Genomic DNA, 64,464 nt, shown 5'->3' with positions numbered 1-64,464 from the left:
TTGTTTCGGGCGCGGAGTATGTCGTTTACGTTGTAAGTATTTTATTTGAAGTAATTTATTTGAATTGGGTTGCAATTACAAACGCTAACAAACGATACATCTGAACTTTTTAAGAATGTGTAAATCTATTTTAGGTTTGAGCAATCCATGCATTTTTAGCTGTCTTTCATATTGCCTGTTTAAATCTCTGGTTTAGAATGAGCGGAATTAAACCCACCCGTGTTTGGTAAACAAATTTTTGGGCATTCAAATCTTGATAAGTAGACTTTTGACATTATTGTTAATCAGCTTTAATTACCTGTATACGCTTTTTAATCCTCTTTGTATTTATTTCAGACCAGCATCTGTGTCAGTTGGACTGGGTGGTTGTGATCTTACACAACCTGAGCAGATACTTTTTGTGTAAGTTTAATTATTTACAGACATTTTTAGTCTTGTACTAAAATGTTGTTAACAATAACGACAATATGCATACAGCTGAACCTTTGTACTGTATTTACCAACCAACAGATTCAGGACACCCCGGTGATGATACAGAGTACATTACCATAATGGATTCAGTTACAGACACCCCACCTTGTGGCTGCACAGCAAGAGGGGATTGTTGTTTCATTGTTTTCTTTCATGCTTGAAAGCTGAAGGTAATACATATTTTACCGTCAACTCATCAAAACTGTGATGTATGTAAATGTATGTTTGAGTTAGAATATTTGAACCTGTGTGGATCGTTATTTACATGTTAAGCAAGAGAAATGGCGAAAGATAATGCTAACAACAGACCAGACACGAAACAGCCAATAACCTCTACACATAATAATCAGAACACACCCCGAAATGCCAATTAACCAACCGTTATTTTGTTGCACACAATAATCCTCAGATACAAGGTTTGTTAACCGAGCTTAGTATTCCCAATTTTTCACGCAATCTAGTTGACTCTCCTTCGAGCTCTCTTATGCAAATTGAATTACGACAGTTGATACATTTACAAAATACTGATGATTTTGGCACATTCTATGCAAGTATTATGGCAGACTTGGATACTTTGATTGTTAGAGCTTCAGACTATATACACGGGCCTGGTGATCGTCTGCAGATTGAGTTGATTGGGTCTGTTGAACCCGCAGCACACATATGTCGAGGCTTAGGGTAGCGGTCGTGAGCTACATAAGGGGGCTGGTTTATCGTTAGATGAATGTATGTTATTCACAGATATTGTTTGGTTTGAGGAAATGACAGGGTGTAAAATTGTTGTCTTTCTTCAAACACGGAATGGTCACTTTAACAAGTTTCAAAACAGCGATGGATACCCACCCTAGAACCGTTTTTATGTACTTACACGATAACCATTTCTATGGCATCATGAATCTAAAGGGTTTTCTGGGTGTGTCAAATGTCTGTGACTGGTGCTATACCGGTTTCAACAACCGTGGTGATCATGATTGTAAACATAGCTGTAGTGTCTGTCTTCATGAAGATTGTCATACCCAACCCCGTAACACAAAGCAGTGCCCAGCCTGTAAACGGATATGTTATTCAGATTTTTGTTATAGCCAGCATAAACGTTTGAAGCACCACAAAATTGTGGATCGTTGGGTTAGCAGGTGTGACCAGAAGAAATACTGTGTTGATTGCGAAAGTTTTTACAATGTTAGTATTACCAACTATTAAGCGCACAAGTGCACGGCTAACATGAGTCCCAATTGTAACGTGGATCTGGCGGTTGAAATGAATCATCAGTGTTTTATAAAACCCTCCAAGACCGAGGACCCGGTGACCCTACATATTTTATGATTTTGAGACAATTGCCAATCCGGTGAATGGTGTACACACTGCAAATTTTGTATGCGCAATAACCTTTGATAACAAGACTTGGTGTTCAGCCGGAGATGGTTGTGTCGCTGCTTTTTTCCAAACATTTTGGCAACCAAAACATAATGACTACACATTTATAGCACACAACTCTAAAGGTTTCGATGGTTAAATCTTGATGCAGTACCTCGCTAACAATGGTATTGGCATGACACTTATTGCTAATGGTAGCAAGCTCATGATTTATATAGACAGCACATTCAATCAGAGATACATTGATAGTCAATGCATCCTACCGATGAAGCTGGCAGCCATGCCACGTGCTATGGGTTTTAAGGATTCGAAAAAAGGCTACATTCCTTACAAGTTTAACATCAAGCAGAATGAGAACTATGTTGGCCCCCATCCGGAACTTTCACTTACTACGGTGTGAATACCATGGTTAAAGAAAAAGATTAGTTTTTGCAATGGTATGCAACTGTTTCCGCAGATCCCTTTGTCATGCAGGATGAAATAAAGGCTTACTGCGTGAATGATGTGGTCATCTTGAGAGAGGGTTGTATGCGCTATAGACTCAAGTTCCTGGAGTGTGGTGGTATTGACCCATTCCGCTCAATTATGATTGCTTCGGCTTGCATGAAAGTCTTTTGCAACAGATTCCTCACCAAGGACACCATTGGTCCTCTCAGACACAGTTGTCAGAAGACATTCTCAAACAGCTCAATCCAGTGGCTTGAATATGTGGCCTCCGATGAGAATATATCAATACAGCACACCCTGAACAGGGGTGACGTGAAAATCGGTGCCTACTGCGTTTACAGATATGCTGAACGCGATGGGTTGAGCACGGTCTATGAGTTTCTATGTTGTTTCTGGCAAGGTCACCCAAAGTCTCATTGTTCAGCAAGCATCAATCCAGTGACAAAGATTCAGTACAGGTTGATGCACCAACAATGGCTGACAAAGCTAGATGTATGGCAGGTGAAAAGGGACTTTAATAAGCTATTGAAACGACCTAATGTGCATACCACCGCGTATGCGACCGTGTATACGTCTATGCGCGTATGCGACCGTGTATACGCGTTTCTATACCCGTATACACGACGTGTCAGTATACGCGCTCAGACGACTGCTTCAGTCGACTGACATAAACGACGCGTGTAGATATTATCCCGTACAGTAGAGGGCGCAGAAACCCGGGGATCTCTAGTCTGTATGAACAGGAAGTTGTGAAACATCTCCGACGAAGAGAAGAGGAACGGGTTAGTTTTTCGGCTAAATACAGGTGAGTTAAGATATTATTCTCATCTAGCTAAAACCACCAGGCATGTGGAGGTGCTTGGTTATGCAATACAGCTAGTTACCAGTGAGTTTTGTTGCCTCGGTTTGCGAGCTACATTGTAATAATTGTTTTCACTCTCGAACATTTCATCAATGTAAACTGTGTCGGCCATTGGCTTTAGCCTATACGTCCTCTCTTCCCAAATCGAAGTTCATGTCCATTGCTCAATCAAACCATTGTAGCCCTATAACTGCAACATCTTTTTTAGGCTTATAATTTTTATTTGACCATGTTTATTACTGTCTTAGCTATGCTGCTTTCTCTGTATGAGTTTTAATAAGCGTGACTGGGTGGCTAGTTAAAACCACGGACAACGAATTCAAATCGCAGACATTAACATGTTTTTCATTAGTATATTTACAATTTTGCATCTCTCCTACAGGTTTCCCATGAAGAATCTATTTTATTGGACCCTTTTCTGTAAACAGGACTTCTTTCTCTTATATTTTTCTTCACAGAAAACTGATAGGCTTACCTATAATGTGTAGCCTATATAATTAATTTTTCAGTATTGTAGATATCATTTAAATGTGCATTGTAAATATGCAAATAATTGCTTTAACGACATCTGGTAATTATTCAATAAATGTACTATATATATATTCAAATGTTTCAGTTTTGTCTTTTGAATTTTCATGGAATCCCTAACATGTGAAATGCAGTTTTACATTGTGATTACACAGTGCAGATCGGGAGTGTCATATTTCTCTAGAGAGTAGTATAAAGAAAATGTACTCCCTACCTTATTTTCCTTTTTCTTATTTTGGCCATTTTCAGTTATAAAATCAATAGCTTTATTTAAATAATAATAGCCAGCCATGGACGGGTAGTCTTATAACACCCGCAATATAATAAGGTTGTTAGGTACTAAAAAAGGTACTAAAAAAAACTTTATATTAAGAAATTGTATTTCAACAGAGTATTACATAGCACATTTTATTTCAGTTATACTGTGCTTAGTAGGGAGTGTATACGCTGACTTCAAATTATATTTTCCCATTCGTTACCAAAGTGAATGCATATTTAACCGTTAAAAGTAAATGCAATATAAAAGCGTGTTTATAGTTGGATTAGTTTTTGTGGAGTCGTGACTATTCTATCACAAATTTAGGCTTTAATTTGGAACAGAGACCACTGCAAGCCTAATGTTTGACAGTATTCTATCGTGCTAGTCTACTAAATCGATTTAATATAGGCCTAGCTGTAAACACAATTAAACAACGTGACATTCGTTAAAGAACGTAATAAAAACAAAGCTAATAGCTTGCTAAGACTATTTAAATATGGGCCTAGTTGTAGTATTCCTTTAGTTTGTCATTGTGTGTCATGGTAATGCAACAAACTTATTTACCAGCACTTTCATACTGACAAGACAAAAGTTGGAGCCGCAAATTATTTTAATACATGTATACGCGTATGCATACGCGTATACACTACATACACGTATACATAGACGTATACATGTATACACGGTTGTATACGCGTATAGACGTATACGCGGTCGCATACGCGGTGGTATACACGTTCAGTCGTCCAACACAGTCGCACTGTTCAGTCACCTATACGCGTAGCGTCAGTATACGCGCTCAGACGACTGCTTCAGTCGACTGACATAAACGACTGAACGCACGTGTATACGTCTATGTATTTATTCACTAATCCTGGCGAGGGCGCTGGTCTCTCGTGGATTTTTATTCTAAAGAAGGCTGAACCGTATACCGGAAGGTGCTTTTTGCAAGTTTAGTGCGTGTTTATACAGTATTTTATTCAGTGTAGCTAACAGTTAAGGAAAATCTGTGTTTTAAATCATTGAAATCGAATCCGTTTTTTTCTGTTTTAATATACTTCAAGTGAACAACCCTGTGTTGACTAGGGCAGAGAAATATATGCATGTGATGCCTGATGTCTTGTCAAAAATCGCTCAGCGATTTGCTTGCTACAAGAACTCTAGATCAAATAGCCACTTGATGGCTAAAAGTAGTTTCCCGTTCTATTTAGACAAATTCTGACAGTAAAATATGTTGCTGAATTTGGTCGAGCAGTATATTTGATAGAAGCTAAACTAAAACATGATTTTATTTGAAGGAAATATATTTCAAACGTTTGTTATATAGGCTAGCATATTTAACAGTTAGAATTGAATGGAAAATGAAAGAATATGGAGGGTGTTAATAGTTACCAAATGGTTATGGAATTCATATTTGTGGAGCCGTGATTATTCTAGCACAAAGTTAGGCTAGATTTTGAAACCCAGACCTAAGCAATTCTGAGTAATGTTTGACAGAGTATCCTATGTACTGTTAATCTATTAAATCGATTTGAGATAGCCATAAACACAATTAAACCACGTCGACATTCGTTTAGGAATGGCATAAAACATAGCCTAGCTAATAGCTTGGTAAGAATATTTATTTAAATATATTTATTTATGCTAGGTTTGTTGCAAAGTTTTGCAGCAAGGTAATGCAACAAACCTATTTATTTACCAGTACACATTTTACAGTACAAATATTACTTATAGGCTATTTCACAAAACGGTTTTGTAGTTTATTGTGGCCAGAAACCTATACTGACATGAAGGATGACTGGAGCCGCTATTCATTTTGACAGTAGGCCTATATCAGCACAATTTTGAGACTTATTTAATACAGCCAGTCACAATCCCCAATAAATAAATGACATTTCTTTAGCCAGGCCATGAAAAAATTACAACTTGCTATATGTCTGATTTTACACGAACAACATGCTTTGCATTTTATTTATTAGCGCTTCTTGCCAAGTTTGCGCTATGGCATATTTATGATGTTTTTTTCAGTACCTTCTTAAAAGTAGTAGCCTATACATGAGTAATTAGATTGACGCGGGTGTTGGTAAGACTACATGGTCATAGCTGAATAGAATTCTACTGTTGGTATTTAAATAAAGTTATTGATTTAATGAAACTGAAAATGGTCAGAATAAAAAATAAATGAATGTAGAGAGTACAAAATTATTTGTACTACTCTCTAGGGAAATATGATCTGTACTGTGTAATCACAATGTAAAACTGCATTGCACATGTTAGGGATTCCATGAAAAGACTCTAACCCTAACCATAAAATATTTGAACATGTATGTAGTACATTTATTGAATAATAATCAGAAGTCGTTAAAGCATTCATTTACATAATGAATATTACCTGGCAAGCCAATGAGCTCAATGAATACAATCAATCGCTATTTGTAAAGAACATCTTATTTTATTATTAAATGTTTTAAAATATATTTTGTAATATGTGTGTTTCTTATTGTTAGCAGAGTGACTCACACAGACAACGAATAACGGTTTCACAATCAGCCCGTCTCTCTGACCGGCACTCTTTTTATTGTGTATTGAACAGAAACATGTGCAATTGGTCATTCACTGATTAGGTCACATGATACACAAGTCACAATGTGATTGTTTGGCTCACAGGGACAACAAGGGGTAATAATGAATACAAAATATAAACACAAATGAGAGCACCTATTAGATTATGAACAAAACATATAATAAACAAATGAAATCTCAACACTTATGGTAGGACTGAGATTTGCCAAATACCGCCGTTTATAAACTGAGGCTTATACACAGATTTTGCATTTTCAATCACAGCAGTAAATACATGGCTTAGCCTACATTTTTGAAACACTTTCCACCAGGGAACTTTTTCACAGATGATTGCTTGTACGTAGAGGTCTCAGAAACTCATGTAGCAAATATGATACAATTGGGGTTACAGGGTTTTCAAAAACACATTTTATTCTTCCACAAATTAATCTTGGTAGCCCCTATGACAGATCTTTTAATATTGATGTACAATACATCCGTCAATTGGGTATGGCAAGGTAGTGCAGCTGCCATACTTTGAATCTGTTTTTTTCTCAAATAAAAATGAGAAACGAATATAACTTCTATTGCCTTTAAATTGATTGCAAATATTGATGGGCTCATCGTTTCCTCATACTCATCGTTTTCTCACATGTGCATGCAGTACGATTATTTAATGTACATAGCTTATCAGTATTGCACTTTTGGAGTGTTTGAATTTCTGTTTGTGACCACATTACTTTCTACATAGCTAAACATATCAAAATGTTTAGAGGTGAGAAGAAAACTCAGTGGTAGATAGTTTGCAATTAACGAGCATCGAACAAGAGATTAAACGACTGCTTTGGGACCGGTGAACAGTGTGATCGCTTGTGCTCCATAGAAAGGATAGATATTTTTGAGAGTCAACTTGGACTTTAGGGAGCACTTATTTTTAGAAAAGAAATTCTTACTGTATGGTCATATTATGCATATATTATTACATGCATAATATGCACTCATTCTAGCCTATTTATCTTTGAACATGAAAATAGACTGCTGATTCAAAAAAACTCGTCAGTGAAAATGAGTGTCAGTGAGTTAACTTATTCTTTCCTCCATGTTTGTCGACATGTAATTGTGTAATTGGTTATGGAAGCATTTTGCCCAGCTGCTTCTGTTTGTGCTGCAACAGTTTTTGGTATATAACCTACATTTATACTGGATAGCGCACTTGCTTTACTCACTTTCCACAATAGCTCTGTCATTATCGGTAAAAAAGGCAGTCGCAAAAACAAACCTTTATCGGCACAAACGGAGCACCTATAAAGTAATCTTAAATATTCTTAAAAAAAAAAGAAAATTCTGAAGACACGGCAAAACTGAAATATTAGAATATGTATAGAGTACATTTATTGAATAATAAGCAGTAGTCGTTAAAGCATTTATTTCCATATTTAGAATGTATATTTAAATTATATCTACAATACTGAAAAATGTATATAGGCTACTAATTACAGGCAGGCCGGTCAGTTTTCTGTGAAGAAAAATGTAAGAGAAATAAGTCCCGTTTACAGACAAGGGTGAAATAAAATAGATTCTTCATGGGAAACCTGTAAGAGAGATGCAAAATCGTAAATATACTAATAAAAAACATGTTAATGTTTGCGATTTCAACTCGTTGTCTGTGGTTTTAACTAGCCACCCAGTATTGCTTGTGTTAAAACTCATACAGAGAAAACAGCATAGACATAGCTGAGACAATAAAAATAAAAAGGTCAACCAAAAATGTAGCCTAAAAAAGACGTTGCGGTTATATAGATTGAGCAATGGACATGAACTTCGGTTTGGGAAGGAAGGAGGCTACAGGCTATAGCCGATGGTTTACGGCCACATTGATGAAGTGTTCGAGAGTGAAACATTATTTACAATGTCGCTAGCAAACAGAGGCAACAAAACTCACTCCAACTAGCTATATTGCATAACCAAGCAATATATTGCATATATTGCATAACTCAACATGCCTGGTGGTTTTCGCTAGATGAATGACTACCGTAACTCACCTGTAGAAAAACGAACCTATGCCTCTCTTCGTCGGAGGTGTTTAACAACTTCCTGTTCGTACAGACTAATGATCCCCGGGTTTCAGCGCCCTCTACTGTACGGGATAATATCTACACATGTACACACGTGCGTTCAGTCGTTTATGTCAGTCGACTGAAGCAGTCGTCTGAGCGCGTATACTGACGCGTCGTGTATACGGGTATAGGAACGTGTATACATCGGTGTATACACGGTTGCATACGCGTATAGACGTATACACGGTCGCATACGCAGTGGTATGCACATTAGGTCGTTTCAATAGCTTAATAAAGTCCCTTTTCACCTGCCATACTAGATGCTTTAAAAGAACAAAACAACGTACATGTTCAATAGATATGGGAGTGTGAGTGGAATCAGCTTAAAACCCTAAGTGGTCAGTGGGAATTTCGGCCGGTTTTCACTACTTGGACCTTTTGCATCCTAGATTCATTTCTGTAACAGATACAATCTATTATGATGTATCCTGGTAATCACAACCCCCTTGGCTACAATAAAAACACATAAAAACAGACTTCTGGGTCAACATTTCGAAAACTCATCTATTGGAAAGGCAAAAAAATATATTTCGGAAAACATTTCTGCCATTCAGCATAGTGTTTTTTTTTTTTTTAAAGCATCATAAAGGTTTGTGTCAATGGTATTCCCTCATATTTTCATGCCTTAAACTCCTCATAACCATTCTATATAAACGTGCAAACTTCCAGGAAAGAAGACGGAACATAAGCCATTGTGCAAAAACTCAGCTTGCGTTGCCGAATGCGCCCCTTTTAGGCGAATGCTCACAAACCCCAGTAAGTTAACACAGAGTCAACTAACCAACATCTTAACCATCTTAAGCATGAACACAAGTCGGAGCCAAACATCACAGAGAGACTGAGTGAGAATAGGGATGAGTTAATGGATAGATTTAAAGAGGAAGCTGTATGCAACGCAATAGCGTCTTGGTGCAACGAAAGCAAAGAGACTGCTGTCTAAGGATGGGTACTTCAGATGTCATGTTTACATGTATCTCAACAAATGCTATGTGGCTTTCACAATTAAACAGTTGATGCACAAAGCTATCATGAGTGGATTTGATGGTTGTAGACTTTTTAATAACTAAGACCATGTCAGTATAAAGTCATTTAATAATCTGAACAAGCATATGGAAACGGTCATGAACACATCTGATGACTGCCCGCAATAGTTGTCAAACGTTGTTGAATCAAATGATCTAAACAACTTCTTGTATAAACGTCTGACATTTTTAAATGCTGACAACAAAGACTTTAAAATTGGGCACCTATTGTATGTTTATAGATTTTCTTATCAGCAGAAATCTGAATGTTTTGTGTAGCTTTTCTGAAATTCACGGATGACGTGTAATTCCAAAGATTCAAATAAAACAATGTTAAACATGTATTACTTCTAGTTATTGAGCCAATGCTCTACGATGTCTTAACAGTTTTTAAAAAGTATTTACTACGACCCGTCAAACCCTGGTGCATATGTGGGTAGAGAGGGAGTAAGGAAGTAATTTCAGGTGACATATATACTGACAGTATGGTATATGTAGCATCGACACGTGGGTGTGTAAACACCAATCATCCTTCAATTTGTTACCAGTACAAAGACATCTTATGTCAATTTCTTGATTCACTGAAAAGTCCTCTCGTGGTTCCCATATGATGTACTTCCAAAGTCATAACAAATATTCTGCTCCTTCAAACATCAGACAGTCAGTTATGAACCATTTCTTGGCAGACCGATGTAACAGATGGAAAAATGTTTATTCCAAAGTGTTGTCCTTCATAGTTGAAATGTAGGTTACAATGACACAACTCTTGTTGTCTCCATTATAGCTGCTTTATCAGCCAGGTCAGGGGAATCTGTGTTCTCCTTTGTGAATGCCAAGATGAACAGTTTTGTCTAAGAACTCTATAGCTGCAGGCCTGGTCGGAAGTGATGGTTACTAGCACCAAAAAGCTCACTTTTCCCTCAGTGACTTCAATTCACTGTGCCAAATCTTTGGCACAGTGCATTGAAGTCCTCCTGTAGCGTGTGTGGCGTCGACCCCAGGTTCCTCTCTCAGCTACTGTGATGGCAATTTCATCGATCAGAACTCTTAAAGGAGGAAGTACAGAGACAAAATTCTCTTAGCATAATTACGTTTATCTGCTAATAGAGTAATGCGTCAAATGCTTGCAAAAGAGTCTTTAAAGCATTTGGAAATACATTTGATACTTATAGATGAATGGGTAGAGATAAGAATCTGCATGGTCATACCACATAAACAACACATGTTCCTTATCCATTGTACCCCCTGTTGTGTATCTTCCTCTATCCTGTCCTAAGACCCATTGTTCTGCATCTACCCCCATCCTGCTAAAGATTCACGTTTATCTCAGCACCTCATACTTCCTTTACCACAGCACAACCGACATTCCTTTTCTTATCTAAACATGGGAACTCAATACATGAATCAATAAGAATGCATCAGTTCAAGACATTTCCATAACTCTACCTGGAATGCAAATGAGGTGTACCTGGTATGGACCCAACCAGCGGGGCATGATGTTGTGCAGTTGGTCTTCCGCATCCCAGCAAATGTTGTCCAGAACCGGAGCTTTCCTTAGCTCCCCCCGTGGGTTGGGGTTTGCCTTCTTCATCTTATGGCAGAATAATCAGGACTAGAATTAGTCCAGCTGTCAGGAACTAGGCATTATTGTAGACGCACTGCACCCCGGAAGTAGAATCTGCATGCAGCTGTGGGACAGTCCGTGTGTGTGTGTGTGTGTGTGTAAGAGATCCATCTTATCTCACCCCACCTCACAATCCTTTCAGCCAAACTCAGTCTCTCTGGGTCCAACCGGTCCTCTATCACTGAATTGCTTTCAAGTGTCCTGTACCTGTCAGTGAATTCTCCTTGAGAAGATTAGTTGCAACTGCACAGTACACAATCAGAAATATGTCCATTACATTAGTTTGTTGCATCTTGTTAATGCATTAGAACACAGAGTCCTACCAAACACTTAAACCTATATACCTGAATATTTAATGTCATTCTGCTCCTGTTGCCTACATAGAATAGAACAGTTGTATACAGTAACAGTATAGTGGAAACATTTCTGGTGCTTCTGTTCCACTAGCGTAGAAATTCCACTATTTTCTATGTTTGGTTTAACAAACAACCAGTACCAAATCTACAAGAACAGAAGAACACAATTTCCTATTACTGTTTCAATTAATCATCATCAGTTAACATAGTTTGCTTACGTTTAAGTATCACTCTCAAAGTGTACTTCATAAAAAAATATAATTTAATAATCTAACCAGATCTCAGTTGATATATATTTACTATATAATCTGATTGTTTTGGCTAAGAACTTCAATCAAATTCACCTTTGTTTCAAATAAATGATCAAATATCTTATTGCAAATCAAAACATATCACGCCATCTTAAAGCTCAGATAACATCACTGTTATTTAACCTTTAATTACTCTACATGATGAAACACAGTGTGAATTTCTCCACGCCTCTTCTTATTTATCTAGCACATCAAAGACGCTCTGTAATCCTGTCAAAAATCATGTAGAGCCCACCCCCCTTTATGCCCTATCTCCCCAGAGCTCACCCTGGAGTGGGGCGGCTGGTTCACTGACCTAAGGATAAAAACCCAAGTCTTGAAGAATAGATCCATTATCAATTAGAGACACATTCCAATCTGTTCTGGGACCATCTCATAAGATCGAGTGGAATTATCTCGAGAAACAAACTTGGCAATAGCAAGCAAACCTTTTGTCTCAACATTCACATCTTAAAGAAACACCTGTTAACCGTTAACATTCCATTGATGGCCTACTAGGACAGAAGTTAGGTATACATAAAAATTATGAAGAGTCATTGAATATGTAAACAAAGATGGAATTTACATGTTCTGGTTCCTTCAAGTCAAAACCAGAATAATGAACAAAAAGTATTCAATATAGCCGAATTAGAATACCCAATTTTGATAATGTCATCATTAAATCTCTTTCTTCTCTGAGGAGTTCAAAATTCAAAGTCAAAAACCCATTTCAAGCAGCCCCCCACCCCCACACACTGGTGTTTGTTTTAGTGATTAGTGCACTACAGGGGGTCTGTACCTCTCTTTACAATTTAGACTATGTAAAACTTCTCAACTTGGTTTTCTAGAACAGAACTTGATGCAGAATTACTTTCTCAGTTTCAATCAAATATAGCAAAAATACCCACTTATTCCATAATGCATGAGAAAAATATGATTACTTCTAATCAAATATCAAATAGACTGAACGCGTTCTCATAGTCACTATTCATCCCAACAAATTAGTTCTTTCTTAGCTAAACCAAATCAAAATTGTAAGATGTATTCTACTCAACCATTACCATGTTAGATTTTAAATCAAACAGTTTCCAAAAAAAAAACAAATTAGACAAACACTGTGTCTAGCTACTAAGGGCCATAACAGATTTTCTGATATAACTATTTCTAATTTTACTAAGCAAACAGGAAAACCCAATTCTTCATCCATCCGGGGCCGGGTCGCGGGGGCAGCAGTCTAAGCAGGGATGCCCAGACCTCCCTCTCCCCAGACACTTCCTCTAGCTCTTCCGGGGGGACACCGAGGCGTTCCCAGGCCAGCCGGGAGACATAGTTCCTCCAGCGTGTCCTAGGTCTTCCCCGGGGTCTCCTCCCGGTGGGACGGGACCAGAACACCTTCCCAGGAAGGCGTTTCGGAGGCATCCGAAACAGATGCCCAAGCCACCTCAGCTGACCCCTCTCGATGTGGAGGAGCAGCGGCTCTACTCTGAGCTCCTCTCGGGTGACCGAGCTTCTCACCCTATCTCTAAGGGATCGCCCAGCCACCCTGCGGAGAAAGCTCATTTCGGCCGCCTGTATCCGGGATCTTGTCCTTTCGGTCATGACCCAAAGCTCATGACCATAGGTGAGAGTAGGAACGTAGATTGACTGGTAAATCGAGAGCTTCGCCTTGCGGCTCAGCTCTTTCTTCACTACGACAGACCGATACATCGACTGCATTACTGCAGAAGCTGCACCGATCCGTCTGTCAATCTCCCGTTCCATCCTTCCCTCACTCGTGAACAAGACCCCTAGATACTTAAACTCCTCCACTTGAGGCAGGCACTCTCCACCAAATTGTGTGGTCCCCAAACCTGACACCCTCCTGCCCCTGGCTGCGCCTAGAAATTCTGTCCATAAAAATTACGAACAGAACCAGTGACAAAGGGCAGCCCTGCCGGAGTCCAACATGCACTGGGAACAAGTCTGACTTACTGCCGGCAATGCGGACCAAGCTCCTGCTTCGGTTGTACAGGGACCTGACAGCCCTTAGCAAAGGACCCAGGACCCCATATTCCCGAAGCACCCTCCACAAGATGCCGTGGGGGACACAGTCAAATGCCTTCTCCAAATCCACAAAACACATGTGGATTGGTTGGGCAAACTCCCATGAACCCTCCAACACCCCGTAGAGGGTATAGAGCTGGTCCAGTGTTCCACGGCCCGGACGAAAACCACACTGTTCCTCCTGAATCCGAGGTTCTACTATCGGCTGTATTCTCCTCTCCAGAACCCTGGCGTAGAGTTTCCCAGGGAGGCTGAGAAGTGTGATCCCCCTATAGTTGGAACACACCCTCCGGTCCCCCTTCTTAAAAAGAGGGACCACCACCCCGGTCTGCCATCCCAGAGGCACTGTCCCCGACCGCCAGGCGATGTTGCACAGACGTGTCAACCAAGACAGCCCCACAACATCCAGAGACTTGAGGTACTCAGGGCGGATCTCATCCACCCCCGGTGCCTTGCCACCGAGGAGTTTCTTAACCACCTCGGTGACTTCAGCCCGGGTGATGGACGAGTCCACCTCTGAGCCCTCATCCTCTGCTTCCTCAATGGAAGACATGACGGCGGGATTGAGGAGATCCTCGAAGTACTCCTTCCACCGCCCGACGACATCCCCAGTTGAGGTCAACAGCTGCCCACCTCTACTGTAAACAGCGTTGGTAGGGCACTGTTTCCCTCTCCTGAGGCGCCGGATGGTTTGCCAGAATCTCTTCGAGGCCAGCCGATAGTCCTTCTCCATGGCCTCACCGAACTCCTCCCAGGCCCGAGTTTTTGCCTCCACAACCACCTGGGCTGCAGTCCGCTTGGCCTGTCGGTACCCGTCAGCTGCCTCTGGAGTCCCACAAGCCAACCAGGCCTGATAGGACTCCTTCTTCAGCTTGACAGCATCCCTTACTTCCGGTGTCCACCACCGGGTTCGGGGATTGCCGCCTCGACAGGCACCGGAGACCTTACGGCCACAGCTCCGAGCGGCCGCTTCGACAATGGCGGTGGAGAACATGGTCCACTCGGACTCAATATCTCCAACCTCCCTCGGGATCCAGTCAAAGCTCTGCCGGAGGTGGGAGGTAAAGATCTCTCTGACAGGAGACTCGGCCAGACGTTCCCAGCAGACCCTTACAGTACACTTGGGCCTGCCGAGTCTGTCCAGCTTCCTCCCCCGCCATCGGATCCAACTCACAACCAGGTGGTGATCAGTTGACAGCTCCGCCCCTCTCTTCACCCGAGTGTCCAAGACATGTGGCCGCAGGTCAGATGAAACGACAACAAAGTCGATCATCGACCTGCGGCCTAGGGTGACCTGGTAGAATATATCACAGCTAATTAGGTTAATTGGCAACAGGTCAGTAACATGATTGAGTATTAAAAGATCATTCCAGAGAGGATGTCAGAAGTGAGGATGGGTTCACCACTCTGTGAAAGACTGAATGGGCAAATAGTGCAAACATTTTAGAATAACGTTTCTCAATGTAAAGTTGTTATGGGGACCTAAATCTACAATACACAATATAATTAACCCTCTGGGGACTATGCAATTTTTTTCAGTTATCACTACATTTACATTTGGGCTTAAACAATATGTAATGCATTTGGATCATCATCTCAGCCTTCCCGGGAAAGTCTATGCCAGGGTACTGGAGAGGAGAATACGGCCAATAGTAGAACCTCGGATTCAGGAGGAACAGTGTGGTTTTCGTCCGGGCCGTGGAACACTGGACCAGCTCTATACCCTCTACAGGGTAATGAAGGGTTCATGGGAGCTTGCCCAACCAATCCACATGTGTTTTGTGGATTTGGAGAAGGCATTTGACTGTGTCCCTCGGGGCATCCTGTGGAGGGTGCTTCGGGAGTATGGGGTCCTGGGTCCTTTGCTAAGGGCTGTCAGGTCCCTGTACGACCGAAGCAGGAGCTTGGTCCGCAGTAAGTCAGACTTGTTCCCAGTGCATGTTGGACTCCGGCAGGGCTGCCCTTTGTCGCCGGTTCTGTAATTTTTATGGACAGAATTTCTAGGCGCAGCCAGGGGCTGGAGGGTGTCAGGTTTGGGGACCACACGATTTCGTCTCTGCTCTTTGCGGATGATGTTGTCGTGTTGGCCCCTTCAAGCCAGGACCTTCAGCATGCACAGGGACGGTTTGCAGCCGAGTGTGAAGCGGTGGGGATGAAAATCAGTACCTTCAAATCCGAGGCCATGGTCCTCAGTCGGAAAAGGGTGGTTTGCCCACTTCAGGTTGTTGGAGAGTGCCTGCCTCAAGTGGAGGAGTTTAAGTATCTAGGGGTCTTGTTCACGAGTGAGGGAAGGATGGAACGGGAGATTGACAGACGGATCGGTGCAGCTTCTGCAGTAATGTGGTCGATGTATCGGTCTGTCGTGGTGAAGAAAGAGCTGAGCCGCAAGGCTAAGCTCTTGATTTACCGGTCAATCACGTTCCTACTCTCACCTATGGTCATGAGCTTTGGGTCATGACCGAAAGGACAAGATCTCAGATACCGGCGGCCAAAATGAGCTTTCTCTGCAGGGTGTCTGGGCGATCCCTTAGAGATAGGGTGAGAAGCTCGGTCACCCGGGAGGAGCTCAGAGTAGAGCCGCTGCTCCTCCACATCGAGAGGGGTCAGCTGAGGTGGCTTGGGCATCTGTTTCCCGGGAAGGCAGCTGATTCTGTTTAAGGACTCTGAAGACAGCCCAGATAAATAAGTGTCCTGCTGGTCATCTTAACATGCAATTGTTGTTGCCAAAAATAACATATACTCCAATAATATTCAGCCAGTACAGCCAGAAGAGGACTCGCAACCTCTCAGTCTTTCTCCTCTCTAAGTCTCTTTGTAAGATTCATCCTTAGGAGGATTTCCTAGCCAATGCGCACCTACTCTTTTTATTGCTTGCTCTTTGGGATTTCATGCTGGGTATCTATAAAACCACGTGACAACTGCTGATTTAAAAAGAGCTTTATACAATACATTTGATTGATTGAGATTGGAGATCAAATTGAGAAAACTCCAGGGAGGATATGCAAGATGTGATTTTTTATTTGTTTATTTATTATTTTGATCTGTAACGTTACATCCCAATGTGAATAATATACTGCAAAATTCAATAAGAACATTTCTTGAGAAGTAAAAACAGTTTACAGAACTTTTTCTCGATTCAGAATAGTTCCATAGAAAATTATACTTTAAATGGGAAGAAATCTGAAGTGTCCTGAAGTGGGATTTGATCGTATGTCACTCATAGAAATAATAAAACATGTTAGTCTGCAGCAATACCCATATGTTGCACTCCCAGAATGCTTCACTCTATTTCCTTGGGGTCATAGAGGAGCGAAGGGGGATCTCACCCTCTACCCAGGCACCTGGACTTGCTAGCATCTTTTCCCAAAGAGTAATTTCTTCATTGACAGAATCCATCCAGTCCACTGTTTTTCCATAGCTTTGTCCTGGAATCAAAGTAGGCAAAACAATTGCACTTTCTTCCTAGAGAGTTAGCATCTCATACATTTTGCTAGTCTCATCCTGAGCAACTTCCAGTAGTAAGTCAATACATTTTCATGCTTTTAAACTTATTTACTAACATATGAAAATGAATTTCCATCACTCATGATGATGGACAATCACCTGTGCCCAGACTGAGACGGACCCCTCCCAGGAACTGATTGGAGAGGGTGTTGTGGTCCCACACAGTCAGCTCACAGCACGCCTCTCTGGCCTCTCCGGCACGGAAACCGTCATAGACCATGGCATGATTATACACCGGCTCCTGGTTCTTCTTCACCACCCCTGTCTTCTGGCGGCTCTTCTTGCTCGTGTCCGGTAACATGTAACTGTAAGAGACAATTACATTCATTTCATAGTTTTAATAGAAGCAAGTATCAATAGAAGCAAAAGATTAACACTAGCTGACATAATAAAAAACATTGTAACTGAGTACTCAACTATGGGCCATTTCCACTCTGTTATTTTAATTCCAACTCTAATCAGGAACTTATTTAGACCTGGGACACCAGGCAAGTGCAACTAATGACAAGTTAGAGGGATCAGCGATGCATTTATTCATACAATAGGCAAGGTTTTCTCCTGTATGGGTGTTCACTACATTTTTAGCGATTTAGAGATTTTTTAGCGGCCTTTCAAAAGGTACACAACCTAGGCAACCTTGGCAACATTCCAGTACTAATCATATGCTGGAGAGGCATTATTGAGAGGCTTATCAGAAAATCGTTTATTGGAAAATAACACAGTAGCATTGGTAGTAAAGAATGTTACATTGAGCTTGTTATTGCGCTTCTAAAAATAATCTTGGATGTTCTTCAGATTAATTTACTTTAACAGTGGTTTACAATTTAAATACAAGATGTCTCTGTCGGATTTTAAAGAGCATCTGAGGTAAGACACTGATTTTGTGGGTAGGAACAAGCCAAAAAATATCCAGAAGCGAAATATTGTCACTAAAGACAAAGAGCAAAGGCAGCAAGGGAGACTTTGTTGAAGTTACATTGGAAACCTCATCTAGTGGGTATATACCACTAGGAGAACTGACGCAGGTTGGAGAGCAACGATGCAGTTTGTTAAGAGTTGCCGGTCAAAAACAGAAGTCTATATATGTTAACTATGGCATGGCCTTAAGAGTTGAATACTCCTGTCCTCTGCATTTTAAAAACATGTGAAAGGTTATTTGAAAGAACTTCTATTAACTGTTCCTCAAATAACTATTTGAATAACCAACCCTAAATGTACATTTTAAGTAAGAAATGTAAGGAACAGTTAAAAGGATTGTAATTTTTCTTTTCCTTCAGTGTAAAGGATCATCCAGTCAGTTTATATTATTAGATTGTACAATTTCAGCGGTCAGATGCTCACCACTTCACAAAGGAGTCAACACCCTTAGGCTTCAGCCTACGCAGATTTCTGGCCTCCTTCAGCCACACATGAATCTCCCCTGAGATATCCTTGGCATTACCTGGAAAAGAGGTTAAATATCCAATACTCATGAGCATGCGATACAACACATACTTTTCTGACACATTTTGCTAATTTTGTGAATTGTGTACAATGCTGTCCAAATGTTTTAGGCAGGTGGGAAAAAGAATTGAGTAAAAGTAAGAATGCTATAAAAATTAGACATGTTAATAAATTATATTTATCAATTAACAAAATGCAAAGTGAGTGAACAGAAGAAAAATTTAAATCACGTAAATATTTGGTGTGACCAAAAAACACAACAATTGATCAAGGTACACTTGCACAAAGACAGATTTTGTAGACATAGTCAGGTGTATGATTAAACAAGTATACCAAACAGGTGCTAATGAACATCAATTAAATATGCAGGTTGAAACAATCATTAACTAAAACAGAAACAGCTGAGTTAGAGGAATAAAACTGGGTGAGGAACAGCCAAACTCAGCTAACAAGGTGAGGTTGCTGAAGACTTTACTGTTTGAAGTCCTACACCATGGCAAGACTGAGCACAGCAACAAGAAGTGTAGTTATACTGCATCAGCAAAGTCTCTCCCAGGCAGACATTTCAAGGCAGACAGGGGTTTGCAGATGTGCTGTCCAAGTTTTTTTGAAGAAGCACAAAAAAACAGGCAGAGTTGAGCACCGTAGAATGCAGTGGTCGGCCAAGGAAACTTACTGCAGCAGAAGAAAGACACATAATGCTTACTTCCCTTTGCAATCGGAAGATGTCCAGTGGGACGGTGGTACACGCATCTACTGTCTGGAGAAGTCTGGTCCGAAGTGGCCTTCATGGAAAATGTATTATTATTATGATTATTATTATGGAAGACTTGCGGCCAAAAAGCCATACCTCCGATGTGGGAACAAGGCCAATCGACTCAACTATGCAAGAAAACACAGCAACTGGGGTGCAGAAAAATGGCAGCAGGTACTCTGGACTGATCAGTCAAAATGTGTAATATTTGGCTGTAGCAGAAGGCAGTTTGTTCACCGAAGGGCTGGACAGCGGTAAACGAATGAGTGTCTGCCGGCAGAAGGTTCACACCAAACATTGATTTGACTTAGAGTTTTCTTTGATTCACTCACTTTTCACTTTGCATTTTGTTAATTGATAAATAAATACTATTAACATGTCTATTTCTGAGAGTATTCTTACTTTACAGAATTTTTTCACACCAGCCTAAAACTTTGTTTGTGTTATATTGTATTTTGTAGATTGATTCAGTCAGATTGATAGGAGAATAATATATTAAATAAGAAATAGCAATAGTTGTTATTATTGAATTTGTCATTTTCATGTCATTTGAACCTTGTAAAATGTACAACACAATTTGTGTTGAGGTTTTTGATTCATAATGTATTTGCTATTAATTTGTTTTTCAATCAACAAAATAATTAAAACATACCTGTTGAACCAGGGGGAGAATATTTCAGTGCCACTATCAAGATTCCATGACATTCATAAGACTCCTGGCCTTCAGGATTCTACAAATAAAAACACGAAAGACTCTTTAGTGCATGCCAAACATTTCTGCATCTGTTTGGAAGGCTTTTTTGTATATTACATTTTTTACATATGTTTATGGTTTGCAGATAATATTAACAATAACATGTATTTTACATAGTGCTTTTCCTTACAACAAGAATCCCCAAAACACTTAAAAATATAACAGTGGCCATTAACTTGGCAATTGTCTTCAACAGCTCAAACATCTCATTACAACCTATAATTTCATATTTACATATTGGGGACATAGCCTAACAGTTTGTCTAGTGTCAATGAATCTGACCAGTAATCAAAAGGATGCTAAACTGAATATCCAAGCTGAGAAGGTGAAAAACAATTATTTCCTTGAGCAAGACTGTTAACCCGATGTTCCCATGTTATTTGTTGTAAATTATGTGTTTCTCGGTCAAATAACAGCAGACATTTTTTTTTCTGATATCTTTATATATACACTGTATTTATTTTCCAATAATTTTATGTTATATTGACTGTGAATATACACGATCAGCCATAACATTATGACCACATGCCAAATATTGTGTAGGTCCCCCTTTTGCAACCAAAACAGCCCTTACCCATCGAGGCACTTTTTCAGCAATTTGAGTTACAGTAGCTCGTCTGTTGGATCGGACCACATGGGGGAGTCTTCGCTCCCCACCTGCATCAATGAGCCCATGACCATGACCCTGTTGCTTTTCCTTTCACTTTTGATAGATACTGACCACTGCAGACCGGGAACACCCCACAAGAGCTGCAGTTTTGGCCCTTGTCAAAGTCGCTCAGATCCTTTTTTCCTGCTTCTAACACATCAATTTTGACTCTTTTTACTGGCTCAGATCTTTGAGTAGTTCAGTAAAGAGTTAGAATCTTTTGAGTCATTTTCTTGATTTGATTCAGTAATGCCTATAAATCTATATTTGCGAACGTAAAACTAACAGCGGTTTGAAGGAGAGTAAGCTACTGAGCTGGAAGCAAATGTTCCGTGGTTGGGGTAGAACTCCCCTGCCTGTCATTCAATTGAACGATAGTCTTTTTTACTTTGGCCAAGGCTCATTGTACGATGTCATCAGTGTTTATCTTTACAATCAAATCAACTACTACATTAGCCTAATTATTTTAGACCTACCATGTGTCCAATTATCTGTTACAAACATATCTTGATAATGCTACTGTCTTGATCTATTTTTCCATATGTAATTGCCATATGTAATGCATTTGCATTAATTGCACATCCATACATTCCACTTGTACATACATATAATTTATAAATTTTTCAGCCCTCCTATTTACACTTCTGGTTAGACACAAACCGCATTTCATTGTACTATACTTGTACTGTTCAATGAAAATAGAAATCTAATCTAAAACATAGACGCTGATCGGAGAACTGAGCTGGAGGACCAGGTATGAAGCAAGTGATCATGTTATAGAAATCTGCTGCCAAACGTTAAATGAACGATACAATTGAACAAGTCACTAGAAATATTTGTTCAAAATGAACAAATTGTTTGTGAACTGCATATCTCTAATATGTTAGAGATACCTACTCTCTGAGGTGCACGTGCTGTTACAACATTTGCCCTACACTCCTTAAATTTTTTTTAAAGAGAAAGCCTGCTAAGGGCAAAGTCCATAATCTTATTTCGTGTTGTAACATATTCTGCTTTTGGGAACAGATCACTCAATTGAGATCAAGGCTTCTTCTGCCCAGCCATAAGGCTCCTATCCCTGTGGGGAGTGGAAATAACAATCAGATGGTTAAAATTTATATATCCGGTAGACAATCTGGCTTGCTCTCTGTGATTAGCGTCATGCTGGCAACATTTGCAATTCAGTAGCAACAACAAGACTTCCGGTTTTAGGATTTTCCCTTCAAAATAAAAGTTGGCGGTGAAACACGATATTAATTATATTAAATCAATCAGAAGAGAATACATTCACTGCGGCATACAGAATAGTATTTCCTGTATGAGGCAAAATGTATACCATGTAAAGTATATTATAGTGTTTTGCATTGGGGGCTAAAGAGAGAGTGGAAAATATCATTCCCCATGATTAGACAGGTTTGACTGACTCTACACACTCTCCTGAATATTTCCTACAACTCTTTCAATGTGGCACAAACAATAGCTTTTGAGCTATGAGTTGGTATGTATTCCATATTCAGTCATTTGCATTGTCTGAATTTTATTAATAAACACTAAAATTAAATTACTCTTATGAACAAATTAATTGTTGTCAATGTTTTGAGAGGTGTATTTTCACATGCCTAGTGTGAATTGACAAATAAAAAATTATGCGCCCAATAATAAAGCCATTATAGTATCAAGAAAAGTAAAAGCTGCCTTGCGGTGTATATTTTTTAAATAATTCCAGGAAATGTCTTTTATCTGGGGCCATAGACTATACCAGGTAGCTAAGTATATTTTACCTTGGGCTGTAGGTTATACCAGGTAAGACTCTCGTGCCACCAGTCCCAGGTCTTCAGGTCTATGTTTACCTGGCCCAAAAAAACATTTCTCCCTCTAAAGTCATTGTGCCACACAGACAGTTTCAAGGTCCGGCCTTTCAGACCATCCATCTTCATATTGTACTGAAGAGAGTAAAAAAAGATATATTTAAACACACAAAACATTTATTACTTCTCATGATTACCTTTTCATGGCCTGGTAACAGTAGTAATTATGAATTAATAATGTTTTCAGTTTTGTAAAATGTTTGTCATCAACAGACCCAGTGGTAAAGCAGTGGTAAATCAAATGTGGGTATACTCTGATTACCAATTGTAATTTAAAAAAATGTAAACCCTATACATACAAATATTTCCCCAAATGGTGAATAAACTGTCGTAAGAAATGAAAAAGGAGTGTAAAGTTATTTTCATCCAGTGAAGTAATTTAACAGATGCAATTAAATCCAGAGCCTCTTAAATTTGAGAATATTAACCTTCCCACTTTTTGTAATACTGCCCCCCTGTGGGAATAAAACCCACAAATATTACTTTAAAAGACCCGTTTTCGTGCACAGTGCTGTACTACCTGAGCTACACCACTGCTTAAAAGTCCCTTCATCATTGAACTTCCCTCACCTTACAATTCTCCCACATTAGGAACTTGGATGTCACCTAGTACTACTACTGTCAGGACTACTTCTAGTACTTGCTACTGTCAGTGACTTTCATTTAATAATAAAAAAACAAACAACGTTTCAGTATTTAATTAATACAGCAATAGCAATATTGCGCCATCTTGTGGTCTGAATTAGATACTGACGTAATTCACAGTGTTATGTAAATGACATTATCCCATTGACTAGTGCACTTCACAAACAACAAGGTCTTTATACTGAAACTGTGGTGGAAGACATACATATTTTTTCATCTGTAAATGTAAAAGGGTATACATTTTACTAAATGTAAAGGTTCTCAAAGAACAACTTTAAGAACATACCCTCTAAAAAAAGGATCCCCAAAACTCAGAAAGTTTCAGTTATTGAAGGCTTTTCTAGAATTGATAAATTCATGGAGATTTTTGGTGCGAGAATAACTTCAGCAAGCGCTGCAGGAAATGATATGTAATTTGAGAAATTATAAAAATTGTGCTTTTTCGTGTACACACCTAAAGACCTAAATAGCTATTCAGAGAGCTATTTGGGTTTTTTCGGGGGATGTTTTCATGTTAATCCATGCACCCTATTGAAGATTAGGTGATGAAGATATTATATTGCTTTTGGGATATAATCCTTTGGGATACAAAAAATCTGGACCTTTCTATAACATGTAATTGACATTTGTTTTATATTTATTTAATCACGATTTCTGGATTCTACCCTTATATACCCTTGTATTCTGTTCAGTCTCATCTACAGTTGTGCTCAAAGTTTTGCATACCCTTTGAGAATTGGTAATATATGTACCATTTGTAAAGATTCAATTTTTTATTTCTTATGGGATTCACATTCAGTTGTAGGTCATAACAGAATGGCACAATCATAAAACATAACATGGCAACAAAGAAAAATAATTACGGACCCCTGTTCAAAAGACTGCTGTAAGGGTCCCTTCCTGAAGGGGCCATTCCACCTCGTGTTTTCTGTGTGTCCTTGTCTTGTCCTTGTATGGTCTTTCCTGTTCTTGTTTCTGTTAAACGGTATATTCAGTTCACCTGTGTTTTAGCCCCCACCTGTTTCTGTTCTCCTCGTTTCTCAGTGTATTTAGTTCAGCCCTTTTCTCCTTGTCCTTGTCGGTCATTGTGTGTGTATATGTTATGTACACCTGTCTGTGCTCCTGTGCTCCTGTGCTCCTGTGCTCCTGTGCTCCTGTGCTCCTGTGCTCCTGTGCTCCTGTGCTCCTGTGCTCCTGTGCTCCTGTGCTCCTGTGCTCCTGTGCTCCTGTGCTCCTGTCCCATTGGACTTATCGTAGTGCCCGGCACTCAGTTTGGTTTCTTCGTTATTTTTTGTTTAATAAAAGGGGTAAACCCTAGAACTTCTGCACTTGCCTCCGTCTCCATATCTACCTACGTGACAGAATGACCAACCGACCAAAAAGGAGGCAGCAGAAGTGGACGGTAGGGGAACTACTCGGATGGCCGGATTCAGACTCCGAGGAGGAGGACCCCTACCGTCACCCCCTGGACCGCTGGATCCCCCGGTGGCCTTCACCGAGCGCAGGCCCGCGTCAGCCACGGAAAAGCCGACGCAGAGAACTGACCACCAGAGACCCATTCCGGTCGGCACCCGGTCTCATTCCCCAGGTTCCCCGAGCGGGCTGGCGTGGTAGCAGGCTGGCCATTCGGCGCACCCCGCTACCCACTCCTGTCCCGCGGCCAGCCCCGGTCCCTACCCCTGTCCCGCGGCCAGCCCCGGTCCCTACCCCTGTCCCGCGGCCAGCCCCGGTCCCTCCTCCTGTCCCGCGGCCTGCCCCGGTCCCTCCTCCTGTCCCGCGGCCTGCCCCGGTCCCTGCTCCAGCTCCGCTACCTGTCCCAGCCCCTGCTCCTGTTCCGTAGCCTGTTGCCGTCCCACTCCCTGCTCCTTCATCCGTAGTGGACACACCCATGGCCGACAGGTACAACGGCTCCCCTGAACGGTTACTCCACTTTTTAGAGCAGGTCATTCAATATCTTCAGGGCAACAAGACCTGTCTCGCCACCGGCTTTGAGCCCTTTGTGCTCTCCCTGCTCACCGGTCGGGCACTCGAGTGGGCAGGAGAGCTATGGGACCGAGGGGACATCCCGTGTGTGTCTGCTGAAGTGTTCCTCGGGCTCCTGGACGAAGAGTTTGGCCTTAAAGCGCCCCCTGCTGCCCTGGAGAGGCAGCCAGCGCCCCCTGCTGCCCTGGAGAGGCAGCCAGCGCCCCCTGCTGCCCTGGAGAGGCAGCCAGCGCCCCCTGCTGCCCTGGAGAGGCAGCCAGCGCCCCCTGCTGCCCTGGAGAGGCAGCCAGCGCCCCCTGCTGCCCTGGAGAGGCAGCCAGCGCCCCCTGCTGCCCTGGAGAGGCAGCCAGCGCCCCCTGCTGCCCTGGAGAGGCAGCCAGCGCCCCCTGCTGCCCTGGAGAGGCAGCCAGCTCCCCCGGCTGCCCCGTGTCCGCCAGCTCCCCCGGCTGCCCCGTGTCCGCCAGCTCCCCCGGCTGCCCCGGGTCCGCCAGCTCCCCCGGCTGCCCCGGGTCCGCCAGCTCCCCCGGCTGCCCCGGGTCCGCCAGCTCCCCCTGCTGCCCCGGGTCCGCCCGAGCCGCCCCAGGAGGATTGGTGGGCCGAGCCGCCCCAGGAGGATTGGTGGGCCGAGCCGCCCCAGGAGGATTGGTGGGCCGAGCCGCCCCAGGAGGATTGGTGGGCCGAGCCGCCCCAGGAGGATTGGTCGCCCGAGCCCGCCGGTGACTGGCGGCCTCGCCCCGCGGCGCCCTCTCCTGCCCTGGAGCCGCCACCTCCTCCCGCGGCGCCCTCTCCTGCCCTGGAGCCACCACCTCCTCCCGCGGCGCCCTCTCCTGCCCGGATACCGCCGCCACCTCGACTCGCGGCGCCCTCTCCTGCCCTGGAGCCGCCGCCTCATCCCGCGGTGCCCCCTCCTGCCCAGGGGTCGCCGCCTGTCCCGGCCTCAGCGGCGCCCTCGCCTGTCCCGGCCTCAGCGGCGCCCTCGCCGGTCCCGGCCTCAGCGGCGCCCTCGCCGGTCCCGGCCTCAGCGGCGCCCTCGCCGGTCCCGGCCTCAGCGGCGCCCTCGCCGGTCACGACCTCTGCAAGGCCTCCGCTGGCCCCCGCTCCTCAGCCGGCTCCTCTTTTCGTCTATCTGACCTTGGCTTGGTATCAAGAGATCCCGGAATTCTTCACTTCTTAATAAGTGATTGAACAGTACTGACTGGCATTTGCAAGGCTTTGGATATCTTTTTATATCCTTTTCCATCTTTATAATGTTCCATTACCTTGTTATGCAGGTCTTTTGACAGTTCTTTTCTGCTCCCCATTGCTCAGTATCTAGCCTGGTCAGTGCATCCACGCGAGAGCTAACAAACTTGTTGACTATTTATACACAGACACTAATTACAATTAAAAAGCCACAGGTATGAGAAATTCACCTTTTAATTGACATTTTCACCAGTATGTGTCAGCTTGTGTGTCTTTAACAAGGCCAAAGGGTATGTAAACATTTGATCAGTGCCATTTGGGTGATTTCTGTTATCATTATGACTCAAAAAAAGAGCCAAACAACTTTGACAATAAATGTCTTAATATGCTCACTATCCTTAAACAAAATACATTTGTTTAGCATTTTTCAGTTATATTTTCAAAATCAATGCCAACATTTCAACATTTTTGCCAGTATATGCAAACATATGAGCACAAAAGTAACTTGAACCATTCAGGCTGTTAATTTTCAATCATCTCAGATGTTAACGCACATTTGTGTTTTCACAAATGTGAACATCTGTCTCACAACACAGTAAAACCTACTTTCAATGTCTCTCCACCATACACTGGGTTAATGGTGCGTTTCTTGATCGAGGTCTTCCTCTTGCTATTGCGGGATTTGTCAGGGTGAAGATAGGTCTTGATATATCTAGATTAGAGACAGAGATATGCTGTTAATAATCTAATAGTGTTGGTGCTTATGGGATGCCAAGTACATTTTTGATAAAGTAATGACCATACCCAAAAGTTATTTGTCCACCTCAACCTCACTACATTTTACAAAACAGGTAATTTTATTTTGGCTCATATTTTTTTCCATTATCTCTATGTAATAATGAGTGATTGGAAGTATTTCAATTATTAAATATAAGCAATTATGCATCACCGCAGTATTTATTTTATTCTATAAATATCACAATTTGCTGATTGAGCCTGCTGTATCTCATGTATATAACAATTGAACTCAGAAGCATCCTGTGTCCTGTGATCATCCTTTAGATGTCTGTAGAACTTAATTGGAGTCCACCTGTTGTAAATTAAATGTATTTGACGTTATTCAGATAGCCACACGTGTCTCTATAAGGTCCTAAACCTCAGGCCATGTCAGTGCATAACCAAAGAACTCATGAACTCCAAGGGACTATCAGAAATAGAATGGTGTTGGGTAGGGGTGTAATGGCATGTCTAACCCACAGTATGGTGAACAATGTGGTTTGTTGAAAATATTTTTTTTATTGATTTCTCAGAAAACACCAATTCTGGAAGAATATAAACTTCTCAAAAAATTAAGGGGAACTCGTAATCATCACAGTATAACGCCAAGTCAATTAAACTTCAGGGATATCAATCTGTCCAGTTAGGAAGTATAAGCGATCGTGAATCAATGTCACTGGTTCTGGTGCAAATGCAAGTGACCAAAGGTACACTGGAAAGGGAACAGCAAGACATCCCACCAAAAAGGGAATGGTTTTTGCAGGTGGTGGCCACAGATACAGTGGGGAGAACAAGTATTTGATACACTGCCGATTTTCCTACTTACAAAGCATCTGGAGGTCGGTCATTTTTATCATTGGTACACTTCAACTGTGAGAGACGGAATCTAAAACAAAAATCCATGAGATCACATAGTATGATTTTGTTTATAATTAATTTGCATTTTATTGCATGACATAAGTATTTGATCACCTACCAACCAGTAAGAATTCCGGCTCTCACAGACCTGTTAGTTTTTCTTTAAGAAGCCCTCCTGTTCTCCACTCAATACCTGTATTAACTGCACCTGTTTGAACTTGTTACCTGTGTTACTGAAACTGTGTCGCTGTGTTTAAGGGTACTGCACCCCTGGAACCTTTATTAATTAACCCAGTTGCCCCCCCCCAGGGACGTTAAGAGGGTTACCCTGCCAGGTTGACATGTGCTGCTCCAGAGTGTTCCTACCTGTGTATGTCGGCTGATGCAGACGTTAAGTAAAGTCCTTTAACCGTTCAAAGTGTGCGTGCATTCTTAACCATCTAAGGTTATAAAAACCTGTATAAAAGACATTCAATCAAACAGACTCCAACCTCTCCACAATGGCCAAGACCAGAGAGCTGTGTAAGGACATCAGGGATAAAATTGTAGACCTGCACAAGGCAGGGATGGGCTACAGGACAATAGGCAAGCAGCTTGGTGAGAAGGCAACAACTGTTGGCACAATTATTAGAAAATGGAAGAAGTTCAAGATGACGGTCAATCTCCCTCGGTCTGTGGCTCCATGCAAGATCTCACCTCGTGGGGCATCAATGATCATGAGGAAGTTGAGGGATCAGCCCAGAACTACAAGGCAGGACCTGGTAAATGACCTGAAGAGAGCTGGGACCACAGTCTCAAAGAAAACCATTAGTAACACACTACGCCGTCATGGATTAAAATCCTGCAGCGCACGCAAGGTCCCCCTGCTCAAGCCAGCGCATGTCCAGGCCCGTCTGATGTTTGCCAATGACAATCTGGATGATCCGGAGGAGGAAAGGGAGAAGATCATGTGGTCTGTTGAGACAAGAATAGAGCTTTTTTGTCTAAACTGCACTCACCTTGTTTGGAGGAAGAAGGATGAGTACAACCCCAAGAACACCATCCCAACCGTGAAGCATGGAGGTGGAAACATCATTCTTTGGGGATGCTTTTCTGCAAAGGGGACAGGACGACTGCACCGTATTGAGGGGAGGATAGATGGGGCCATGTATCGCGAGATCTTGGCCAACAACCTCCTTCCCTCAGTAAGAGCATTGAAGATGGGTTGTGGCTGGGTCTTCCAGCATGACAACGACCCGAAACACACAGCCAGGGCAACTAAGGAGTGGCTCCGTAAGAAGCATCTCAAGGTCCTGGAGTGGCCTAGCCAGTCTCCAGAACTGAACCCAATAGAAAATCTTTGGAGGGAGCTGAAAGTCTGTATTGCCTGGCTACAGCCTCGAAACCTGAAGGATCTGGAGAAGGTCTGTATGAAGGAGTGGGCCAAAATCCCTGCTGCAGTGTGTGCAAACCTGGTCAAGAACTACAGGAAATGTATGATCTCTGTAATTGCAAAAAAGGTTTCTGTACCAAATATTACATATCTGCAGGCCATTCAGGATGCACAGGTAGTCCAGATCCTCCAGGATGGCACATCCATACGTGCCATCGAAAGAAGGTTTGCTCTGTCTCCCAATATACTTTCAAGAGCATGGAAAAGAATACCAGGAGACGGGCCATTACACAAGAAGAGCTGGACAGGGCCGTGTTGAACGTTATGCTGCCTGCAACATGATCCAGCATGACCGGTTTGGTGGTGGGTTGGTGGTCTGGGGAGGCATATCCTCGGAGGGTTGCACAGACCTCCACATGCTAACCAATGGTAGCCTGACTGTTAGGTACCGGGATTAAATCCTCCGACAAATTGTTACACCTTACACTGGTGCAAGGGGCCCTGGGTTCCTCCTGGTGCAGGACAATGCTCGGCCTCATGTGGCCAGAGTTTGTAGGCATTTCCTGGATGACGAAGGCAATGATACCGTTGACTGGATCCAATTGAGAACCTCTGGGATGCTATGTATCAGTGCATCCAACACCACCAAGTAGCGCTACAGACTGTCCAGGAGCTCACTGATACCCTGATCCCCCAGGAGACAATCCCACATCTCATCTGGAGCTTGCCCAGACGTTGTCAGGAGTGCATACAGGCACATGTGGGCCATACACACTACTGAATCACGTTATGAGTTGCCGTGATACAATTCACGCAAGTTGGAACAGCCTGTGATTTCAATTGTTTACTTTGACTGTCGGTGTAAATTTGAATCCAGCCCTTAATCGGTTGGTGATTTTTATTTCCATTGACCGTTCTTACGTCATTTTGTTCTTAATCATTTACACAATGTACAGTAACGATTTTGATCTTTAATATGTTTCATTCGAGAAATGTGTGATTTAAGTGGTTCTTAAATTTTTTTGAGCAGTGTTTTATGCATAATGCCTGATGGAAACAAAATCCAAAATAAAGTGAAATATCTAAACATGGCACAAACTTTGGTATACAATCATCAATCAATCAATCAAAATGTATTTATAAAGCACTTTTTACAACAGCTGTTGTCACAAAGTGCTTTACAGAGACACCCGGCCTTAAACCCCAAGGAGCAAACAACAGTAGTGTTGAATTTCAGTGGCTAGGAAAAACTCCCTAAGAAGGTCGAATTTTAGGAAGAAACCTAGAGAGGACCCAGGCTCAGAGGGGTGACCAGTCCTCTTCTGGCTGGTGAGATATTAAGAGTCCAATTGGAATAATAAATAAATTTCTCTGGGCAAAATCCAGAGTCTATTTAATTTTAGACTAGGTCAGAAGTATGACCAGGTGGACCAGGACAGGGACAGCAACGGGCCCCCCAAACCAGGTAATCCGCAGGTGTGGACCAGGACCTCATCTCCTTCTAAAATTTAAAACTGGAGGAAACTGAGAAAAGTTAGTAGTACATCCCTCATGTCCCCCAGCACAATAATATAGCAGCGTAACACCTTGGAACTGAGACGGGGGGGTCCGGTGACACTGTGGCCCTACCCGGGGGAGGCCCCGGACAGGGCCCAACAGGCAGGAAATCAATCCAACCACATTGCCAGGCATCAACCAAAGGGACACCCACAAACCGCAACCCCCCTGACACTTGAAAGTTTGCACAGAGTTTGCATTTCTAACCTTAATTGGCAGATCATTCCACAGGAGTGGAGCTCTATGAGAAAAGGCCCTGCCGCCAACTGTTTGTTTAGAAATTCTAGGTACAATTAAAAGGCCTGCCTCTTGCAATCTAAGGTTACGTGTAGGTATGTATGGCTGGATCATTTCAGCAAGGTAAGTAGGAGCAAGTCCATGTATTGATTTATAGGTTAAGAGTAAAACCTTAAAATCAGCCCTAACCCTAACAGGCAGCCAATGTAAGGATGCCAGGACAGGAGTAATGTGTTAAAAAAAAATTGTTCTAGTTAGGATTCTAGCAGCTGTGTGCAGCACTAATTGAAGTTTATTTATTAATTTGTCTGGATAACCAGAGAAAAGAGCATTGCAGTAATCTAATCTAGAAGTAACGAAAGCATGGATTAATTTTTCTGCATCAGTTTTTGATAGAAAGTTTCTAATTTTTGCGATGTTTCGAAGATGAAAATAAGCAACTCTTGAGACATATTTGATATGTTCTTCAAAGGAGAGGTCAGGGTCAAGGGTAACGCCAAGGTTTTTCACAGTTTTTTGAGATACGACCATGCAGCCGTCGAGGTTCACAGTGAGATCTGCTAACAACGCTCTTTGTTTTTTGGGTCCTAAAAGGAGCATTTCTGTTTTATTTGAGTTTAAGAGCAAGAAATTCTCTGTCATCCACTTCCTAATATCTGAAACGCATGCTTCCAAAATAGCTCATTTTGGGGCTTCTCCATGCTTCATTGAAATATATAACTGTGTGTTATCAGCATAACAGTGAAAGTTAATATTGTGATTTCGGATTACATCGCCCAGAGAGAGCATGTATAGTGAGAACAATAATGGGCCCAGAACCGAACCTTGAGGAACTCCAAAGCATACCTTTGACTTGTCAGAGGATATGCCATCCACACTAATGAACTGATATCTTTCAGATAAATAAGATTTAAACCAGGCTAGAACATGTCCACGTAGCCCAATATTGGTTTCCAGTCTCTCTAAGAGAAGGGAGTGATCAATAGTGTCAAAAGCAGCACTAAGATCAAGAAGCAACCGGATGGATGCGGAACCTTTGTCTGAGGCCATTAGAAGGTCATTTGTTACCTTCACGAGTGCAGTCTCAGTACTATGATGGGATCTAAAACCGGACTGGAATATTTCATAAATGTTTTTTGTCTTTAGGAAGGCATTCAGTTGTTGGGAAACACATTTTTCTAAGATTTTTGAGAGGAACGGGAGGTTCGATATTGGCCTATAATTGTTTAATATGTCGGGATCTAGATTAGATTTTTTTAGAAGAGGCTTAATTTCTGCAATTTTTTATGAGTTTGGTACGCATCCGGAGGAAAGGGAGCAATTTATTATGTTCAGCATTGGCTGACCTAGCACAGGAAATAACTCCTTAAGTAATTTTGTAGGAAATGGGTCTAACTGAGAGTTTGTGGGTTTAGAACTCATTACAAATTTTGTAAATGTGTCGAGTGATACGGTGTCCCCATTGACACCTGGTCAGGGAGGTTCCGGAAATTTTTTGGACAACTGAGATTTTGAAGACCATAACTATTTAAGGATTCAGTTATTTGTTTTCTAATGGTGACGATCTTTTCATCAAAGTAGTTCATGTATTCATTACAACTAAAGTGAAGACCCACTTCACTTGCTAAGCTTTGCTTTTTTGTTAACTTTGCAACTGTATCACAGAGAAATTTTGGATTGTTTTTGTTCGCCTCAATCAGGTTGGAGAAATAAGATGATCGAGCAGACGTGAGTGATTTTCGGTATTGTACTGTACTGTCTATCCAGGCTAGTCTAAATACTTCCAACTTGGTGGAGCGCCACTTTCGCTCCAATTTTCTGGAGGCTTGCTTAAGTGCTGTAGTATTGTCGGTGTACCAAGGAGCAAGTTTCTTGCGTATTTCTTTAGTTTTTAGTGGTGCAACTATGTCTAATGTATTTCGCAGTATTGAGTTTAGATCCTCGATTTGATCATTTACAGATTTATTTACTCTGTCGTTAATGAGCGAACTTGTAAGAATATCAAGGAATTTATTTGTAGTCCGAGAATTTATAGCACGGCTTTTGAAACTCATTGTTTGGGGGGCAAGTGGATTTCTTGTTTTAACGGTAAATGTAATAAGACAGTGATCCGATTATCCAGGATTTTGGGGGTAAATTATTAGATCTACAATATCTATTTCTCGTGACAGGACTAAATCTAAGGTATGATTATGGCAATGTGTTGGACCTGAGACATGTTGGATGAAACCCATTGAGTCAATTATGGCTTGAAGAGGAAGAGGATCATTGGGGTTTTCCATATGAATATTGAAATCGCCAAAAATTAGAATACTATCTGCCATGACTACAAGGTTAGACAAGAATTCTGGAAACTCATTGAGGAACAATGTGTATGGCCCGGGGGGCCTATAAATAGTAGCTATGTAAAATGATTTATCGGCCTGGTTAACTTTCATGAGTAAAACTTCGAAAGAATGAAACTCTGTGATATGTTTGAGAGTAAGTTTATATTTACTGTCATAAATATTAGCGACACCCCCTCCTTTTCGGGACGCACGAGGGATATGATCACTTGTATAGCCAGGAGGAGAGGCCTCATTTAAGGCAGTGAATTCATTAGGCTTTAGCCACGTTTCACATAAACCAATAGCATCTAGTTTATGATCAGAGATTAATTCATTTACTGCAACTGCCTTTGGAGCAAGAGATCTAATATTTAGGAGTCCCATTTTGAGATGCGAAGTGATACAATTATTTTTATTTTTGACCGAGGTGGAGGAAGGCTTTATCTTAATAAGGTTGTTTTTGTTAGCACTACCTTGTTTAACTTTTCTCAGCCTGGAACAAGTCACAGTGGCAATAGGTAAAGCAGTACTAACTACTCTGGCTATGCTATTGACAGACTCCACTATGCTAGCAGGCTGGCTAACAGCCTGCAGCCTGACCTGCACCCTATCTCATGTTAAAGCTATAGGAGTGAGACTCCTGTCAATGTTCCTAGACAAAAGAAGAGCACCACTCCAGCTAGGATGGAGTCTGTTGCTCCTCAGCAGATCAGGCCTGGCCCTATTTCTGGGAGAGTCCCAAAAAGAAGGCCAGTTATCTACAAACTCTACCTCCTGCGACTGGCAGAACTCCGTTTTCAGCCAGCGATTGAGTTGCGCAAGTCTGCTGTAGAGCTCGTCACCACCCCTAGCTGGGAGGGGGCCAGAGACAATTACTCGATGCCGACACATCTTTCTAGCTAATTTACACGCTGATGCTATGTTCTGCTTCGTAACCTCTGACTGTTTCATCCTAACATCGTTGGTGCCAACGTGGATAACAATATCTTTGTACTCTCTATACTTGCCAGTTTTAGACTTTGCTAGCACCAAACCCATATTTGTGGCTACGTCGGTGGCTCTGCCCCCCGGTAAACAATGTACGATTGACGGCTGATTCTTTAGTCTAATACTGCGTGTGATGGAATCGCCAATGACTAAAGTTTTCAGTTTTTCAAGGCCACCGGTAGAACATGCCTGCCGACCATTCCCCTCCGAAGACGGCACGGGCCTTGACTCCGACTCCAGTGGGGAAAACCTGTTCAAGTCTCAGTTGGTTTTAGCAACGATTCAGGTTTAACTGGTCGACGGCATTTCTTCCCAGTGACCAAGAGAAAGTTATTGCCCGGCTGCAGGAGCTGTGCCGGGGGGCTAACAAAACTATCGTTTCTACCTGGTGGCACTGACGCAGATTTTTCTATTTCTACACTAGCATAATCCTTGCCTGGCATTTGCGTCAGAAGCCGAGCCTCTGCTATCTTTAACTTAAGACGAACATTCTCCTCCGTGTTGTTGCTACAACAATTACAGTGATAAGGCATTGTAATGATACTTAGCCTCGGGTGTTCAGGGGTGAGTAGTTCTGTTAATTATGTCCAAAAAGAGTCCCGGTGTAGAAAAGTTGGGTAAGAGGTCAACAGATAAATATTGCGTTGGTAAAACTCTAAAATAGAATTTTGACCAATTAGTTTATATCGAGTAAATTCGAAAAAGTTTGGCAGGTAGGTAACAGCAAGCAGAGTACAGCACGTCAACAATCCCACAATGCAGTTCGTCTCAGTGTCAATCATACCAATCATATTGGTACTACAGCAGGCCTACCTGTTTGTTGAAATTCTCTGGTACGAGCTCTCATCTGTAGCCACATACACACCCACCCATTGCTCTTGTAATTTCAATCTTTTAGAGTTGTTCATTAAAAAGAACACTGACTGGCTGGAAGACGCGCATTTTCAGATTTGCTAGCTGTTCAAATGAACGTCAGTGTAAACATGTTTCAGGTGTTAGATAATGTGAAGGCTACTTATACAGTAATTTTATCAACAACTCTCAAACACTGTTGTAGTTTACTGGAATGCCAAAATGCAGCTAAACCGGAGATTTAAATTAAGCTGTAGGATTCTACAATTTTAATTAATCAATAACCTAATAACTACTCGCCATTGCTGCTGTTCTGACTCGAAGTCCACTCACAAAACTGAAGTTGTAAAAGCTCCAACAAGATTATAATTTTGATTACGATGTGCACATAGACTCCTTTCTAAATAGAATAGCCTTCTCAGCTCAGTTTTATTCAAGAGCCAAGAAATATAGTTTAGCTAGCTATTTATTTTCAAAATGTTTTCAAATATATTCATTTGAGTTGACATAAAAACAGTAAAAAGACACCAGTATTGTATGTAATTTGTGTAGCGTTACTGCCCTAGAGTGTTGAGGAATAGATCTGGGCAAGGTAATAAAAAAATTGCTAAAGCATTGAAGGGTTCCAAGGGCAAGGTGGACTCAAACATTGATAAAATTCGGAACACCAACTCTTCCTAGAGCTGGCTGTATATGTTTGTTTTAATCCCTGATTGAGCTCACGGGTCAGTGCGTTGCTTGCGAGGGTTAGCGTAGGCCAGGTCCTGACACTGCTCCACTGTGATGATTAGCTCACCAGCCGCTGTGTATTTCAGGGCAAACTCCACTGCTCCACAGACAGTCACAGTCCCAAAATCCCCTGCCTCACTGTACACACTCAATAGACTTTCAGTGCGCTGATGAGAGAACATAAGAGAGACATTTCCATTCTAATTATTGAGATACAAAGCTAATAGTTTTGGATCTTTTAAGGGTTCTTCGAATTGTGATTGTGGGGGAAACACTGCTTTTCCCAAAAAATTGTAATGCTGCCTCTAAGGTATTTTTTGGGGGGGTTCATTTTGAGTAAGTAGGTTCTTAAGAGTCTTCCCCCACCGTTTCAATTAGGATAACCATTAAACAATCCTTCCCTGCATAAAAGAAAGAAGGTTACAATATGTAACCATATTATGTGTTGCTATCCATATTTCTCAATGTTTTGGTAAAAGCAGCAATTATATGAAGCAACCTTTGTGTGTGTTTAAGTAAACTGAACATTAATCAAAAAATGTCAAATTAACAGCTGAATCAAAAGCTTTGTGAGGTATGTGAAGTGTCATGCAGGACACTTGTGTTTTTCAATAAATAATGAAACAGTCTTACCCCAGAGATGGCCAGAGCATTGGTGCCATAACCTCTTTTAGCAACAATGTCAGATCCGTAGCTGGAGAAAGAGCTGCGGTCATCATCTGAGTCCAGATCCTCATCCTGAAGATAGTTGGAAAAGCAAAGAAGAACAAACTGTAAGAAAACCATCAGCCAGTGACTGCATGAGGATTTACATTTCATAACATTTGTTCAACAATTTTGAGCAATGTGTTTAGAAAAATGACCTTACATGTACAACAGGCAACGTGTGTATCTGTGTGTATGTGTGAGCATGTTTTAACAGGTGAAGTCATCCATCTTTCCTTTTTATGTATCAAGAAAACTATATGCATCAACAAAGGTTCCCTAAGGACTTTTAGGGGTTCTTCACGTTGATGAACCCCTAACACACCCCTAACTTAATGTACATGCATGTTCCAAATGGAATGTGTAGATGTGCAATGAAGGCACGCTAACCCATTATTTCAATGTGAAGACCCCTCTTGTCTTTTTGTGTCCAAATCTTTAAACAGAAAATATGTACTGTCAATGTGGTTAATTTGTGGTATTTGAACATCTAACCTCCCAAGTGTCCATGAGTGTAGCAGCCATTGTTTGGGGTTTCTGCAACACAGCTGGAGGCTCTAAATCAGAGTCGGGGAAAGGTTGTTAATTGGTTTGATACGTATTTTTCCTCACTTATCATGCCTGAAAGTGTCAGCTTAACAACATTTTCTCTCCAAACAAAGGTTGTCATGGTTATGTGGAAGATTAATTAATTATGCATATATATTACAGATTCATAAATATATTCTATTTGCATGAATTAGGTTTATTAAACATGTGTTAAATATGTAGGTTTTGTGTATATGTTATACAGGCTGGATACTTTGCTCATTCTAGGAGCTGGGGAAACTTGGTTAAAAATGTGAGGACTTCAGCTATAGCTTGTCCCCCTCTCCGTCAGAACTCTTGCCAGCAAATCCTTGTTCTCTTTTTGGCCCAAGCCCAAATACAGGCATTCTTTAGCTATGTTCCTAGGACTTGGAGCATTAAGATGAGAACCAGATGTTAGAAGAAAATATAAGGGGCCCCTCATGTGTGTCTTTGTCATACCTAGGAATGTTCACATGAGTGTACTTTGTCTATGTATCACCTACAAGCTTGTAATAAACTATTAGAATTGAATTATTGGTTTCCTAGGGTACTTTAGAAATTAAAATCAAGTGGACTCAACCCTCGAACCTGAGAAGTGAAAAAGAATTATCTGCAACAGTTATAAAGGGTGTGCCTTACTACTACTTGGATGTCATAGCTTAAGGCTGTATGCACCAGAGAAAGAAAACTGTAATCATGAAACTTGACCTAAAACTAGAGTTAACCTTTCTACCAGGTATATGGAGCCATTGAGAAAGAACCCAGAGAAAAAGCAAGCATTGACTAACTATGGGTGGAGCCAGTAACTGAAAGGTGCACATTATCAGGTTATAATCTTTTTGTGTTAGTTTGGTTAATAATGACATTGCAACCTGGCATCTAAAACTGGAAAAGAATAGAGCTACATGATAAAGTTTAAAATAAATTCCTGAAAAAAACACAATGTTTTACTTGAAAATAAAGAGGCCACTACAGCATCATATCAGTGCTAAATGTCACACATGCACAGAATGGCTTGCATATGCAAGAATATGCATTGTTGAGCTAAATGATTGCTCGTTGCTGAGTGAGCAGCAGTCAGAAAAGGGAGGGCCAAAGAAGTGTTTGCACTTGTGGGGTGTGTGTGTTGAGGGAGCTCTGCAGGTTGAGACACAACTCATACAGCTCAAGGCAGGCTATCCACTTCTGGCAAAGTATGTATTTAGCCAGTCTTTTGATCACTCCCAACAGACCCCAAAAAAACTTGAAAGGTGAACTGGAATTTTACCGTATAGTTTGTTTTCTTCAGTCTGAGAGTGGCTGTAAACGTTTTGTCTACCCAATTATGAACCTAAATAATTCTGTGACATTAATTAATAGACAATTTTTTGTAAGAACATGAGTAGGATCAAATGTGGTTATTTAAAGATGGTCTGACTAGCCTATCTAGTCATTTTCTATTAAAAAAATATCAACTGAGATCAATTAAACTATAGCACATATACATTTGTTTTTTGGCTTACAATTGCATAAAGTGAGACAAACTTGAATAAATACATCTCAGCACTGTGCATTCTATGGTTTTATCATGTTGGTTTCTCTGTGTCTTTATATAGGTAAACAAACAGGACACCCCTGGTTACTTCATCTTTTAAATGTAAATCATAATTACACAAGATTGTTGTAATCAGGTCAATCATTTGACCACACTCTCTAATTATAATAACAAAAAAACACAATCCATTTACTACAAATGAGTCTGCACATAAGTTCACGTATAAACTTGATTATGCAAAGCCATTCTTTGACATTTGACACTGATCTGATGCCATAGACTACTTACCTTTAGCTTTCTCCGTCACTGGAGATTCAGATGAATTGACCACTATTGCAGGAATATGGAGTTTTCCTGTCTGGTTCACTTTTCCAATGTCTCCATTTAGGGAATGCTTAGTCTCATTTTTAGATTCCTTGAATATTCCCACATTATCTTCATCTAAAGTCTGTCCATCTGCTGCTTTTCTTAATGATTCAGACATCTTTACATCCATCTGTTCTGAGAAATGGATCTGTTCCCCTTTCTTTTCTTCACCAACCACTTTTGGAGAAACTCTATGGGCTATCTTTGTTCCATGCATTCCACTACCAAGCATTTCAGTCCCTGAGTGGCCATCCTTACTATACATCACAATGTACTTTTCTTTACCCTCCTCATTACTCTCATTTTGTGTAAGGAGATTGTCTGATACAATGATTTCTTCAAGAAAATGAACAGCAACTGGAGGAGATTCTTCTGAAGAAAGAACTAGACTGACTGGTTTTCTAACCAATGAAGGATCTACAGGAACATATTTTTCAGGTGAGAACTGAGGACATTCAATTACTGTGGATTCTTTAGTGGTAGGAGATGGGACACTTCTCTGGAAAGAGAATGTATTTTTATATGATACAGTTTCACTCTGATTTTGGTAATCTTTTTGTTCTTGGCTCTCCGTTGAAACATTTTGGTTAAGCCTAACAACATCCATCCCCGAAGTATCTTCACTTTCAAGCAGCAGTTGGTCCTTCTGAAACATAGCCTCTGAGGTTGGCATGCTAGCGGACTCATCATATTTCAAAACTTGAAAGTCGGGTCTCTTGTTTTGGGATTTATTATCTGTCCAGGACAGAATCTCAGTACTAGGTGACACCTCTGTGGTATTCGTCATTGTAGAGGTATAGTTCACCTCTGGCTTTGGCCTCGTTGCCAAGATCTCTAGAGACAAAATAGCTAAAGGCTCATTTCCTGAATTTTCAACATCAACAACTATTGATTTATTTGTTCCAATTTCTATCTTTATGTCTTTTGGCTTGGCTTCAATAAGGGTACTTTTCAGCTGTGCTTGTGTTGGTTCATAAGGATCTGCATATGAAACTGGGCTTTTCTTCTCTGGTTCATTCTTTATTTCAAAAACCACCAGATTATTGTTGGATTTCAGATTTGCAATGGTGTCCAGAGTTTCAGTTGATGAGTTTGATTGAGGGTCCATACTGGATATGTTTGTAGGACCGAGCAGAGACATAGGAGTGGCGTGAACAGATTCTGTCTCTTTTCTTTGACTAGGTTTCCTGTCTTGTGATTGGTAGACAGCGTGAGTTGTACTAAAGTATGGTTTAGTACAATGTTGATTTGAAGATGTAAATGGTTTTGTGGGTTTTTCCTCACTAGCAGGCCCCTCATGCGACCTGTAGAGTTTATGTTTCTTTTCAGGAACAGCAACAGAGTTGTTTTCTGCAAGATAGGATTAGTTAATTTATTGTTTAAGGTTTGTCTCTCTGGATCTATCCTTCCACAGCTGCTAAATATTTCATACTCACCAGTATCAACACTGTTTTCCAGATTGTTCTTCTGCTGGTGACCCTGAGGATAACAGAAATGCTACTATGTATAAACTGTTAAGTTTAAGTGCAAGACAGATGAAAAGAAAGATAATGAAAATAAACAAACCTCTTCATGAACAACTGGGTTTATGAACCTGGGATATGGTTTCTTACTATGAATATAAGAGAGTTTTGATTAGGAACAATGGTAATAGACCTAATGAATGTGCGTAAACGATCGTGTACATTAGAGTGCAAGAATAAAAGGGTCCAATGTTTTAAAAAGTGCATATTTTGACAGCACTTAAATTAATTAATTAAATTACAGTTCTCTATGAAGAGTAATTGATTCACCCTTCAATGGTTAAAGTCACTGCAATACATGTTTCTATTGCATGTGTGACCAGAAAAATATACCCTAGGATAATCTTACATCTCAGATGTCTTGGTTTGAGGGTCGTTCTCCTTTTCTGCTCCTTTGTTTTCTGTTTGTCCAACATTGCAGGAAGGATCACTCCTAAGGACTAAAATAGTGACAGTGGGATAAGTCTAAGAATAAGGAAGTCAGCAAAGAAGTCAGCAAATACAAAAATATGTATGCATTTTTAATTGATTCAGAGTTTAATTGTTTTGCTGAGAAATGTTTATCAGTTCAAAATCTATACCTGTTGTCTTTTTCTTCATTGAAGACCTAACAACATCTGTCACATCTGAATGTCGTCCATACCGACGATTCCTGAGCTCTTGAAACCACTGCCCAGTCATGATTTTAAGCATCTTAGGGTCAGGAATGGAGTAATGCAGACGACTAGCACCAACAGAAAATAATGCAAAGAGGAAAGTGGGTAATGAAAATGGCTCTTTATTTTTAGTAGACCAGGATGCAGATTGAAAAGTGATAAATTAAACTAATGCATTGTAAAACCCACCTCTGTAAGAAAGTAAAAAACTTGCAATAGGGTTGTGAGTTTGCTCAACATATTGGGATACCAACATACATTCTCTAGTATGCTAACACATTATGACAATACAAAACGTATAAAAAAGGTATTCTTTCAGGGTAGACTCATACTCTAAAACAGGGGTCTGGACATCCTGGTTTACAGGCCACATCAAGATGGCAAGGTTTGTATAATACTGTTATTATTAGAAGTATTAACTATATATATATATACATTTATCAGCATCTTGTGAGCAACATTAAAGAAACACGTCTGGGTTAAATTTTATTTTCAAAATAATAGTGACCAATGTATGACTTCAAAACTGAAATTGAGTTTATTAATTGTTTAAGAAAATATACCTCTCAAAATACTGGCCACAATGTAACTCAATGGATATGAAATATATATTGCCCTATAAATGTATGGGATGGGCGGGGTAAAATGCCAGCAACAATTGCAAATACACAGTGCCCATTTTTTTGCATATATTTACACTATAGAGTCTCCTTGACATTTCCTACAATACATTCACTGTGGCGTATAGTATAGTTTTTTCTGTACAGGGCAATATTTATTTCATATCCTTTGAGTTACATTGTGGCCAATAGGATCTAGGATGGGTGGAGTAAAATGCCACCAACAATTGCAAATACAGAGTGCCCCTTGATTTCTTTGCATATAATTATTCTATCCACTCTCCTGAACATTTCCTACAATAAATTTTTTACAATATACACTAAGAAAAGTGTCAAAAGTTATTCAATTCATATTATTAAAATCGCGTTTTACCACGGACACCTATTTTGAAATTTTTCCAAAACCGGAAGTCTTATTTTTGCTATGGAATCATTAATGTTGCCAGCATGACACTACTATTTTATAACCAAGCACTTTTCTGGGTCAGGTTGTCATTAGAGCAGTTGATGTTTGGAATATTTTGCTAATGCAAATGTTTATGACCATAACTCCAATGAAATTAGTAGGGAAAGTGTGAACATAGATGCAGAATATCAAGAGGAATTTATACTGCATAAATTAAACTATTTGGTAGTTAATAAAATCGGCATCACAAAACTAAACTTTTCTTTCAGTGAGTGACCTTGAAACACTGAGGTAAAAAAGTATCAACAGTAGGTCCATGCAATTCTGATCATGCAAAATGTCCTTATAATTTTAACCATATCAGATAAGCATCAAACATATAAGGAAATGTTTCGACAGCACCTTGATTTAAGGATATTTGAGTGTGTGACTGGGTGGAAGGTTCAACTTAAAGTGCATTGATAACAGGGGTATAGGCATACTTAAACAATGGGACCAGTAATTGATGTACGTTAGTAAGAGAGGTGTAGGCCTACTAAACACTGGGACCATTAATAGATGCAGTTTCAGTTATTTTTGTGTTGTCCCGTCATTGACAATCAAAACATAGTAAACCTGGAACTAAATACATGCAGCAAATACTTTATTTCTTTATTGCCAAATCTGAGCAAATAAAAGGCAATCACAATGAACCACAGAAAACCATGTCATTAATCACGATTTATTTCAAAAGTTGTGATTATTAAACAATGCTGTCTCACTGTGTAGCCTATATTGGTCTTTCAAAATATTTGCAACTGTTCATTTTCTGTTTGTTTTGACACAACATTATCAATATGCATATTGCCATTTACCGTATGCGTCCAGTCTCTTGTCTCTTGAGGTTTTCATCTCGCTGAAGCACCTGCCGGATTGCCAATTCCTCATCGGTGGACAGATAACTTAGGTCCAGATACTCTGATATATCCTGTGTGGACTTCATCATGACATAACTCTTCCCGATAACGCTGTGATTCCAAACGTTTTCTATAGACAGAATTCAAGTTGAACTTTGTTTTCCTGTCTTCACACACCCGAGAACATGAATGAAAAAATACAAACTAGTTAATCTACTTTGGGAAAATAAGAATAAAATGCAAATAAAAAACAAATGTTATTTTTACGTTAGTCATGCAGCCACTGAGTTCAAACACATACCAAAACTGTCATTATGTAAACACAGTTCATTGTTAAAAAGAGGGATGTTAATAATTGATAGTGCCACGCCACTGTCTGAGAAAGATGCAATGTGCAAGCTTTAGGAACAGATGTTAATAATGTCTGAAAAGTAGGAACAATTATTACATACCCAGTCGGTTTCCCAGTTGAACATTGCTTAAAAAAATATTTTGGCAACCTACTCCATTAACAGAGAGAAGAAAAAAACACCCTCACTAATGGCTGGGTAGATCATTTTCTTTGCTTTAAGAAAATCCAACCTCAAGGCATAATGGAAATGTGCACTGACAGACACACCTAATTCTTGTGTAAACATGTAGCCAGCAAATGGGTAATGTGCTCTGACTCACACTCTCATAATTTAACTTGCCCTGTTGCCTTTTCTAAGGTCAAATCATTCCTTTAGGTTCACCCCATTATAGGACTAAAGCATTTCAAGACAATGAATTATATTGTTTCTATCAATTAGCTTGAAACTATACAGAAAACCAAGATGTGAAGCTACAGTATTTCCTTAGTTATTGTAATCCTATACACTGTTTCCATTCAGTACATATATAGTGTGATGCATACTGTGTCAATATCCACACTCTCAGATTATACTTTTTTCAATATTTTGTAAATGCTTGTATTATTATTCCATAATATTCAACTATAATGTGTACATGTACAACTCTGTTTCCAAAAAAGTTGGGATGCTGCGTAAAATGCAAATAAAAACAGAATGCAATGATGTGAAAAGTATTTATCCCTATTTCATTGAAAATAGTACAAAGACAACATATCAAATGTTGAAACAAAAAAAAAAAACATGGCCATTTTGAATTTGATGCCAGCAGCACGTTTAAAAAAAGTTGGGTCAGGGGCCTGTTTACCACTGTGTGGCATCACTTCTTCATTTAACAATACCCTGTAAGCATTTGGGAACTGAGGAGACCAACTGCTGTAGTTTTGAAAGCGAAAATGTCTTCCCATTCTTACTTGATATCAGATTTCAACTGCTCAGCAGTTCAGGGTCTCCTTTGTCATATTTTTCATTTCATAACGCGCCAAATGTTGTCAATGGGTGACAGGTCTGGACTGCAGGCAGGCCATTTTAGCACACTGACTTTTTTACAACAGAGCCATGCTTTTGTAATACGTGCAGAATGTGGTTTGGCATTGACTTGCAGAAATAAACAATGCTTTCCCTGATAAAGACGTTGCCTGGAGGGCAGCATATGTTGCTCCAAAACCTGTATATACAGGTGCTGGTCATATAATTACAATATCATCAAAAAGTTGATTTATTTCAGTAATTCCATTCAAAAAGTGAAACTTGTATATTATATTCATTCATTGCATACAGACTGATATATTTCAAAAGTTTATTTCTTTTAATTGTGATGATTATAACTGACAACTAATGAAAATCCCAAATTCATTATCTCTGAAAATTAGAATATTACTTAAGACCAATAAAAAAAAAGGATTTTTAGAAATGTTGGCCAACTGAAAAGTATGAACATGAAAAGTATGAGCATGTACAGCACTCAATACTTAGTTGGGGCTCCTTTTTGCCTGAAGTACTGCAGCAATGCGGCGTGGCATGGAGTCGATCAGTCTGTGGCACTGCTTAGGTGTTATGAGAGCCCAGGTTGCTCTGATAGTGGTCTTCAGCTCTTCTGCATTGTTGGGTCTGGTGTATCGCATCTTCCTCTTCACAATACCCCATAGATTTTCTATAGGGTTAAGGTCAGGCGAGTTTGCTGGCCAATTAAGAACAAGGATTCCATGGTCCTTAAACCAGGTACTGGTAGCTTTGGCACTGTGTGCAGGTGCCAAGTCCTGTTGGAAAATGAAATCTGCATCTCCATAAAGTTGGTCAGCAGCAGGAAGCATGAAGTGCCCTAAAACTAAGACGGCTGCATTGACCTTGGACCTCAGAAAACACAGTGGACCCACACCAGCAGATGACATGGCACCCCAAACCATCACTGACTGTGAAAACTTTACACTGGACTTCAAGCAACGTGGATTCTGTGCCTCTCCTCTCTTCCTCCAGACTCTGGGACCTTGATTTCCAAAGGAAATGCAAAATGTACTTTCATCAGAGAACATAACTCCGCAGCAGTCCAGTCCTTTTTGTCTTTAGCCCAGGCGAGATGCTTCTGACGCTGTGTCTTGTTCAAGAGTGGCTTGACAGAAGGAATGCGACAGCTGAAACCCATGTCTTGCATAATTCTGTGCGTGGTGGTTTTTGAAGCACTGACTCCAGCTCTTTGTGAATCTCCCATACATTTTTGAATGGGTTTTGTTTCACAATCCTCTCCAGGGTGCGGTTATCCCTATTGCTTGTACACTTTTCCTACCACATCTTTTCCTTCCCTTCGCCTCTCTATTAATGTGCTTGGACACAGAGCTCTGTGAACAGCCAGCCTCTTTAGCTATGACCTGTCTTGCCCTCCTTGTGCAAGGTGTCAATGGTCGTCTTTTGGACAGCTGTCAAGTCAGCAGTATTCCCCATGATTGTGTAGCCTACAGAACCAGACTGAGAGACCATTTAAAGGCCTTTGCAGGTGTTTTGAGATAATTAGCTGATTAGAGTGTGGCACCAGGTGTCTTCAATATTGAACCTTTTCACAATATTCATATTTTTCTGAGATACTGAATTTGGGGTTTTCATTAGTTGTCAGTTATAATCACCAAAATGAAAAGAAAAAAACAATTGAAATATATCAGTCTGTGTGGAATGAATGTATACATTATACAAGTTTCACTTTTTGAATGGAATTACTGAAATAAATCAACTTTTTGATTATATTCTAATTATATGACCAGCACCTGTATTTTTCAGCATTAAAGGTGCCTTCCCAGAAGTGCAAGTCATCCATGCTATGTACACTAATGCACCCCATACCATCACGGATGCTGGCTTTTGCACTGATAAGCTGGATGCTCCCCCTACTCTTTACAGTAAAAAAACTAGGACATAATATTTATTCATCAGACCACAGGACAGTTCTCCACTTCACCTCAGTCCAACTTAATTAAATGAACTTGGGCCCAAAGAAGGCACTGGCATTTTTGAATGTTGTTTATGTATGGTTTCTTTGCATAATAAAGTTATAACTTGCATTTGTGTTCACTGACAGGCCCATTCTCTATGGAATGATCTTTTAATACCTGACTACGTTACTGAATGTTGCCAATTGACCTACATAGCTGTGATATTCCACCAGGTTTAGTTTTTTAGCATTATACAACATTTCCAGTCTTTTGGTGCCTCTGTCCCAGCTTTTCTGAAACTTGTAGCTAGCATCATATTCAAAGCGAACTGTCACGGCTGTGGTGGTTGAAGGACACAGACGCAGACTGAAGATCACAAGGATAATCGGTGAATCGGAGGGGAGTAGCTGGAATAAGCGCAGAGTCGCCGAGCTTCCTCCTCCGGCGTCTCTGGCTTCTCCCACAACCACAGGGAGTTGTCCCTGTGGCCATGGCGGGTCTTCCTTGTGCGTCTGCGGTTTCCTTTTTGGTGGTTTATTCTGTCACAAGGATAATCCATGTTTAATGAAGCAAAAAAGGATTCCAACAAAACAAAAAAACAGCAACCAGTGACATGGGCTTAACTGAAAACAGGCTAACCAAAATAAACCACACCAACCTGGCCAACAAACTGAACTTAAATAGGGTCCCCAATTGGAGGCAATAACCAACACCTGCCTCCAATTGGGGAAACCAAAAAAAGGATTAGAGGTGGCCAGAGGCCACCTCCTGTCCTGTCCTGGCTATGCCCCGAGCCCAGCGCAGAGATGGCTAGGGGCACAGCCAGGACTTGACAGTACCCCCCCCCAAAGGCACGGGCTCCCGACCGCAAGACCGGGACGACCACACCCGGACAGGCGGAGGCTCAGCGCCCGGAGCCGCCGGCACAAGACGGGGAGGCGGAGCCGCAGGGACAGGCAGGGGAGGCGGAGGGCCAGGAGACGGGAGAGCCGGTGGAGGGACAGGAGCCGGCGGGAGAGCCGGCGGCGGGCCAGCAGCCGGTGGAGGAGCAGGAGCGGGGGGAGCCGGCGGAGGAGCCAGAGACGGGGAAGCCGGCGGAGGGACAGGGAGGGAGACAGGGAGAGCCGGCGGAGGGTCCGGAGCTGAGGCCGGGACAGGCGAGGGCGCCGCGGGACGAGGCGGCGGCTGCCGGGCAGGAGAGCGCCCCGTGGGACGATGGGAGGGCTCCTGGACAGGTGAAGGCGCCGCGGGACGAGGCGGCGGCACCTGGGCAGGAGAAGGCGCTGCGGGACAAGGCGGCCAGTCATCCGCGGGCTCGGGCGGCTGCGGCCAGTCATCCGCGGGCTCGGGCGGCGGCGGCCAGTCATCCGCGGGCTCGGGCGGCGGCGGCCAGTCAACGGCGGGTCCTGGCGGCGCTGGCTGCGGCTCCCGGGCAGCGGGGGGCGCTGGCTGCGGCTCTTGGGCAGCAGGGGGCACTGGCGGTGCTAGCTGCAGCTCCCGGTCAGCAGGGGGCGCTGGCGGCGCTGGCTGCGGCTTCCAGGCAGTACGGGGCGCTGTGAACACCTGGCGCCTTGGGGCTGGTACCGGGCGTACAGCCGACTGCGGAGCAGCAGCTGGGGAAGCAGGGCGCCGCGGGGTGGTAACAGGCTGCGGAGTAGGGAGTGGGGCACGCTGACTGGACAGGGGACCACTCGTTCCTTCCAACCAGTGGCTGGTAGGAGGCACGGGCTGCTGCTTCCTCCTCTGGCCTCCTCTTCTACGACCCGTCCTCTCCGTCCTCTGCATCTCCTGTAGGAGCTCCTTGAATACCTCCTCCTCCTGCCGGCTGAGGGGCTTGACCTCTCCCCACTGGTCCACGCCACATAGCACCCCCCCAAAAAGGTCTTGGGGCGACCTCCGGGTTTGCGCCTCCAGGGGGTCTTCCTCCACTCTCCCATACACCACCTCCTTGTCGTCCGAGGAGAGGGAGTCAGACCCCCAATCGCCTCTCCAGGCATACTCTCATCGGGTGAATCGGAGGGGAGTAGCTGGAATAAGCGCAGAGTCGCCGAGCTTCCTCCTCCGGCGTCTCTGGCTTCTCCCACAACCACAGGGAGTTGTCCCTGTGGCCATGGCGGGTCTTCCTTGTGCGTCTGCAGTTTCCTTTTTGGTGGTTTATTCTGTCACAAGGATAATCCATGTTTAATGAAGCAAAAAAGGATTCCAACAAAACAAAAAAACAGCAACCAGTGACATGGGCTTAACTGAAAACAGGCTAACCAAAATAAACCACACCAACCTGGCCAACAAACTGAACTTAAATAGGGTCCCCAATTGGAGGCAATAACCAACACCTGCCTCCAATTGGGGAAACCAAAAAAAGGATTAGAGGTGGCCAAAAAATTATTCATGGGATCAGTAATTAAAGCTTAAAATCATGAGCTTTTACAGCATACATTTTTTTATTTGTTTCATATACATGTTTTAGTAAGTTGATAACTTATTTTAAGAAGTAGATCAAAATGAAAATAATGAAAAGTGTCTTAACTTAAATATATGTTGATTATGAATGAACACTTTTACATTTTCTTAACAATAGAAAAGGATTGAGGTAGTGCTACTTGTCATTCTACTGAACATTTTTCAAAACCTGAGTTCAGTACTGAACTTGCCTGATGTTTTGCTGCGTCACCACGCCTTCTACAAGACAAAGGAAGAGCGTAAGAAACGTGTGTTTGCAAGAAAAGTGTCTTGGTGAGTATCTCTTTGTTTCATTAGCAACAGGTACTAACTGTATCAGCATACAGAATTTGTTTTCACACACTAAAATTTAAGTTGTATTTTGTCCTAAGCTAATTCACTGACTGTTGAGTTAGCATACTTTTAGCTAGCTAGTGTCTTAAGAGCACCATGCTTCAGAGCAGTCTTTTGTATCTTTTGTTTGCAGTGGTAACTTAACGATGTAAATTGGCACTGAAATGCCATTACTGTTTGCATTCTGAATAGGCATGGAGTAAGACAAAAGCCCATTTGTGAGCAGTTTTTTTGCATGCAGATTTCTTAGTTTGGCGAGTACAAGCAGCTGAAATGGGTTTTCTCAGAAGGGTGGCTGGCTTCTCCCTTAGGGATAGGGTGAGAAGCTCAGCCATCCGTGAGGAACTCGGAGTAGAGCCGCTGCTCCTTTGCATCGAAAGGAGCCAGTTGAGGTGATTCGGGCATCTGGTAAGGATGCCCCCAGGACGTCTCCCTAGGGAGGTGTTCCAGACACGTCCAGCTGGGAGGAGACCTCGGTATAGGCCCAGGACTAGGTGGAGAGATTATATTTCGACACTGGCCTGGGAATGCCTCTGTATCCTACAGTCAGAGCTGGCAAATGTGGCTCGGGAAAGGGAAGTTTGGGGTCCCCTGCTGGAGCTGCTGCCCCTGCGACCCGATACCAGATAAGCGGATGAAGATGAGATTTCTTAGTTTTAAAATGAATTGGATTCCAAGAAGGACTGATCTCTTAAAACATTATAGACTTAGACATGGCCATGGTGGAGAATTTCTACCTTGTCTTTATTGGGAGTGTTATTGCTCATTTAAATCATGGGGCAGTCTGCGAACCCATCTTTCAAGAGGCCATTCGACCTGTGAGTCAGTGACACATGGAGAAGTTCTGTCTTTTAAATGTCCATGTTGTTCTCTAAACACTATCTCAACAGAAATCTATCAAATTCAATCAAATGTATTTATATACCCCTTTTTACAACAGCAGTTGTCACAAAGTGCTTTTAGAAAAACACCCAGCCTTAAACCCCAAGGAGCAAACAAAAGAAGTGTTGAATTTCAGTGGCTAGGAAAAACTCCCCAAAAAAGCTGAAATTTAGGAAGAAACCTAGAGAGAACCCAGGCTCAGAGGGGTGACCATTCCTCTTCTGCCTGTGCCGGGTGAGATATTAAGAGTCCAGTTGGAATAATTAATAAATGCTTGTGGGCTAAATCCAGAGTCTATTTAAATTTAGACTAGGTCAGAAGTATGATGAGATGAACAAGGACAGGGAGAGCAACGAGCCCCCCAAACCAGCTACGCCGCAGGTGTGGACCAGGACCTGGACTTGTCAGTAGTGGTTCATGAGGCAAAGTTTTTCAGCACGAGGAGATCTATCAAGTGATATGCATTTTTTGACGAAATTTGTAACAACATGTGATTAGAGAGCCTTAAAACTCGTTAGCGCCAACTAGTGGCCGATTTCTTTCAAAATTCTTACAGACCTCTAGGACCTCTAGGACCTCAGTTTCGTTCTGATCAGAGTATGTCAACCTGGTTTAATAGGTGCTCAAATCTCATTGGCCAATGGCGGCCATGTTTTTTGAGATACGCCAATATCCTCTTAGGCATACATGGCCCCTTGGGCAAAGACACTGCATACCAAATTTCAAGTAATTTGGACAAACGGTCAGGTGTCTATACGTTTTTTCGTATTATTTTTCGTATTATAGCGCCACCATGTGGCCAATCGACGCAGTTTTTTTACTGTGACCTCAGACTGACTTCTAACACATGTATACCAAGGTTGGTGAAGTTTACTTAACTACTTCTTGAGTTATAGCCTTTTTAGTAAAATAGGCTCCTCCCACAACTTTAATTTTGCGCCCCCTAGCGACCATGAATCGAAATTTAAACTTTTGATAATTATTGATTTTCAGACTCCATAGAACATTTCTACACTGGTTTGGTTCCGATCGGGCGAAAATCCAGGGACTAGTTCGCAAAAGTAGGTTTTTGACAAAATTCAAAATGGCGGAAAATCTATCATGGCGGAAATGAAATCGGAGATATACGTTTTGTTCGTTTTGAGCCAAGGATTACAGGGATATAAGACACTTGAGTCTACGACATACGGTCTAGAAGTTATGACCACTTTCGCGCTTTAGGTCGCTATAGCGCCACCTATGGGCCAATCGGGCTCATATTTTGTTAACCTCTCCTCGATTTTTGTACTACCATATGCCAAAGTTTCAAAGCTCCAGCTCTTACGGTTTGGGCTGCACGATGCGTTTTACGGCAGAAGAATAATAATAAAAATCTGTACAATAACAATAGGGTTTCAGCACTTTGTGCTTGAACCCCTAAAAATCTGTACAATAACAATAGGGTTTCAGCACTTCGTGCTTGAACCCCTAAATATAAGATAAATAAAGAAAATGTATATGTACATATATATACACACAGCCGCATACGCATATACACACACATACACATATATACACATAAAATATATAAAATGAGCAGTCGAGTCAGAGATTACGTGTTAAAAGCCTGTCTGAACAGATGTGTTTTCAACTGCGGTTTAAAAACACTGAACACGGTAATGTTACGCAGGGATGGTGGTAAAGCGTTCCACAGAGTTGGGCCCTGAACTGCAAATGATCGGCCTCCAAACTTTTTGTATTTGAATTTGGGAACGACCAGAGAGGTGTGTTCAGAGGAGCGGAGAGCTCTAGCAGGTTGGTAGACCGTTACTAATTCGGCGAGGTAGGCCGGGGCCAGACCATTGATATACAAGACCACTGATAATCTCCCTTGATCCAGGACTCCGCGCAAGATCTCACCCTGTGGGGTCAAAATGATCACAAGAACGGTGAGCAAAAATCCCAGAACCACACAGGGGGACCTAGTGAATGACCTGCAGAGAGCTGGGACCAAAGTAACAAAGGCTACCATCAGTAACACATTACACCGCCAGGGACTCAAATCCTGCAGTGCCAGACATGTCCCCCCTGCTTAAGCCAGTACATGTCCAGGCCCCTCTGAGGTTTGCTGGAGAGGATTTGGATGATCTCAACCCCATAGAAAATCTTTGGAGGGAGTTGAAAGTCTGTGTTGCCTAGCGACTAGCTCTAGAGCAGATCTGCATGGAGGAATGGGCCAAAATACCAGTAACAGTGTGTGAAAACCCTGTGAAGACTTACAGAAAACGTTTGACCTCTGTCATTGCCAACAAAGAGTATATAACAAAGTATTGAGATGAACTGTCATGACTCTGCTATCCTTCTCTTTCTCCCTCTTCTGGCCTCACTTGCACTTACGCACATACACACACACACACACACACACAACCACACGTGCCTTCACTCACCCTCAGCTGTTCCTAATTGCAACCAGCTCTCACGCTAATTCTCCCATACCTGTTCTGTCTTCCCTCTGATTGTGTTTGCCATTTCTAGCTTACCCTTTCCCTGCTTCCTTGCCAGAGTATTCCGTGAGTTATCCATGCAGGAGGTTCTCTCTCCTACCTAATGTTCCCGTCTTGTCTGAGTCCTGTCTGGATCTGGTCTGTACAAATACTACTCTGTGTTTGCTGAATTACTGCTTACTCTACTCAGCCCAGTTTGCCTGTTGCTGACGGCCTGCCTGAGCATTCTCTCCGCCAGCTGTATACCATATCCTCTCTGAGAGATCTGAGTCCTGACGCCACCAGACCTGGTCTTTCTGCTGTGCTCTGCCTCTGTTACAAGAAGATATTTATAGTTTGTCTAACGCCCGTATTGACGGCAGTTTCTGTTAATTATTTCAAGAAGAGGATTTCTGTTTATCTGGACTATTACTCTTTCATTATTAAAGACATTGCATTATTGCATTTTGCTTTTGGGTCCTTTCTCACCTTCTATAACATGAACTTTTGTTATTGACCAAATACTTATTTTCCACCATAATTTACCAATACATTCATTAAAAATCCTACAATGTGATTTTCTGGATAATTTTTTCTCATTTTGTGTCTCATAGTTATGGAAGCCTATTTCCGCCAGTGAAAAAAAAAAGATTGATGAAAATCTAGTATTGATAATAAAAATATATCCTTGTTAAGTCATAATAATGAGATAAAAAGTCATAATTATGAGATAAGATGTGCGCATGCGACAGTCTCACTGGCGCTGTCTTCAAACAGAGACGGTTAGGTTTTCAAACAGGTCACTTCGGTCCAGTCAACGCTGGGTCCAGTGCTTCAGTCGTCTGTCCCTGGCTGGTCCCCGGCTTCACCTTTCGGGCCTAACCATTCAAACGACATGCTGCAATCTTAGCCTGTACATATAGTTCTTTAATCAAGCTGGTAAGTGTTATTACAGCTGAAATATGCTAGCTAACTTAGCTACTAATTGACGATAGGCCTAGCTACATGTAACGTAACGTTAGTGCCGTAGCTAAAGACCTAGCTAACGTTATATTGATTTGAAAAGTTATGCCGATAACGTTAACGTGTCGTGCACTAAGTTGTCCTCTGTCGCATTCCAGTTTAGCTAGCTTTTCTTAAGCACATGCTAATGCAATAACCTATTTTATACAGTAATGTTATATGTGCCATACATACCGTTATTTTCAGTTACAAGCGCCTCGTATGCGTATGCCAAGGTGGCACAGGTAGCACGGATAGTATTAATTATTGCATTGATATTTTGGCTAACATTTGCTACTTGCCGAGTCTAGAAGGAAGAATAACGTTAATGTTATGTTGTGTTACCAAAAAACAACAACATAGACAGTGAATCTGTTACGTTAATTGGTCTCAAGACAGTTCGGCTCGAACTCAATTAACTTTCAGCAACGTATAACATTTCCCTCTCCTATTCCTCACATTATGAGATAAAAAGTCATAATTATGAGATACTTTCACTCAACAGTCGAAGAAACACCTATTTGGCAGAGGACAGAAATTGATTGTGAGTACATTGAGGACTACTTTAAACGTGGCTTTACAACATGAGATTCTGCATTTGCTTGCCGATTCACATGGGATTTTACTAAGCAAACACACTCTTGAAAGGATATTAAGCAAGAAGCAGCTCTGGCGTAGAAAGAATAAACCTGCTGTGGCTGAGGTAGCAACATTCATTGAACAACAACTGGAAACATCTGGTCAGTGTCATGGTTACAGATGGATGCACCAAAAATGTTGGTTACATGGAATTGTGACTGACAGAGAAACAGTACGAATACTGCTACAGTTATTGGATGGTGAAGGTGTTGATCTGAGGTCAAGAAACAGACTGCGAAGGCGTGTTTACCACAGCTGTGGTCCAAACTATGTCTGACGGCTACGACAAGCTTAAGCCATTTGGAATTGCAATCAGTGGATGCATTGATGGATTTTCCAGAAAGATGATATGGCTTGAAGCTTACAAAACAAACAATGACCCAAAGATCATCGCTGGCTACTTTATGTTTAGGTTGCCCTGCCAGACTCAGACTTGATTTAGGAACAGAAAATGGGCATATGGCTGAAATGCAGAGGTTTTTGCACTTTTCCGAAAACCAAGCTGAAACAGACCTTTGGTCCAAGCACTGGAAACCAACGGATTGAACGATGGTGGTTGAGCTTGCAAAGTGACTGTGTCCAGTTTTGGATGGACCTATTTGACAAACTAAGAGAAGATGGCTACTTCTCAGACATCTTCTTGGACAAGTCATTGATCCAGTTTTGCTTTCTTCAAACAATACAGGTAATTGTCACATTATGAGATAAAGGATTGCACACAAAAGCCATAAATTACCATGTAAAGTCATTGCATGTGTTTGGTGCAGAAAATTAATAAAATATTTTTCTGTTTGACAAAAACAATATGTGGGTAAAGGTATAGTATTCAGAGTAGCTTCGCATCAAATAAGTAGGCATTATTTAATAATTGTCCTGTGCAAAGAAGTGCGTGATGCCAAAGCCCCTTTTTTCATTTTGGGTTATTTCACCACGTTTTGATAGCTGCGAAAATTTAATTGCAACATTAGTTGCACTGCAGCAAATTACTTTTTGCCGATTATTTGTATTATTGTTTCAACCCACCATATTACAAACAGAAGACAAATTTCACAATAAACAAACCATGGCCAGGACTACTTCACCAATGCCCAATATGTTTTATACACTGCTTGTTATATATCTGCCTCACTGACTATTATTTTCCTTGTAGAAAGAACTTAATGAGGTTGTATTGACTTGGAACAACCACAGAGTCTGTCAAGTCCACAACTCCCGATCACCTCATACTGCATGCTGTCCCTCAACTGTACGGAGGCAGAGATTGCTTGCACCATGTGGACCTGGAGAAGGTTCATGTCTGCCTTGAAGAGTGCGTGTTCAAGGACTTCCCATGTGATGAAGATGTGTTCCATATCTGTGTGGACCTAATGTCAGAGAATAATCTAAAATTATCAAATGATATTTTTGAAACAGTTAACCTATATATCGAACTCAGACAGCTGATTAACAATGAACTCAATCTAGATCATTAACTTTCTTGGGCCTGTGTCACAATCTATATTTCAGAAATGTTTTGTGTCCTGTTACATTCGAGGACAAATTGAAACTGGCATACGGATTGCAACTGTCAAAATTATAATATACTGTTACTGTTTTCTCTTGTGATGAATACAGATATAATGGTAAATATTAAATATTTTCAATTCTTTCTAACAGAATATATCTACACACAACAAATTACTTTGTTTTTACCTTATACTATTTGTAAGAACGGCTAAAAAATGCAAGATCCATACATGTATTTTTTTATTCACATATTTAAACAATCGTATCATACAAAACTGCATATGATTTCATTTTACCGCAATTTAATCTAAGCCTATAATAGTAACCCATGTATTGGCTTATAAAATGGTTGAACATGTCCAGTTGTCTTTTGGTAACAAGAACAGCACCTGAATAAAGTAAAATAGTGCTTGCAGTGTAAAAATTAAAATAAAAGGTTTTTTTTATTAATTTTTTTTTTTTTTAAATGTAGATATTGTGTGTGAAATTAAATGAGTGTTCAAATTACGATTTCTGAAGTTAAGTGATTTCTATAAGTGAGCAGCCTTAGTTTATTTGCAACAGCGAAATGTTGGAACCTTTTTGTACAGCTCACTTATATCAACAGAAGTTATAAAGTGAACCTGATGTTTAGAGGTGTTTTCTCAACAAAAAAAAACACAAGCTGTAAAAAGTTAAATGTATCAAATAGAACACAGACAGTTTCCTCCATTTTTCTCTCAAAGCCTAAATTAATCAATATATGGCATGCATTTAATAACAATAACAGTAAACTGTCTAAAATAACCAATTTAACCTCAGGCATATTGGTGAAGTCTAGCAAAATAAATCATCAATCTTAAAGTGCTAATATTATGCTTTCTGGCTTTTTCCCTTTTCCTTTATTGTGTTATATATCTTTTTGGGCACGTTATAGGTTTACAAAGTGAAAAAGCCCAAAGTCCACCCCAAAGGGACTTACCATCTCCAACAGAAAACACTGTTCACAAACTGCTCCAAACAGCTCTATTGTAGTTCAGCCTTTACTTCAGACAAACGTGCGTCACTTTGTAACACACGTTATAATGCTCACCTAGCTGCTAGCGTGGCACACCCTCATACTCTGCTTCTGACTGGCTAGTAGTCCTTACCTAGGTACTGTCAGGGCAATCCCTCATACTCTGCAACTGACTGGCTAGCAGTACTTACTGTGTATGTGCGACTCCCAACAAAGATGGAACAGAAGTGAGATGTCTCACTCTGTAGCTAAAACAGAGAGCTCAACACACAGGATGAAAAGAGGAGCTGCAGCAATATGCAGTACAACCAATATATGGTGTTTTCTGAAAATTAAACCACAGAAACCTATTCTGGTACAACCTCTAAATACTATTATGAACCTGAAAATGAGCATAATATGAGCACTTTAAATTACTTCCTTAACTTCCTTAAACATACCACTTACAAAACATAACTGGCAAAAAGCAGCAGAAAAATATCAGCATGTTAAAGCTGTGGCACTCAGTAAGGTCAAACAATGTAGCGTACTTCCATCACACAGTAAGTGAGCCTAAACATCGACCTCTGATGGCAGTCCAGTTTCTGTTTGCTGAAGTCTTTGCATTTTAGGCAATGTCCATTACCCACACATTGCTTTCTAAGACTTTGTTAATTTCATGACGAAAATCTGGGTAGTTGTCATAACTGACTGGCAACTCCAGGTAACAGCCACATGTATGAGCAACAGGTCTGTGCAGTGATAATCTTTCCTGTAAACAAGTCTGATCCAGTGCAAAATCTGAGGAAAGAGGTGCTGAGTGTCTGACTCTCTAAGGTATGTACTTACATACTTGATTATTTGTTTCTCCTGGGCATTCTGGGTACTGGGGAAAGTAATTGATCTTATGATCTTTCGTGATGTTGGTTGTAGCTCTTCATAGACTGCTGCAATCCCTTTCAGCTCTGATCTAACAGGTGCAAGCGTGTTGCTCCACTGTTCAATCACAAAAGCGGGCTCCTGAATCAGTTTTTAGTGAGCAAGCACCTTCAAGATTTGCTCAATGTTATTTGCTGTTGGAAGCCTCCGGCAGTTGTGATTATCAAAGATTTCCAACAATTCTTCTTGGTCAACAACTTCAAAGTCTGAACGACAACATTCAAAGATCACTTGCTCAGAATCTGACATATACTTGAAAAAGCTGTCCACAAGATCACTCTCAACAAAGCCCAAAACAGCTTGCTCCAGAAGTACAGGTGCCAGTTTTACAGGAAGGTACTTCTCTTTTTGCCAGCCAAGTGTGATTATTCGACCTACACTTTCCCATTCTTGTTTCCCAAAATCATGACGTAGGTATGGCACTTTCCCATCGTGCACTGCTCATAAAAGTCATTCCAAAATTCTGACAGTACATCCCTCAAAACACCTCCATCATCCACAGCCTTTTCAAGCTTTCCATCGGGAAGAATAGCTTGAAAGTAAATGTTGTCCTCCATGACGCTTTCCTCTGAAAACACTTGAATAAGTTCTCTAAGAATCTGTCCACGATGAACAACAACAATTTTCTTCACTCCTTTTCTCAGACTGGCTTGTTCCTGTAACAAATCCATGGAAGGAGGCACAGGGTGTTCAAAAGACAGTTCCTGAGACAAAGGCAAGGGATCATCAAGACTGGAGTACTCCATCCCAGAAATGCTTTCTGTGTGGAAAGTCACAATGCCACTATCCTCTAAAGCATTTACATGAAATAATGTTTCATGTTCTGGCAAAGATGCATAAGTTGGGTCGACTGTGGTGTAAAGAAGTGGAACACTCTCACTGTCTGCATTTGCAAATACGTTATCACTTCTAACAAAAATGACATCTGAAGTATTTATCTCCAACGTGTCGGTTGCAGAAGTGTCTGGAAAGTGGCGGTAGATATCAGGTCCGTCATGTGTCTTTTCACCTTCTTGTGCCGTTGCATCACTATTCTCTTCCTCCAGATCTATGTTACTTTCATTGTCTCTCTTCTTAGTTGTTAAATAGAAACGTAAGATAGGTAACTTTGTCTTTTCATACAGTTCCCCGACTGTGACACTATCCTCTAATGAGTTCTGCTGAAAGTCAGTTAAATCAATGTCAAATCATTGAGGCTTCCCTCTGCATTTTGTCCACCTGGAAAAAACAACTGCACAGCTTTTTCAATCAAGTTCAGTTTTTTACTGTCCTTCGGGACACACTCTTTTCTGGTTCCCCCACCCTTTTTGGTGCGTACCTGCACAAATTCCTCTTCTCTGAAATGCATCCATCCCATCTCAATTTTTCTCTGATTCTTTTGAGCATTCTTTGGAGTGGTTGTACGCTCTCTCTCTGGCATATTATCACATTTGTTTCTCGAGAGCTTTCCTCTGAGTCGCTCAAAGATCTTTGACTTGCGACTGCAAGGTTCTTTTTCCTTTCGTCTGCAGTATCCAAAAACAGCCAGTCGATCACCATAGGATGGAAGATACTCTTTTAGCTGGTCATCTGTCGTGAGGTGTATGACACTGGCATCAAACAAAAATGAAGAAATATTTATTAAATTCTAAGGTCATGCATTAATAATAAAAATAAACTGCATATACAGCATCAGCTATTTACAAATCTCTTACAAACTTTGAGTCTTAATGCTTATGTGTGATTTGTCAAAAATGATAAGAGCAATACAATGCAAATTAAATGGCAACAGTTAACTATTATGTGCGATTTGCGTGTTAATTAGTGAGATTAGATAACTGTCCGTTTTACATAACGTATGCCATGACCAAAAAGTGTAATTAACTGTACAAAACATGGTAACATTTGTTGCTGAAAGTTAATTGAGTTCGAGCCGAACTGTCTTGAGACCAATTAACGTAACAGATTCACTGTCTATGTTGTTGTTTTTTGGTAACACAACGTAACATTAACGTTATTCTTCCTTCTAGACTCGGGAAGTAGCTAATGTTAGCCGGAATTTCAATGCAATAATTAATACTATCCGTGCTACCTGTGCCACCTTGGCATACGCATACGAGGCGCTTGTAACTGAAAATAACGGTATGTATGGCACATATAACATTACTGTATAAAATAGGTTATTGCATTAGCATGTGCTTAAGAAAAGCTAGCTAAACTGGAATGCGACAGAGGACAACTTAGTGCACGACACGTTAACGTTATCGGCATAACTTTTCAAATCAATATAACGTTAGCTAGGTCTTTAGCTATGGCACTAACGTTACGTTACATGTAGCTAGGCCTATCGTCAATTAGTAGCTAAGTTAGCTAGCATATTGCAGCTGTAATAACACTTACCAGCTCTTGATTAAAGAACTATATGTACAGGCTAAGATTGCAGCATGTCGTTTGAATGGTTAGGCCCGAAAGGTGAAGCCGGGGACCAGCCAGGGACAGACGACTGAAGCACTGGACCCAGCGTTGACTGGACCGAAGTGACCTGTTTGAAAACCTAACCGTCTCCGTTTGAAGACAGCGCCAGTGAGACTGTCGCATGCGCACATCTTATCTCATAATATGACTTTTTATCTCATTATTATGACTTACCAAGGATATATTTTTATTATCAAGACAAGGTTTTCATAAAAAAAAAATAATAATCACTGGTGGAAATAGGCTTCCTTACATAGTTGAAGAGTACCTATGATGAAAATTACAGGCCTCTCTCATCTTGAAGTGGGGGAACGTGCACAATTGGTGGCTGACTAAATACTTTTTTGCCCCACTGTATATAACTGTGTGTCATCAGCATAACAGTGAAAATGTACATTTCGGATTACATCGCCCAGAGGCAGCATATATAGTGAGAACAATAATGGGCCCAGAACCGAGCCTTGAGGAACACCAAAGCATACCTTTGTCTGAGGCCATTAGAAGGTAATATGTTACCTTCACAAGTGCAGTCTGTTGTGGAAATTCTTAAACTGATGTATACTTGGTCCTATACATGTATATATTGATTAATAGTTAAATGACTGAGTCTCCATGTTTGGATAAGAAAAGGAATGTGTTTGAGAGGGATCTGTTATTTGCCTAGGGGGCATCCTTGACCCTCCCGTGGGCTCACCACCCACAGGAGGGACCATAAGGGGCCGGTGCGAAGAGGATCGGGCGGCAGTCGAAGGCAGGGGCCTAGACAACCCGATCTCTGGACACGGAAACTAGCTCTAGGGACGTGGAATGTCACCTCGCTGGCGGGGAAGGAGCCTGAGTTAGTGCGTGAGGTTGAGAGGTTCCGATTAGAGGTAGTCGGGATCACCTCTACGCACGGCTTGGGCTCTGGAACCACACTCCTTGAGAGAGGATGGACTCTTCACCACTCTGGAGTTGCCCATGGTGAGAGGCGGCGGGCTGGTGTGGGTTTGCTTATAGCTCCCCAGCTCTGCCGCCATGTGTTGGAGTTTACCCCGGTGAACGAGAGGGTCGTTTCCCTGCGCCTACGGGTCGGGGATAGGTCTCTCACTGTTGTTTGTGCCTACGGGCCGAACGGCAGTGCAGAGTACCCGACCTTCTTGGAGTCTCTGGGAGGGGTGCTGGAAAGTGCTCCGACTGGGGACTCTATTGTTCTACTGGGGGACTTCAACGCCCACGTGGGCAACGACAGTGACACCTGGAGGGGCGTGATTGGGAGGAACGGCCCCCCTGATCTGAACCCGAGTGGTGTTCAGTTATTGGACTTCTGTGCTAGTCACAGTTTGTCCATAACGAACACCATGTTCAAGCATAAGGGTGTCCATCAGTGCACGTGGCACCAGGACACCCTAGGCCGCAGGTCGATGATCGACTTTGTTGTCGTCTCATCTGACCTGCGGTCGTATGTCTTGGACACTCAGGTGAAGAGAGGGACGGAGCTGTCAACTGATCACCACCTGGTGGTGAGTTGGATCCGATGGCGGGGGAAGAAGCTGGACAGACTCGGCAGGCCCAAGCGTACTGTAAGGGTCTGCTGGGAACGTCTGGCCGAGTCTCCTGTCAGAGAGATCTTCAACTCCCACCTCCGGCAGAGCTTCGACTGGATCCCGAGGGAGGCTGGAGATATTGAGTCCGAGTGGACCATGTTCTCCACCGCCATTGTCGAAGCGGCCGCTCGGAGCTGTGGCCGTAAGGTCTCCGGTGCCTGTCGAGGCGGCAATCCCCGAACCCGGTGGTGGACAGCGGAAGTAAGGGATGCCGTCAAGCTGAAGAAGGAATCCTATCAGGCCTGGTTGGCTTGTGGGACTCCTGACGCAGCTGACGGGTACCGACAGGCCAAGCGGGCTGCAGCCCGGGTGGTTGTGGAGGCAAAAACTCGGGCCTGGGAGGAGTTCGGTGAGGCCATGGAGAAGGACTATCGGCTGGCCTCGAAGAGATTCTGGCAAACCATCCGGCGCCTCAGGAGAGGGAAACAGTGCCCTACCAACGCTGTTTACAGTAGAGGTGGGCAGCTGTTGACCTCAACTGAGGATGTCGTCGGGCGGTGGAAGGAGTACTTCGAGGATCTCCTCAATCCCGCTGTCACTTCTTCCATTGAGGAAGCAGAGGATGAGGTATCAGAGGTGGACTCGTCCATCACCCGGGCTGAAGTCACTGAGGTGGTCAAGAAACTCCTCGGTGGCAAGGCACCGTCTTGGTTGACACGCCTGTGCAACATCGCGTGGCGGTCGGGGACAGTGCCTCTGGGATGGCAGAGCGGGGTGGTGGTCCCTCTTTTTAAGAAGGGGGACCGGAGGGTGTGTTCCAACTATAGGGGGATCACACTTCTCAGCCTCCCCGGGAAAGTCTATGCCAGGGTTCTGGAGAGGAGAATACGGCCGATAGTAGAACCTCGGATTCAGGAGGAACAGTGTGGTTTTCGTCCGGGCCGTGGAACACTGGACCAGCTCTATACCCTCTACAGGGTGTTGGAGGGTTCATGGGAGTTTGCCCAACCAATCCACATGTGTTTTGTGGATTTGGAGAAGGCATTCGACTGTGTCCCTCGCGGCATCTTGTGGAGGGTGCTTGGGGAATATGGGGTCCTGGGTCCTTTGCTAAGGGCTGTCAGGTCCCTGTACAACCGAAGCAGGAGCTTGGTCCGCATTGCCGGCAGTAAGTCAGACTTGTTCCCAGTGCATGTTGGACTCCGGCAGGGCTGCCCTTTGTCACCGGTTCTGTTCGTAATTTTTATGGACAGAATTTCTAGGCGCAGCCAGGGGCCGGAGGGTGTCAGGTTTGGGGACCACACAATTTCGTCTCTGCTCTTTGCAGATGATGTTGTCGTGTTGGCCCCTTCTAACCAGGACCTTCAGCATGCGCTGGGACGGTTTGCAGCCGAGTGTGAAGCGGTGGGGATGAAAATCAGTACCTCCAAATCCGAGGCCATGGTCCTCAGTCGGAAAAGGGTGGCTTGCCCACTTCAGGTTGGTGGAGAGTGCCTGCCTCAAGTGGAGGAGTTTAAGTATCTAGGGGTCTTGTTCACGAGTGAGGGAAGGATGGAACGGGAGATTGACAGACGGATCGGTGCAGCTTCTGCAGTAATGCGGTCGATGTATCGGTCTGTCGTGGTGAAGAAAGAGCTGAGCCGCAAGGCTAAGCTCTCGATTTACCGGTCAATCTACGTTCCTACTCTCACCTATGGTCATGAGCTTTGGGTCATGACCGAAAGGACAAGATCCCGGATACAGGCGGCCGAAATGAGCTTTCTCCGCAGGGTGGCCGGGCGATCCCTTAGAGATAGGGTGAGAAGCTCGGTCACCCGGGAGGAGCTCAGAGTAGAGCCGCTGCTCTTCCACATCGAGAGGGGTCAGCTGAGGTGGCTTGGGCATCTTTTTCGGATGCCTCCGGAACGCCTTCCTAGGAAGGTGTTCCGGTCCCGTCCCACCGGGAGGAGACCCCGGGGAAGACCTAGGACACGCTGGAGGGACTATGTCTCCCGGCTGGCCTGGGAACGCCTCGGTGTCCCCCCGGAAGAGCTGGAGGAAGTGTCTGGGGAGAGGGAAGTCTGGGCAATGTCTGGGGAGAGGGAAGTCCCTGCTTAGACTGCTGCCCCCGCGACCCGGCCCCGGATAAGCGGAAGAAGATGGTATGGTATGGTATGGCATCCTTGACCGGCACCAGTGGATTAGAGGGAAACTCGTAAATCGGTAAATCTTTAGTGTCTATCTGTTGTTTGTCCAGACATTGTGTCTCCTCAAAAGTTGAGAAGGT

At 42.1% G+C, this 64,464-nt stretch overlaps 1 protein-coding gene across 3 annotated transcripts; it reads right to left on the bottom strand.

The window, feature by feature from the left end:
* Positions 1-16,652: 16,652 nt before the first annotated feature.
* On the bottom strand, positions 16,653-44,292 carry si:ch211-266g18.6 (synaptotagmin-like protein 2). 3 transcript variants are annotated; one of them, XM_010868135.3, is made up of 16 exons: positions 44,162-44,292; positions 43,668-43,876; positions 41,713-41,855; positions 41,481-41,571; positions 41,175-41,220; positions 41,045-41,087; positions 39,531-40,958; positions 37,634-37,695; positions 37,067-37,171; positions 36,428-36,600; positions 27,344-27,449; positions 22,841-23,002; positions 20,309-20,387; positions 18,801-18,900; positions 17,559-17,764; positions 16,653-17,380 (listed from the first exon to the last, which is right to left on the bottom strand). In XM_010868135.3, the coding sequence occupies exons 2-16, from the start codon at positions 43,796-43,798 to the stop codon at positions 17,241-17,243; spliced, it is 3,015 nt and encodes a 1,004-aa protein (XP_010866437.2). In that variant the 5' UTR covers positions 43,799-43,876; positions 44,162-44,292; the 3' UTR covers positions 16,653-17,240. The 3 variants fall into 3 exon arrangements, with proteins under 3 accessions (XP_010866437.2, XP_010866439.2, XP_010866438.2); XM_010868137.3 differs by having other exon boundaries at positions 43,668-43,872; XM_010868136.3 differs by having other exon boundaries at positions 43,668-43,839.
* Positions 44,293-64,464: the final 20,172 nt, after the last annotated feature.

Source organism: Esox lucius, chromosome 11 (assembly GCF_011004845.1).
Source record: "Esox lucius isolate fEsoLuc1 chromosome 11, fEsoLuc1.pri, whole genome shotgun sequence".
NCBI lineage: Eukaryota > Metazoa > Chordata > Actinopteri > Esociformes > Esocidae > Esox > Esox lucius.
The sequence above is the reverse complement of the archived record's forward strand: the minus strand, read 5'-3'. Positions and strand labels throughout refer to the sequence as shown.

Coding starts and splice junctions, on each gene's coding strand:
- si:ch211-266g18.6 (XM_010868135.3), bottom strand. CDS start 43,798: ATGATGAAGTCCACACAGGATATATCAGAGTATCTGGACCTAAGTTAT. Junction 37,172..37,633: donor CACTCATGGACACTTGGGAG/GTTAGATGTTCA, acceptor AACTATCTTCAG/GATGAGGATCTGGACTCAGA. Junction 18,901..20,308: donor TTCTCCCCCTGGTTCAACAG/GTATGTTTTAAT, acceptor CCTCTTTTCCAG/GTAATGCCAAGGATATCTCA.